Below are 72,089 nucleotides of genomic sequence, written 5' to 3'. Positions count from 1 at the left end.
ATGCTCCGTGTGAGGGACGGAGGTGTCTCCGGATGACCAGGGGTCTCGGTCACAACGGCTGCTTCCGTCTTCTCCAAAGGCTGACAGAAAATGGAGTCTGGCTTCAGACCTTATAGTGAGGCTTATCTGGCCCTGGCCACTAGGTGGGGCTAGAGCAACAACAGCACAACAGCTACATGTTGTGGCATGACAACCTTTATAAATTTGGAGGAGACCCTGAGATCATCTAGCCCAACCCCTCCTCTCTACAGGAATCCCAGTTGAAGCTTCTCTGACTGATGGCTGCTCAGTCTTTGCATTCAGATAATCCATGAAGAGGAGACTGAACTTCTCTTTACAGGCTCAGCTCTAAAACAGCTCATCCTTTTATGATATTTTTTCTCTCTTGTTCACCTAAAATCTCCTCTCTTGTAACTGAATTCATTTTTCCATGTCTGACACTCTGGAATAATAGTGAGCAGATCTTACACTCAGGAGATCTTACACTTACATGAGTCAGTTACTGGAAGAGGGCTCTATCCAGTGGTGGGAATTAATTTTTTTTACTACCAGTTCTGTGGTCGTGGCTTGTTCATGTGTGTGACTGGGTGTGTGTGTGAGTGAGTGAGTGTGTGTGGCTTGTTTGTGTGACTGGGTGGGCGTGTGACAGTGGGCATGGCTTGGTGGTCATGTGATTCGGTGGGTGTGACGAAGTTGACATCACTCACGTCAAGGGGTACCTTGCCTGGCCTCTCCTTGCCTCAAGGAGATACAATTTCCCTGTCTATTTATTTACTACTAATGAACATCCAAAATAAACAATTTAATCCTATGTATATATGCCATATGTGTACATACATATTACATAGTATAGTGTGTGTATAGGCACATAAAAAGATACATTATCTACTATATATACTGTATGTGTATACACGCACACACACACACACACGCACACACAGAGCTCTTCTTAAACTATACACATTCAACCTCACTTATTGCGTTTGGAAAAACTCACCCAGAGTCCACTTTCTGCCACACATTTAACTATCACTTGTGCACATTAGAACATTACACAGGCCTTCAGATGTTCTTCCCTAGCCTGCACATGACTGTTAGAGCCAGGAGATGTCATGAATTGAGTAAAATGTGGCAAAACTCACTTAACAACGCTCTTGCTTAGTATCCAAAACGTTGGGCTCAATTGTCATAAGTCAAGGACTATCTCTGCCTTCCTCTGCATGGCAGCCTTGTCCCAGTAAATTCCTTCCCTTTTCTGGCAATTTTCCTCTCTGTTAGAGGCACCAAAATAATCCAGAGGATATCAGGTCTGCTGCTGGAGCAGGGGTTGGACTAGATGGCCTCCGAGATCCCATCTAACCCTGCAAGAGGTGGGTTAGAAGATGACCTCTGAGATCCCTTCCAGCCCTTGATTGCTCTGCTGTTTCAAAGAGTCTTCTGAAGCCTTCCTTCCTCTCTTTTTCTCTCTCTCTCTTCCTCCCTCCATGTATGTTTTTGTGTCTCTGTGTGTGTGTGTGTGTGTGTGTATCTCCTCCCTCCCTCCCTCCCTCCCTTTCTTTCTTTCTTCTTTCTTGTTTCTCCCTTCTCTTTCTTTCTCTCCCTTTCGCCCTTTTTCTTTCTCTCTCTTTGTATCCCTTCCTTTCCTCCTTCCAAAGCTAGGAAACCCACCTGAAATAAAAACTCATTTGGATGAAACTGGCCATTACATACACACACACTGTCTCCCCCCCTCCCCCCCCCCTCTCTCTTCCAACCAGCTCTGCATCTCATCTCATTGTTTGCTTTTAGCGGTGGGCCGGTCGCCGACATCCTTTCGAAGGGTGCTCTGGGGATCCCCTCCCCCCAAAAAACAGCAAGGTTGCTTCTGGAGGGGGCAGGCAGATGGGCAGGTGCTTGCTTGCCCAGCGCTTGCTCAGTTGCCCCCTCCGATCCCCCGGCTGGATGCAGCCATTCACCGGCAACTGGAAAGCAAGGTTGTCCACCTGCCTATTTGCCCAGCGTTCACTCAGAGACCTCCTACCCTCCCACGCACCCCCCTCAGCTCCCCCAACACCCCTACCCCGCCTGGGCACAGCCACTCATCAGTTCTTTCTTCTTCTGTTTCCAAACTAAGCCCCAGTTGGTTGGTTGGTAAAAGTGTGGTTGGATCCTAATGTTCCATCACTGGAGGCTTTTAAAAGGGAGAACTTTTGGGCTGCCAGCTGGCAAAGAAAGCTCTCAGCCATGACTGGCGCTGCTGTGGCTCCCCCCAGCTGGGTGGACAAAGGGCGCGGGTGGCAGCTGCGGCCTCGGTCTGTCGCGAGCTACCGGCCTGGTCTGGGGTGGTGGAGAGTGGCTTGCCCAGACAGCTGCTGCGACAGCAGGGCTGAGAATGTCCCACCCCATGTGTTGCACCCCCCTCCCAACTTTCTCCCATGCCTCCATGTCGTTTTTGGGTGTGCAACACGCGGGAGATCCTAGCTGCAGTTTACTCGTGAGCAACATTGGCCAGGAGAGGCAGGGAGAAAGGCCAATGGGGCTCACGAGTAAACTGAGGTTCCTAAGTGGGATCGAGCCAGTAGTGGGTTCTGGATACCGCTACTGCTGGTTGCTCTGCGCATGCGCAGAAGCCAAAAACAATATGGCCGAGAGAACTGGTTCAGGGGCGTGGCCAGCCTGGGTTACTGCTGGTTCCAGCAACCCAGGCCACCAGGTTACTACCATTTCAGCCAAACTGGTCCAAACAGGTAGGAACCCACCTCTGATCTGGAGGTGTTCTCCATCAGGATTACAAGGGAGAAGATTAGCCGAACAGATTTCTTCTTGATCAATGCATGATTTCTGGGAATCAATCTGTTTGTCAGGCCTGTAGTTATGTTTCTTTTTAGGATCTTTGGCCTGCCACACTTTTTATTAATTTCCTAATGTGTTTCATTAGTGTAGTAGTTGGGAGGGGTGAGTAGAAAGGAGTAGGATTGTGGAATGTATTGTTATCATACTTTTATAGAAGCTCAAGGTCATCTTTTGTCTCTGCATCTCGACACCTGACCGGAAGCAGAGGGGTGTAGATGCCAGCGTGGAAGATGATGATTGGAACATGTGATGGATTTGTGGGTGTGGGGATAGATCATGAACTTTCAACTGGGTGGAATTCCAGGATGAACATCAGAGTTGGAATTCCATAGACGTGCTAACTTGCCTGTACGAATAAATTGGACCTTTAAGGATAACTTTGCCTTGGACAATGATTTAATTCTGCATGGTATTTAGAACGCCGGACACTGTTGTTTTCAAAGAGTTTATGAATAATCTTTTTTTTCTCTGTTCATTTTATTTGTTATCTGCTCTAAAATGTCCCCTATAATTGACCAACTGTGTCTATTATATTTTCTCTATAGTTTGATAATTTTTTCTCAAACTTTCTCCTTCACTTATGAAGATATTGGCAGTATTTGTATCCTATTTAACCATATTTGGAGATGAGACAATTGTAGAAGAAAGATTCAATGTGGGATAAGAAACAAAGTTTTCTGTTTTTCATATTCCTGGATGTTCCCATTCTAGTTTCATTCCTTTCTGGAGAAGAATGAACTTTGGAATATTTCTCTCAGAAAAATGTACTTGGACCAAAATGGAGAGATAACAGCAGATCTGTGCATATTGGGCTACTTGGTTCACCCCAAAGTGTATATCGAAAAAGAGACTCTGGCGGATTTTAAAAGACAGAGACTTATTATCAACCAAGATACTCTTTCACAGCTAAAGTTGCTCAATAAGGTGGGATAAATTTTGGTGTCTTTTCTCTGTTTCCCAAAGCCTGAGGTCCCATTTCAAGGGGGCAAAGTGTATAGTCTCCAGGGTGGTTGGCCTTCCATGCCAGTTGGTGTCATCTAATGGAAGTTGCCGAAGTTACAGAATCCAATGTATCCCCAAAGTTATAACTTTCCTGTCTTATGAAGAACATCTGGGCATCATCCTGGTCTCTTTTGCCCTGCTCTTGTTCCTAACCACAGGCCTTGTTTTAATCATCTTCACTAAATACCGAGAAACTCCCATTGTCAAAGCCAACAACCGGGATCTCTCCTACATCCTTCTGGTCTCCCTCCTGCTTTGCTTCTTGTCTCCTTCTCTCTTCATTGGTCAACCAATGAAAGCCACCTGCCTTCTCCAACAAACCGTCTTCAGCATCATCTTCTCAGTTGCGGCATTCATCATGCCCTGATTGCACCATTCCATCCTGCTAGCAATGGGCAGGCTGAGCGGATGGTCCGATCAACAAAGGAAGCACTGGCAAGGATGGGCCTGGGGGATTGGCAAACACGGATAGCCGAGTACTTCCTGCTTCAGCACGTCACACCAAGCTCTACCACCAACAGGAGTTCGGCCAAACTCTTAATGGGTTGCCGCCTGCAGACCGACTTGGACCGGCTGCACGTGGACTACTCCTTGGACAACTCCTGCAGACTTGACCAACCAGCTCCGGTCATTCTCATTTGGGGATCTTGTCTATGCCCACAACTATGCCGGGGGCCCAAGCAAAAGTTAATTGGTTTAGAAATACCGTATTCTTTGGTCTATAAGACGCATCCCCCCCCCAATGGGTGGAAATGTCTGTGCGTCTTATGGAGTGAATATTGCTGAAGCCCTGCCCACCTGCCAGCCCCCACCCTTCGGACTCTGCCTCCCAGCAATTTGCCTCCTTGCAGAAAACAGCAAACAGCCTCATCAGCTTCAGCACAGACTGATTTAGCATCAGCAGCTGATTGGTGGTTGGGTCAGCCTCCCGAAATACCACTGTTCCAGGCTACGGGGATCATTGCCACCCATCACTGCCGTTGCAGCCTATGACTGCTACAGCCTATTGCCACCTCCATGCATTGCCCCATTTTTGGCCTCCGTGTATCATGTTTTTGGCCTCCACACACCCCATTTTCAGCCCCTGTGCGTCCCATTTTTGGCCTGTTACAGGCAGCGAATCACTGCCGCCTGGAAAGAGGCTGATCCAACTGCCAATCAGCTGCTTGTGCTAAATCACACTGTGCTGAAGCTGACCAGGCTATTTGCTGGGAGACAGAAGTAGATTCTTTTTCCTTGTTTTCCTCCCCAAAAGCTAGGGGTGTCTTATAGTCTGGAGCGCCTTATAGTGTGAAAAATATGGTAATCATCTGTTCAGTTACATCCTAAGAATGACAGCATTGCCATAGAAAAGAGAATTGTATTCTGAATAAAGTAAAGGAACCATTTGAAAAGGGAAAACATCAAAATGGGGTTGGGAAAAATACATCCTCAGTGCTTCCCAAGGTTGGGCTGGACTGTTTTCTTCTTTCACAGAGGCTTGAGAACAGCTAAAAACGAAACTGTTATCTACAATGTATTGAATGCTCCCCTGCCAGTCCTGGTTCCCGAAAGAGAGGCTTTTTCTTGAAGGTTATGTGAAATGATCAGCAATACAATTGAAAAAGCAAATTTAAAAGAAAAGAAAACAGTATTACAATAGCCACATTTCAAGTATTACAAAGTCCATCCTCTGTGGCCCTCAGGTTACATCTGTTCTCTGCCGCTATCCTTTTAGTTGCAGCTGGGATCTCTGATGCAGATGGCTGTGAAAGGATGGGAAAAAGAACAAGCCGTTATGTTTTGGCACTGCCACGATGCCTCCTGGGTAAGTCCCAGGCAGGCAGGCAAGACAAACAAAGCTTTCCCTAGCTCTTGTTTGTGGGGTTTTAGAAGCAACTCACTCTGGGTGAGGTTAGGATAGCCCCTGGGTAGAAATTCTGTGTGTATAAAGCACCACAGAACAAACAGAGTACAATCACCATGTGCTTTACTGCTCAATTATATAACTGTAACAGGAAACAGGAAACTCAGAACAAAAGAGCATAGTGTGTATACCATAGTTCCAAACTTCTAAACACTATACTGGCTAAATACTACTGTAGTTGTTGCATAAAAATACATTCCAACAATGCCTTTGGAGGCATCCAGATCATGGTTGTCCCAAAGGTGCTCCCCCCTCCCCCACCCAGAGGCAACTGGACTTTCTGGTTTTTCTTCACTTCACTTCTCATCCAAGAAGCTTCTTCAACTCTGACTGGATGGTGGGGAATGGAAGGATTGATACTTATACTAATCCTTCCATTCCCCACCATCCAGTCAGAGCTGAAGAAGCTTCTTGGATGAAAAGCAAAACATCTTCAAAGAAAAATCAGAAAGTCCAGTTGCCTCTTGGGGGGGGGGAAGCACCTTTGGGATTCCAACAATGAATTCCAACATCCCCCACTGATGGAAAATATTCCCCTCTGGGACTAAGTCAGTGTTCCTCAACCTTCACCACTTTAAGATGGGTGGACATCAACTCCCAGAATTCTCTAGGCAGCATAGAGGTAGTCCTGAACCTACGACCACAACTGAGCCCCAAATTTCTGTTGCTAAGCAAGACAGTTGTTAAGCAAAGTCAATGGGGAAGCCAGATTTGCTTAACCACCTTGTTACGAGCTTACAACCATGCAATGGACATTCAATAAATAATAAATAAATGGTGGTGAGAAAAGTCATAAAATGGGGCAAAACTCACTTAACATTTAATAACATAAATTTCGGGCTCAATTGTAGTCGTGAGTAGAGGATTACCTCTAAAGAATTATCGATTTTCCTAGGGCAGTGGTCGGCACTTTGCTTTCCATGGTGCCCTGAGAAGCCCCGTCTGTTGGGTCAGATTGATGTTAACAAGCCAACGTGTTCTTTGCTCCCCCTTCAGCTTCTTCCACTAACCATTCCTAGCATCACTGACTTTTCCAATGAATTTGCACGCATGACGTGGCCAAATGGCTAAATGACATATGCCTAAAACATGTGAAGAACGGTTGCAGGGATTGGGTATGGCTTGTCTAGAGAAGGTCCTGGCATGACATGATAGCGGTCTTCCAGTATTTGAGGGGCTGTCACAAGGAAAGGGGGGTCAACTTACTTTCCAAAGTAGGCAGGACTAGAAGCAATAGGTGGAAACTAATCAAGGAGAGAAGGAACCTAGAATTAAGGAGAAATTTCCTGACAGTGAAGACAATTAACCAGTGGAACAGCTTGCCACCAGAAGTTACGGGTGCTCCATCACTGGAGGTTTTCAAGGAGAGATTTGACAGCCACCTGTCTGAAATGGTGCAGGGTCTCCTGTTTGAGCAAGGGGGTTGGACTAGAAGACCTCTGAGGTCCCTTCCAACCCTCTTGCTGCTCTTCCACCTCTGCATTGGGGGGGGGATTACCTTTCAGGCCACAGGTATGCCTCATGGACAGAGCTCCCACCCTGCTGGGAAGGAAAGGTTTGGTAACACAGAGACAAGGAAAGGACAAGGAGAGGGAAGGGAAGGCTTTAACTTTAACTTTTATTTGATTTCTAGACCGCACCCTCTCCCAGAAGGGACTCGGGGCGGTGTACAGTCATATTAAAAACAATAAATATACATAATATAGATATAAAATAGATATAGGTGTGGCTGGGGGAGGTAGCAATAGTTTACTGTACAATAGTTAAAGTTAGATTTGAAATTTAAAAATTTAAAAAATACATTAAGAAACACCCCTAAAAACTATCCCGGGATAAAATATTTGCCAGGAGGTATAAATGGGACTATAAGTGGGCCAGGCCAGCTAATTGGAACAGGTGGGTCTTAAGTTTCTGTAGGAAGGAGCGGAGGTCGGTAGTAGTTCTGATATCGGGGGGGGGGGGAGGTCATTCCAGAGGGTTGGGCCCATCACAGAGAAGGCTCTACTCCTAGGCGCCGCCCGTTGGCATTGCTTGGTGGATGGCACCCGGAGGAGTCCCTCCCTGTGAGAGCGAATGGGTCGCAGGGATGTATGCGGTAGGATGCGATCCCGCAGGTAACTAGGTCCTGTGCCATGGAGCGCTTTGAAGATGGTAACCAACACCTTGAAACACACCCGAAAAACCACAGGCAGCCAGTGCAGCTCGCGCAGGAGAGGTGTTATGTGAGAGTACCTAGTACTCCCCATGATAGCCCGCGCGGCCGCATTCTGGACTAGCTGCAGTCTTTGGGTGCATCTCAAGGGGAGCCCCATGTAGAGAGCATTGCAGTAGTCCAGACGGGACGTCACCAGCGCATGAGTGACTGTGCGTAAGGCGTCCCGGTCCAATAGGGGGCGCAATTGGCGCACCAGGCGAACCTGGTGGAACGCCCCCCTTGCCACGGCTGCCACATGGTCATCCATCGCCAGCCGGGCATCTAGGAGGATGCCCAAATTGCGCGCCCGTTCCACAGGGGGCAGTTGCTTGCCCCCTATGGCCAGCAATGGAATCCACTGGTTGAACCGAGGCGCCGGTAACCACAGCCACTCTGTCTTGGAGGGGTTGAGCCTGAGTCTGTTGTCCCCCATCCAGACCCGAACGGCTTCCAAACACCAGGACATCATTTCGACAGCCTCATTGGGGTGGTTTGGGGTGGAAATGTACAGCTGAGTGTCATCAGCGTACAGGTGGTATCCAACCCCCAAACCACGGATGATCTCACCCAGCGGCTTCACATATGTGTTGAACAGAAGGGGCGAGAGGACCGACCCCTGCGGCACCCCACAAGTGAGCGACCTCAGGGTCGACCTCTGCTCCCCTGCCAACACACATTGTGTCCGGTCGGAGAGGTAGGAGCCGAACCACCGTAAAATGCCCCTTACTCCCATCCCTTCCAGCCGGCGCAATAGGATACCATGGTCGATGGTATCAAAAGCCGCTGATAGATCTAATAGGACCAGGATAGAGGAGCAACCCCTATCTCTGGTCCTCCAGAGATCATCAACCAACGCGACCAAGGCCGTCTCTGTGCTGTGACCGGGTCGGAAACCAGACTGGCGCGGGTCTAGATAATCGGTTTCCTCCAGGTGCCGTGGGAATTGCTGTGCCACCACACTCTCTACAACATTTGCTAAGAAGGGAAGGTTGGAGACAGGACGATAATTAGCTAGTTCATTCGGGTCCAGGGAAGGCTTCTTGAGTAAGGGCCTCACCACCGCCTCTTTCAAGGCGGCCGGTAAGGACCCCTCGCCCAGTGAAGCGTTCACTAGACCCAGGAGCCAGCCTCGTGTAACCTCCCAGGATGCCAGTACCAGCCAGGAGGGGCACGGGTCCAATAAACATGTAGTGGCTCGCAGCCGCCCACGTAACCTGTCCAAATCCTCGGGGGCAACAGAGTCAAACTCCTCCCAGTGTGGTCCCTCAAGACTCGCTTCTGACGTCTCCTCTGGTCCACTGAAGGGGGCCCATCCACTCCGGATCTGAGCGATTTTGTCCTGCAGATATTCCCCAAACTCCTCTGCTCTGCCCTGTAAAGGGGCTTCCCGCGGCCTCTGTGATAAGAGAGAGCGGGTCACCCGAAACAGGGCAGCAGGGCGGTTATCGGCGGACGCAATAAGAGCGGCACAATGTCTACGTTTGGCCGCTCTTAGTGCCAAAAGGTAGGTCCATGAGTAGGCTCTTACCTGTGTTTGGTCAGATGGCAATGGAATTCTCCCTTAAGGAAGAAGACTGGAAGGGTAAATAGAAACACCTGGGATGCTCTGCCTTACCCCTCTGACAGGTGGCTCTGGCAGGGCCCCTTTCCCTCCTTTGGGGCTGTTCTGGATGGAGCAGAGGAAGACAAGGCGAGGAGACAAAAGGGAGACACCGCAGGGATCCCGGCAGGCATCTTAGGAAGTCTGGCAAAACAGGTGCTCCGGCCGTCCTGCCTCCTCGCTTCTTCCCACCTGATTCCTGCCTATTTGTGTTGTTTGGGTCAATGGTGCAGAGCCCTGTGACCCTCCCCTCCGTCCTTGCTAGAGGTGTGGCAGGGGGCTGCCCTCCTCCCCACACAGACCTCCCACCCTTAGGATGCCCTAACTGAGCGGTTGCTGGATGGCTGCAGGGGAGCTGAGCCTCTAGCAAGGGGTGGGAGATCCCCCTCGGCTGGCCTCCTGCCCCCTCCGTCAGCTCTCTTGGATTCGGGGGGCTTTGTAGTGCCCACCACATGGGGGTCCTGATACTGTTGCTCTTGCTAAGTAGCCCAGGATTTCTTTGGGTCTTGATTGGCCTTATTTTTCTCTCTTGCCAAGGCAATGTTGAAAGGATGGCAATAACTTTGAGGCTGGGACCTAGAAAGCTTTTCCTCTCAGAAATGGGATTATTAGATTATTGTTTGGCCAATCACATTTTGATTAGAAAATCCACAAGGGATAAAAAAAAATAAGGGAAAACCTGTAGTCCTCCACTAACTATCGCAATTGAGCCCAATATTTCTGTTGCTAGGTGACACTGCAATGATGCAATGACGATATTTGGGGAGGGAGAACCAGGAGTGGAAATGGGGAGACGGAGAGCCAAAGAAAGATCGGACGAGATATACAAAATTTTAATTGCACACATTTCAGGCTAAATATCCTTAGGATCAACGGTGTGTTCAGGTAAATAATTGTGGACTTACGACCACAATTGAGCCCAAAATTTATGTAACTAACCGAGACGTTTGTTAAGCGGGTTCTGCCCCATTTACGACCTTTCTTGCCGCAGTTGTTAAGTGAATCATTGCAGTTGTTAAGTGAATACTATGGTTGTTGAGAGAATCTGGCTTCCACATTGACTTTCCTTCCCAGAAGGTCTCAAAAGGGGATCAATCATCTTAGCCCGGGACTCTGTGACCGTCATAAATATGAATCAGTTGCCATGTGTCCGAATTTTGATCATGTCATTAGTCACTTTTTCTCAGTGCCATTGTAACTTTGATTGGTCACTAAATGAAGTGTCGTAAGTCGGGGACCACCTGTACTATTGATACATTGTAAGATTCCCTACCTGTAGGATAAGTTATTTTTCCTTGCCAAGGAGGACTATGCTTAGATAATGGGATGCCCATAGTTTCTTCTCTTCTATGCCAAGAATTCCTTCCGTCTCAATTAGCATGTGGTCTCTCTCTTTGTGGACTCTTAAGGAACCTTATGACTTCTTCTTTTTTTCATTCACGTCCTAAATCCTGAATCAACAAATGAAACTTGGGCCAACCGTGTGCTGCAACTGCCAAAAAAGCCCACACAGTCCTAGGCTGCATTAACAGAGGCTCAAGGTCACAAGAGGTGCTAATACTGCTCTATAAGGCCTTGGTAGGAACCCACTTGGAATCCTGCATCCAGTTTTTGTCGCCACAAAGAAAAAAAGATGTTGAGACTCTAGAAAGAGGGCAGAGAAGAGCAACAAAGAGGATTAGGGAGATGGAGACATACTAAGAGCAGTTGCAGGAATTGGGTCTCTCTGGTCTAGTGAAAAGAAGGACTAAGGGGGATCTGATAGACAGTCTTCCAGTATTTGAGGGGCTGCTCCAAAGAAGAGGGGGTCCACCTATTCTCCAAAGCACCAGAAGAAGGAAAAAGAAGCAATGGGTGGAAACTAATCAAGGAGAGAAGCAACCTAGAACTAAGGAGGAATTTCCTGACAGTTAGAAGAATTAAGCAGTGAAATGACACCAGAGGTTGTGGATGCCCCAACACTGGAGGTCTTTAAGAAGAGATTGGAGAGCCACTATTCTGAAATGGTGGAGGGTTCTCTGCTTGAACAGGGGGTTGGACTAGACGACCTCCAAGGCCCCTTCCAAGGCTATTGTTCTGCTATTCAGTTGTTCTGTTTAGCTTACATAACTGACTTTCTGTGTAAAGGGGGCAGGATATTCTATCCAGGTAAACTCTCCTTTCTACTTTCCTTTGATGAGTTAAACTACAACAAATTGTAACTTTTGACTTCCGGGTTCCCTCTTTGTAGGACAGAATCTTTTTGAACCGGAACACTCCCAGTAAATCAAATTGACCAAATGCTCTGGATTGTGGCATGAGCGTTCAATGCCGCCTATTCATCCAGGTCCAAGGAGGAAGAGGAGGGGGAATAAGGGGGGGGGGACGGGGACGACATCCAGGTTTCTAGCAAGAGACACCCATGGAAAGTCTTCTGCTTTCCAACCACAGAGATTGTGGGTGGATCAGGAGTCACCCTGAGGTTTCAGAATGGCTTCTGGTTGCCACTCGGATCCCTTTGCAAATTCCATTTTAAGCAGGTAAAAAAGATTTGATGGACCAGACCAAGATAAGTCCAAAATCCACGCTGACCCCCCAGATGCCTCTGGTCTGCCCACAAGCAGGGGGGAGGGACGTATCACTTGGCCCAATATGGAACCAGGTAGGGGAGGTATTCAGCCAGTTCCCACGGGTTCCCTAAAACTGCTTGTTAATTGTATGAGCAGTTCGGCCAACCGGCTGAATTGCCTCGGTGTGCCCCCCCTCCCTCCTGAGGGTGCCCCCCCCGAGAAAACGAACTGTGTGAAGATTCCGTGGATCACTTTGGTTCAGGCAGTGGAATTCCCCACTGGTTCCCTCTCTCCATAAAGTGAAGGAATTGCAGAAACTCTGCAGAGGCCAGAATGAAGCTTCCTCGAACTTCGGGATTGGGAGGGTCCAGAAAGGAGGATGACCAATGGGAATTCTCCCTTTTTCAGCGTCATCGGTCTCCGGGCAGAGTATCCCTTGACTTCCCCCAGTGCAGGAGAGCGTTCCAAGCAGAGAAGAAGCCCCAGTAGGTTCTTCAGGCCAAGATCCCCCCTCCCACTTTCCCCGCCTCTCTCCCTCCGCAGAACTGGCTTTCCTCCTTCAGCTGAAGCCCCAAAGGACTCTGCCCGGAGACTGATGACGCTTAAGCAGGGAGAATTCTCATTGGTGCTGCCTCTAGTTCTGGCCCGACTTTCCTACCTCCGAAATCCGAGACAAACGCTCCACTCCCCTTCCAGATTCCTCCTCAGGGGCTGGGAGCATCAGGCCGGGGAGATACAAACACGCGCTGCCGAGCCCAGAACGGGCTTTCAGATGACGCAATGCCAGAGAAGCGCGGGATGTGCAGAGAAATGCAGACTAAAACCAGCGAATCATATTTTCCCAGGATCCGACGAAGCCCCAGCGGACCAATAGGAATTCTAGCTACTGTAGCGTCATCAGTCTCCGGGCAGAGTCTCCCTTGACTTCACCTGATGGAAGAGAGAGTTCTGTGCTGAGAGAAAAGAGAGGGAGGGGGAATATGTTCAGTCTTGGGGGAGGGCCCCCCCAGCTCAAGGGGGTTCATGCCATCCCTTCCTTTTGCCCCCCCCCATCCAGCATGGAGTGGGGCTGCAGTGGATGAGTGAAAGGGAGGTGCAGCCCCACAGCCAGTGGCATTTTGGGGTCGGTCGGTCTGTCTGTCTCTCTCCCCCCCCCCCCCCGAGTCCCCTGCACACTGGGTAGCAAGTCAAGAGAAGGGAGAGGAAGAATCTCTTTTCTCTTTCAAATGGGTAAAATGCCACCATTCCTCCATTCCAGGGATGGGGAGAGAGAGTGTCAGCAAAGTTGTCCCATGTGCTGGTGACTCAGGAGTGCCAACATCATTTCTGAAGAAGGCCACTTGGCTGGTGACCTCCCTGTGGAGATCTTCCCTGTCTTTCTCAAAGCACCTGTCCTGCAGCTCTAATTCCTGGATGGCCATTCTGACATGGGTCAGTCCTTCTCTGTTGTCCTCCAGAGTTTTCTGCAGGTCTTCCATTCTGTCCTGGTAAACACAGGTCTGCTGCTGCTGCAGATGGTTGAGCTGCTTCTTCTCATTTCCCCTCACATTCTGAAGAATGATGATTCAGTTGGCTGGAGTGGCTTTTCTCCACAAAGTGGAACTTTGGTCCATCTCAACCAGTTCATGCTGCAGACTCTAGAGGTGCTTCTTGAGTTCTTAAGAAGGTTCCAGACCTCTTTGAGGAGCTTCTCAAAGATTGTAAGGCAGCCTTCTCAAGTTTGAGGAAGGCCACTTGGTTAGTAACCTCAGACATTTCTTTCCGGAGTTCTTCACTGCGTTTCACCAAAGATTCTTTCTCTGGCTCTAACTGGTGGATCATCGTGTTGGCATGGTCCAAGCTTCCTTTGTTGAACAGCAGAGTTTTCTGCAGGTCTTCTGTTGTGAAGTTGATCCACTGTCTGCTTGAGAAAACTGTGCTGCTCTTGGGAGTCTTGCAGATTGGGAGTCTTGTCCCTTGGATCTGGAATCTGGTATTAGAGATCCAGAGAATCCTGGTTTTCCTGCACTTCCCCAGATGATGAAAGGGAAATCTATGCATAAAATATTATTCCTCTTAAAAAGGCCTTGGGAGAAAGTGCCTGAAGAAACAATGGATCCAATTATATACATTCTCTAAGTATCCTACACATAGTCCTCAATTTACATGCATTCATTTAGCGACTGTTCCAAGTTCCACGGCCATTGAAAAAAGCATTTTATGATGGGTCCTCATACTTATGACTAGTGCAGCACATAGTCGCCCCTTGGGTGCCTGGCAATCAACATGGATTTAGAACAAGTAAAATCAGTGGGCGAAATGGTGTTTGTTTCATGACTGTAGGATTCACTCAAAAACTGCAGTGATTCGTTTAACAACGGTGGCAATAAACATTGTAAAATTCAGCACAACTCACTTAATGACCGCCTAGCTTAGCAATGGCATTTTTGGTCCCAATTCTTGTTGTAAGTCGAGGACTATCCATAGGATTCAGGAGCAGGATGGTTTGGAGAAGCTTAAGCAGGGCTGTATTTAAGCAGGGATGGGAGACCACCAGGAAGCAGATGGTAGCCAGGAAGCCCATGTAGCTGAGGGTGACGTAGAACATGACAACAGCCCCTTCGTTGCATTGCAGGATGATCTCTCCAGGCTGGGAGTGGAGGTCAGTCAGGGAAGGGGGGAGAAACTCCCAGCCAGATGGAGCAGATGATAATTTGGACAGCAGAAGTTTTGTGGCCAGGAAAACCGAGACCACCGTGATGGTTTTGGCCAAGAGAGAAGAAATGGCAAATGAGAAGATGATGCTGAAGACTGTTTGTCGGAGAAGGCAGGTGGCTTTCCTTGGTTGACCAATGAAGAGAGAAGGAGACAAGAAGCAAAGCAGGAGGGAGACCAGGAGGATGTAGGAGAGGTCCCGGTTGTTGGCTTTGACAAGGGGAGTTTCTCGGTATTTAATGAAGATGATTAAAACAAGGCCTGTGGTTAGGAACAAGACTAGGGCAAAAGAGATCAGGGTGATGGTCAGATGTTCTTCATAAGACAAGAATGTTATAACTTTGGGGATACATCCGACTCGTTTGTCATTTGGATATTTATCATCTGGACACTTGGTGCATTTTTTTGTATCTGAAAAACCAAAAAGGGTTAAAGGCAATTAAAGGCAATATTTCTTTAATATTCTATCCTTTTATCTTTCAAGAAAGATCTTATTGGGACAATTACTGATAACAGGATCAATAACTGATAGCAGGATTTTCCAAGATGTGTTTCTTAAGGATTTCTCAAAAATGATAAGAAGAATATGATTTTTTAATAATATGAGGCTAAGTCTATGAAATTGGACGAAGTCTTGGGGTGTTAATTATTTCTTATGTAGTGAGCAGAATCTTCATAGCAACCTACATTATTAGAGATCAATATTTAATCAGATAATTTATCTAGGTAAACACCCTGCTCAGACCTCGGAACTATTTGGAAATTCATCATCCAGAAACTTGGTGCATATTTCAGAAGATCTTTATGTTTATGGTGGTTGCTGATCTTGATAGAAATTGTTTAGCTGATATATATTTTTCTGCATCAATTTTGGGGGAGAATATAATGTAAGTCTGCTTCAGATGAGGAAAAGAAATGGACCTAAGGCAATTCCTTAATTTACAGAGAATTGAGATGTTCCTTGAAAGGTACCGTATTTTCCAGAGTATAAGACACACACACACCCGTAAAAGAGAGTGAAAATTTGGGTGCGTTTTATACACCGAATGTAGTTATCTGGACGTCTCCGTGGTCATGTGGCCGGCATGACTCAATGCCCAAGACGCATGGAACGCTGTTACCTTCCCACCAAAGGTGGTGCCTGTTTTTCTACTTGCATTTTTTACGTGCTTTTGAACTGCTAGGTTACAGAAGCTGGGACAAGTAACAGGAGCTCACGCCATTACGCGGCGCTAGGGATTCAAACCGCCAAACTGCTGACCTTTATGATTGACAAGCTCAGTGTCTTAGCCACTGAGACACCACGTCCCTTCATATATTCAACTGCCAGTAAAAGAGGACAATCTGCAGGAAACAACATTTATAAACATAATCAGGAGAATACATGTCAGATAGTTATCCGAGGCCCCATATGTCTTAGAGGTGCAACCCCCCCTGAAATTAAGCTAAAACTATCCTTATAAAGGCCTGGAAAATTGCAAGAGGCAGGAAAACCTGCCCCTGGTGGCCACTTCTTACATTGCAGGCTGGGAAGAAAAATCACAATAAATAATATAAATAAAAATAATCAGGGATCAGAGCAAGATAAATCCGACTTGGGATTGTATTCTGAGACAGCTGATTCCATTAGTGGCCAAAACGAGGTGCCAAGTCCCTTCAAATTAAATGAAAACAGAAGCCATCAAAGGGATAATTTGATACCAATAACAGAGTGCCATCCTGTGGTCATTTATGGTATGGCAGGTGAGGACCGGTAATCGCAAAAATTAATAGAAATAAAAATAATTAAGGTACAGATCTTGTGATGTCCTCAAATTAAATGAAAACATCGGTTTTCAAAGTATATAGGAAATTGCATTAGCAATAGTAGCCTGCCATCTCGTGGCCATTTTGCATATGACAGACAGCAACCTTTAATTCCAAAAATTAAAATAAATAAAATAAGGCTGCAAATCTGGCGAAATCCGAAGCGAGATCTTACCCTGAGTCCCCCATCTCTATTGAGGTGAAAACGAGATAAAATAGACCTCAAATTAAATGAAAACAGCGGGTTTCAAAGTCTATGGGAAATTGCATTAGCAATAATAGCCTGCCATCTCGTGGCCATTTTGCTTATGGCAGGTGGAGGCAAGATGTCACAAAGTTAATATTAATTTAAAAAAAACAATCGTGATGAGGGATCGTGCTCTGAACCCTCCCTCTCCCTAGCCTGCCATCTCGTGGCCATTTTGCGTATGGCAGGCGGAGACAAGAAATCGCAAAAGTTAATATAAATAAAAATAATCAGGCTGGGGATCGGGCAAATCCGACATGGGTTCCTAGTCTGAGTCCCCAATCTCTCTTGAGGTGAAAACGGGGTGAAATATAGCTCAAATTAAATGAAAACATTAGTTTTTAAAGTCTATGGCAAACTTGGAATGCGATGTGTGTGTGTGTGTGTGTGTGTGTGCGCGCGCCCGTGTGTGTGTGTGTATGCATGTCTTTGGCTGCTTGTGGGGCACCAAATTGTCCCCATGTTGACTTAGCTGGTGCTCCCTCGAGACAGCCGAAGCTAGTGGCCAGCATCTCCCCTTGCCCCCTCCTCTCCTGCTGGGTCGCCCATCTTATTGCTGGGGATGCTTTGCTTACAAAGCCTGGTCTCCTTTGCACGGAGGCCCATTTATAATCCCATTTTTAAACCTCCTGGCAAACATTTTATTATGGGGTAATTTTTAGGGGTAGTTTTTAATGTATTTTCAATTTTAATTTTAACTACTATTGTACAGTTTATATGTTACCTCCTCCATCTATATCTATATTTATATTTATGTATATTTAACTATATCTGTATGTATTTATATTGTGTTTTTAATATGACTGTACACCGCCCCGAGTCCCTCCTGGGAGAGGGCGCGGTTTATAAATTAAATAAAAGTTAAAGTTAAGTTAAGGAGAGGGAGAGGGTCTCCCTCTGCCCCCCCCTTTGCTTTCTGCTGCCACAGGTCCCTTGAGATCTCTCAAGGCAGAAGTTGGACTCAAGTTGGACTTTGCTTCCTGCAAACTTTCTCCTCTGCGCTTCCACGTGCAGCAGCCTCGTCCTCTGCCTCCCAAATGCCAAGGATGCCTGGGATGGGGAGAAGAATATCTCCTTTGGCAAGCTGTGCTCTCTCTCTCTCTCTCTCTCTCTCTCTCTCTCTCTCTCTCTCCCTCTCTCCCTCCCTCCCTCCCTCCCTCCCTCTCTCTCTCTCTCTCTCTCTCACACACACACACACTCACTCACTCACTCACTCACTCCAAACTCGATGCTTTTATCCACTCAGCCCTCAAAGGGCTCCTCCTTTCAGGATTTCCCCCTCTCATTCGGCCAGAATCTCCTCTCTTGTCCCCGAGTTCATGTTACCAGGACTGACTCTCTGGAATAACCCTGAAAAGATTCCAAGCTTTTGTCTGAGCATCTTTCAGTTACACCAGTGATGTGCAACCTTTTTTGGCTCGCATCCTAAAAGCGGGGGGAGCGTAGGGGGGTCTTGCTCAGGTGTGCCACACCCATAATGCTATGTGCACGACCACAGCACGCATGACCAGTGCTCCCCCCCCCATTTTTGGCGTGGTTTTTTTGCTCTCCCCAGGCTCCAGAGGCTTTATAAGAACCTGGGGAGGGCCAAAACAGCCTCCCCCCCTCCGAGGCGCTCCGGAGCGCGAAAAACCAGCCCTAGGGGCAAACCGGAAGTTCAGGAATGGACTTCCAGTTTGCTCGTAGGGCTGGTTCTAGTCCTCCGGAGCCTTCAGGGAAGCCTCCTGAGGGCTCCTGCCTGTAGGGTCGGTTTTTCTCGCTCTGGAGGGCAAAAAATGGTTCAAAAGAAGGCCGAAGTGAGCTGGCCAACGCGTGCCCTGACAAATGGCTCCGTGTTCCACCTGTGGCATGTGTGTCATAGGTTTGCCATCACAGAGTTAGGCTGTATCCTCCCTTCTCCAACTGGGAGATTTTGTAAGTTGGAGAAGCTGCTCCCAGACTTCTTTCTTTCCACTTCCGTAGAGCAAGATGGCTCTTCTCCTCCTTGTCTTTCTTTGAGGCCAAGAGCAGCTCCTTTGAGGTCTTTCTCGGCTTCCTTGCCTGGCCCAGGTTTTCTGCAAGGTCTTCTCCAAGTGTGGGGCCTCCAAGGGGACCTGGGACTTGAGTTGGAGTCTCTCTAAACCAGGACTTCCTGGGAGTCTGATGGAGGCATTTGCCTTCTTTCCTGCTGACTCACATTCAGTTTGCAATCATCTAGTATTTTGATATTGTTTTCATAAACACCCTTATTAAGTTTGGTATCCCTCAACTGTCTTCCACTGCTTCATTCATCTTATATGAGATCCTATAGTTTATCAGGTCATAAAAATCAGAGATTTTTCCACTTATTTTTACTCATACACTCCTTTCTATTAGGGAATCAGAAATAATTTTTTAGAAGATACTCTTTAAAACACATCAAATTAGCTTTATCTGAAGAAACGGAAGCTGAGGGGCTTTTTATCGAAATGTTTTACACTGTTCTTAGGGGGTTCCAGGGAGGGGGGGTGGGTTAACCAGGCCGGGAGGGAAGCCAGCACCAGCCGAGCAGGTGAGTCAAGGAGGGGAGTGAGCGGGGTGGGGGGGGAGAGGGAACAAGCCATTCCAGTAGAGGGTTGTTTTATTACATCGGTCGCGGGGAGGGGGGGATGCGAGGACAGGAGAAAACACGAGGTCGGTTGGGAGACCGTGGCTGTTGGCTACGCCCGGTCGTTTGTACCAACCCCCGCAGACTGGGTGGTCAGGAACTACAGGGCCAGGGCATGCGGCTGATGCTGTGCAATGCAAGGTCCGTAACCAACAAGGCCCCCCTCATTAGTGAGTTGATCTCCGAGGGGGAGCTGGACCTTGCAGGGATAACGGAGACCTGGTTGGGCCACGAGGGTGGCTTACCCCTCGTGGAAATGTGCCCACCGGGTTTCCGTGCATTCCATCAGCCCCGGGCCCTGGGTAAGGGTGGCGGGGTGGCGGTAGTTATTCAAGAGAGTCTAGAACCGAGAGAGTTCACTGTTCCTCAGATACCCGGTTGTGAGTCCCTAGGTGTTAAATGGGGCCCAGGGAGGCAGTTGGGCCTGCTGATTGTATACTTGGCTCCTCGCTATACATCAGCGGCCCTGCCCGAGCTCCTCGAGCTGATCTCAGAGACGGCGGTTGAGATCCCCAGGCTTATGGTCATGGGGGACTTCAACCTGCCGTCGACGGGAGCAGCATCTGAGGTGGCTCGGGAGTTCATGGCTTCCATGACAGCCATGGGCCTGACCCAACTAATTCAGGGCCCCACACACGAGGGTGGTCACACACTGGACCTTATTTTTGTATCTCCACAGTGGACGAGTGATCTGGGAATAGGGGACCTAGTTATTACTCCCCTGTCATGGTCAGATCACTCATGTCTCTGGCTCGACTTCCCTGTCGCTACCCCTCACCGCGAGGAGGCGGAGCCAGCTCGTCCAAGCTGGTACCACCCCAAGCACCTGATGGAACCAGAGAGGTTCCAGACGGAGCTTGGGCCGCTACCTGTAGCCCTGACCCAAGCTCGGTCGGAGGACCTAGTGGCCACATGGAATATGGCGGCGGCTGGGGCCTTGGACCGGGTTGCGCCTTTGCGACCTCTCCTGCGGCAGCGATCTGCCCGAGCCCCTTGGTACACCGAGGAGCTGAGGGCGATGAAGCGCCATAGGAGACGTCTAGAGAGCAGGTGGAGGTCCTCACGCTCCGAGTCTGATCGAACACAGGTAAGATCTTATTTACGGACCTACCTTGTGGCACTGAGAGCGGCGAAACGTAGACATTGTGCCACTCTTATTGCGTCCGCGGATAACCGCCCTGCCGCCCTGTTTAGGGTGACCCGCTCCCTCCTATCACAGGGGGCGCGGGTGGCGCCCTTGCAGGGTAGAGCAGAGGAGTTTGGGGAATATTTGCAGGACAAAGTCGCTCAGATCCGGAGCGGGTGGGCCCCCCCCCCAGTGGCACGGACGAGCCGTCAACAGTGAGTCTTGCAAGACCACTCTGGGAGGAGTTTGACTCTGTTGCCCCGGAGGATTTGGACAGGTTGCGTGGACGGCTGCGGCCCACCACATGTTTAATGGACCCGTGTCCCTCCTGGCTGGTACTGGCATCCTGGGAGGTGACACGAGGCTGGCTTCTGGGCCTGGTGAACGCCTCATTGGGTGAGGGATCCTTACCAACTGCCTTGAAAGAGGCGGTGGTGAGGCCCTTACTCAAGAGGCCTTCACTGGACCCAATGGAGCTGGCTAATTATCGTCCAGTCTCCAACCTTCCTTTTTTAGCGAAGGTTGTTGAGAATGTGGTGGCGCAGCAATTTCCACGACACCTTGACGAATCCGAATATCTAGACCCACGCCAGTCCGGCTTCCGACCCGGACACAGCACAGAGACAGCCTTGGTCGCGCTGGTTGATGATCTCTGGAGGGCCAGAGATAGAGGTTGCTCCTCTATCCTGGTCCTATTAGATCTCTCAGCGGCTTTTGATACCATCGACCATGGTATCCTATTGCGCCGGCTGGAGGGGATGGGAGTCGGAGGCACCGTTTTACGGTGGTTCGGCTCCTACCTCTCCGACCGGTCGCAATGTGTGTTGACGGGGGGCAGAGGTCAACCCTGAGGTCACTCACTTGTGGGGTGCCGCAGGGATCGGTCCTTTCGCCCCTCCTGTTCAACGCATATGTGAAGCCGCTGGGGGAGATCATCCGTGGCTTTGGGGTTGAATACCATCTGTACGCTGATGATACTCAGCTGTACGTTTCAACCCCAAACCACCCCAGTGAGGCTGTCGAAGTGATGTCCCGGTGTTTGGAAGCCGTCGGGGTCTGGATGGGGGACAACAGACTCAAACTCAACCCCTCCAAGACTGAGTGGCTGTGGCTACCGGCACCTCGGTTCAGTCAGCTGATTCCAGCGCTGACCATAGGGGGCGAACAGCTGCCCCCTGTGGAACGGGCGCGCAATTTGGGCGTCCTCCTAGATGCCCGGCTGTCAATGGATGACCATGTGGCAGCCGTGGCAAGGGGGGCATTCCACCAGGTTCGCCTGGTGCGCCAATTGCGCCGCCTCCTGGACCGAGAGGCCCTACGCACGGTCACTCATGCACTGGTGACGTCTCGCCTGGACTACTGTAATGCTCTCTACATGGGGCTTCCCTTGGGATGCGCCCGAAGACTGCAGCTAGTCCAGAACGCAGCCGCGCGGGCTGTCATGGGGAGTACTAGGTACTCCCATGTAACACCGCTCCTGCGCGAGCTGCACTGGCTGCCTGTGGTCTTTCGGGTGCGTTTCAAGGTTTTGATCACCATCTTTAAAGCGCTCCATGGCATAGGGCCCAGTTACCTGCGGGATCGCGTCCTCCCACATACATCCCAGCGGCCAATTCGCTCTCACAGGGAGGGGCTTCTCCTGGTGCCGTCTGCTAGGCAATGCCAGCGGGCGATGCCAAGGAGTAGGGCCTTCTCTGTGATGGGCCCAACCCTCTGGAATGACCTCCCCCCCGACATTAGAACCACCACCGACTTCCGCTCCTTCCAGCAGAAACTAAAGACTCACCTGTTCCGACTGGCTGGCCTGGCATAATTTCAACGCCTATCTCCTGGCATTTATATTTTTACTGGTTTTTAAGGGGATTATTCTGTAGACTTAATTTTATTGGGTATTGGGATTTTAATGTCTGTTTATTTTAATTATTTATTAGCAATACAGTCCTGCACATCTTTTATCCTCCTCTTATCCATCTATTTTATATTTGTATATATATATTGTCCATTTAGTAATTTTAATTGTTTTAATTTTGTTCTTTGACATGGACTGTACACCGCCCCGAGTCCCTTTCGGGAGAGGGGGCGGTCTATAAGCGCTAATAAATTGAATTGAAATTGAATTGAGAATTGTTATAAACATTGCATGAAATCTTGAATTACAGAGATTTATCAACTCTTCTGTATTGACAGCAAAGAAAATTGATCACCCAGGAGAAGTGATTATTCATAATTATCATATTTTTTCAGAATATAAGACACATCTTCAGTGGTGGGTTTCTAAATTTTTAGAACCTCTTCCGTTGGTGTGGCCTGCTTTGTGGGAGTGTCTTGCCGGCCATGTGACTGGGTGGGCGTGGCTTGACAGTCATGTGACTGGGTGGGCGTGGCCAACTTGTAAAATGTGATGAAAGTCACTTAAGAATGCTCTTGCTTAGCAACCAAAATGTTGGCCCAGAAACTCTGGCATTTGAAGCACGCAAGTCTTTAACCTGTCAAGTCACAAGACCCTTGCACCCCTAACCCTTTAGAAAAATACCCTAGGGGTGTTCAAATTTGACAGCTTTAAGACTTGTGGACTTCAACTCCCAGAATTCCTCTTCTCACTCTTCATCTTAATGATGTGCGGACGGGCGGGGGAGGCAGCTGGAACCGGTTCTAAATGGCACTGTAGATTTGTGGAACCTCTTCAATAGAAGAGGTTAGAACTGGCAGGAACTCACCCCTGCACATCTTTCCTCTCCTCTACATGCCTTCCCCCATCTCCCAGGAGCCCTCACAGACTTCAGCAGGGCTGGGGGAAATAATTAGTCCAAATTATCATCTGCTCCATCTGGCTGGGACTTTCTCCCCCCTTCCCTGACTCTGACCTCCGCTCCCAGCCTGGAGAGATCATCCTGCAATGCAACGAAGGGGCTGTTGTCATGTTCTACGTCACCCTCAGCTACATGGGCTTCCTGGCTGCCATCTGCTTCACGGTGGCTTTCCTGGCCAGGAATCTGCCTGGGGCCTTCCACGAAGCCAAGCTGATCACCTTCAGCATGCTGGTCTTCTGCAGTGTCTGGGTGACTTTTGTGCCCACCTACCTGAGCACCAAAGGGAAATACATGGTGGCTGTTCAGGTCTTCTCCATCCTGGCCTCCAGTGCTGGTCTGCTGGGCTGCATCTTCATCCCCAAGTGCTACATTATCCTTCTGAGGCCAGACCTGAACACAAAGGAGCATCTCACAGCCAGAACAAATGTAAGAGCATGAGATATAATACCATTAGGATATTGGAAGAATTATTAAGGTTTATTTTATTTGAAAGGAGATATTCTTTTCATTTTGATAGCATGCAGGAGTCAAAGAAAATATTTATGTTTCAAAACCGGAAATTATTGAATTGTTTTAGCTCCCTTCCCTTTCAACTTAATAAACCTTGCTGAAACTCATTCAGGGGAATTTGCTGTTCAGCAACAGCTACTGAATTTGACACCTTTAAAAATAATTTTAAAGGCACTTGTTCCTACAGCTAAAAGTGTATGTGTGTGTGTGAGAGAGAGAGAGAGAGACAGAGACAGAGACAGAGAGAGCGCAGGAACAGAGTTCAGGAGGAAGCTGTGGGAACCAAGAACCAGCCTGGTTGCCTGATCCTCTCCCTGAGGATGCCAGAATGATGTGAAATGCCATGTTTGACTGGCTGTCAGCTGGGGAGGGAAATCGAATATATAATTCTTTCTTGATTTCCTGATAAAACCTCCTTTGCAGAAAGTGTTCAGCAGAACAGCTGTCTGGGATTTCAGTTTGGGATTGTTTTTATTTTGATAAGAACTTCACACCAAAATAATAAAAACAAAGTAAATAAAAAATGTTTAAAATTCCAACTGTATTTTTTTTCTTTGATCAACCAGAGAATTAAAACAGTGGTTTTCACACGCTTTAATTTCCCACTCTACAATTTCTACCTAAAGCATTTTCTCTGGTCCTCTTCCAAGCTTGTCTTGTCTGTGAAGGGCTGTGGAAGATGCCCAGAGAAAGGGGACCTTGAGACTCTCCCCAGAAGGAGGTTGGAGGGATCCTGTCTAAAGGCAGCCGCATCATTGACCAGGTCACAAACCTTCAATGCTGCATAATATCCATCCAGGTCCAAGAAGGGGCTGAATTAGGGGGTGGGGGACTTTGAGGTTTCTAGGACGAGGCACCCATGGAAGCTCTTCTGCTCCCCATCACACAGATTGCTGATCAGTTGGTAATCAATGTTTAGGTCTATGAATAGCTCCTAACTGGGAATAGGATCCCTTTGCAATTTCATTTTAAGGAGGTAAGAAAAGATCTGATGGACCAGAAGAAGGTCAGTCTAAGATTCACAGGGACCACACAGAGGCCTCTGGTTCTCCCACAAGCAGAAGAAGGCAGAGACTTATGGCTTTGCTCAACATGGAACAGACATTTTTGCACAATTTCACTTTCTTCCATCACACACCACAATATTGGACACTCGGACATCTCGCACTCTAGGAATCCCCAATTCTGGTATCCCAAATTAATCTGAGAAAATATTTCCAACTTTCACAGCCCCATTAAATAAGAACTAAGGTGGGACTGGAACTCAGGAGTCTCCTGGTGATTGGTCCAAAGTCCCCCAGGAAGTTTTCATGCCTAAGGGAGGATTAGAACTCAAGTCCCCTGGTGATTGGCTCCAAGTTGCCCCTTTGGCTTTTATTTGAAGGTAAATAAATGTAAAAACATGACATATAACACCATTATGATATTGGAAGAATTGTTAATGTTTCTTTTATTTGAAAGGAGATATTCTTTCCACTTAGATAGTAGGCAGGAGCCAAAGAAAATCAAATCTACTTGTTTCAGAATGGGAAATGATTGAATGGCTGTACTTCTTGTATCTCCCTATTCAACCCAATAAATCTTGCTAAAGAGAACTCTGTGAAAGTCATTCAGAGGAATGTAATATTCAGCAACTACCAATGAACCAGACACCTTATGAAAAATAATTGAGGCACTTGTTCCTACTGACAGAAACTAAAAGTTGGTGTATATGAGAGAGAGAGTAAGATCCTAAGGTAAGAGGAGAGCTGTAGGAGCCCTGCTCTAACCGTGTTGTTGGATCATCTCCATGAGAAGCCTTGGAATGGCAGAATGACCTGGAATGCAGGGATTGACCTGCTCTCCATCACTATTATGTCCTCCTTTCTTGATTTCCTGATAAAACCCCTTTCACAGAAAGCATAGATGGGAACAGCTGTCTGACGTTTCACTTTGGGTTTGTTATTATTTAAGTATCTACCTTTTAGAAATCCCCACTCTATTTTTTCCTTCCTCATCCAGAGAATTTCTGAGATTCTGAGATAGCAACAACTAACACTATTCCTGCCCTTTAATTTCCCACTCTATAATTTGTCCATAAAGCCTTTCCCTGCGTTCAATGCCGCCTATTCATCCAGGTCAAGAAGGGGAGGGGGAGTAATGGGGATGGGGGGGGCACATCCAGGTTTCTAGCAAGAGGCACCCATGGAAAGTCTTCTGCTTTCCAACCACAGAGATTGTGGGTGGATGAGGAAGCAGCCTGAGGTTTCAGAATGGCTTCTGATTGCCACTCGAGTCACTTTTCAAATTCCATTTTAAGCAGGTAGTAAAGGTTTGATGGATCAGACTAAGGTCAGTCTAAAATCCACGCTGACCCCCCAGATGCCTCTGGTCTGCCCACAAGCAGGGGGAGGGATGTATCACTTGGGCCAACATGGAACCAGGTAGGGGTGGAATTCAGCCACTTCCCACGGATTCCCTAAAACCGGTTGTTAATTGTATGAGCAGTTATGAGAACTGGCTGAATTGCCTCGGCCTGCCCCCCTAACCCCCTCCTGAGGAGGGGTGTCCCCCCCCCCACAAGAAAACGACCAGTCTCAAGATCCCATGGACTCTTTGGCTCAGGCAGTCCAGTTCCCCGGTGGCTCTCTCTCTCTCTATGTAAAGCAAAGGAATCTCAGAAACTCTGCAGAGCCCAGAATGGGGCTTCCTCAAACGTCAGGATTGGGAGGGTAGAGAAAGGAGGAGGACCAATAGGAATTCTCCCTTCTGCAGCGTCATTGGTCTCCAGGCAGATTCTCCCTCTACTTCACCCAGTGCAGGAGAGCGTTCCAAGCAGAGAAGAAGCCCCAGTTGGTTCTTCAGGCCAAGATCCCCCCCTCCCACTTTCCCCGCCTCTCTCTCTCAGCAGAACTGGCTTTCCTGCTTCAGCTGATGCCCTAAAGGACTCTGCCTGGAGACCGATGACGCTCAAGAAGGGAGAATTCTCATTGGTGCTGCCGCTAGTTCTGCTCCCACCTCTGAAATCCGAGACAAACGCTCCACACCCCTTCCAGATTCCTCCTCTGGGACTGGAAGCATCAGGCCGGGGAGATACACGCACGCGCTGCTGAGCCCAGAACGGGCCTTCAGACGATGCAATGCCTGAGAAATGCTGGATGTGCAGAGAAATGCAGGCTACAACCAGCAAATTGCGTTTTCCCAGGATCCGGTGAAGCCCTAGCGGACCAATACGAATTCTCCCTTCTGTAGCATCATCAGTCTCTGAGCACAATCGGGGTTGAGGGGCAGGAAATTAGAAGGGGCTGCTTCGTCCAGATGTTCTGAGCAAGAGAGATGCGTGTTTGAAGGAAGGAAATGGCATTTTTCTTCCATGAAGCGAAGCAGCGCCTTTCCTGAGAGAGCCCAGCGGAGGATTCCCCGGGGAAGGGGTGGGTGGGTGGAAGCTGGGGATAGGATCCAGCAGGATTAGATCCCTGAGGATCCTCTCTGCCTCTTCCTGGTTTACCTGAGGGCTTTCCATAGCTTGCTTTCGGATTGGGGGGTTTCTGTGACCCCCAAGTCTTCCCTGGCTATGGGGTGCGCCTCACCTCTTCTCATCCAGCACAGCACCTCTTCCTATGACCGAAACCTTCCTCTCTGAACTGAAACGTGTGAATCGGCAGTTCTGAATTGGGGGAAGGTTTGATCTTGGACTTTGGAGGTGGGAGGGGCCAGAACCAGCGGCAGCACCAATGGGAATTCTCCCTGCTTGAGCGTCATCGGTCTCCGGGCAGAATCCTTTGTGGCTTCACCTGAAGGAGGAGGATTCGTGGCAGAGAGAGAAGGGGAGAAATTGGAAAGGGGGATCCATTCAGTATTGAGGGGGGGCTACAGCTCAAGGGGGGTTCATGGCAGCCCTAGACGGGACCCTCCCCTTTCTTTGCTCTCTTCACGTGTCTCAGCCAGGGATTCCTGCTTCCCCCCTTCTTATTTCCCCCCATTGACATCCACAACAGCAATTCTTGAACCCAAAATCCATTTGGACTTTCACTGGGTCTCCAAACATCGCCTGCACCTGGGTGCAGAAGCTAGCCATCCAGGGGTGGGATGGCCTGCATGAGCGGTGGAGTTGCCCAATGAGCTGCTGGCCTGGTCAAAAGACGGATGATGAATCCCCCCTTTTCACAGTCGGTCTGGAAATCAACCCACCTCAAACACGTGAAGAGCTGGCATTGTCCCAGAAATGCCGGGAACTGCTGCAAAGTTCTGTCAAAGGTATCAGGCAGCGATGCTGGGCATTTCCTTCGAGGGTCTGCTGAAGCAGCTGCCTGCATTTGGGCAGCTGGCTTTGATCCCCGCACCCTCCCCAGGCACCCCTCGCCGCCCCCGCTCCTTCGCGCCCAGATCAGGCAAGGCCACCACGGCAGGCGGTCTGCCTGAGCCCCCTGCCCTCCGCCTTGGCTTGCAGATGCCCTTCTTGGGTCGGTGGGAGCGCAGCGGGCGAGAGAGGAGCCAGAGCGCCTGGAGGGGCTTCCTGCCAGCTGGGCTGCAGGGAGGCGCAGCTGCCTGGAGCATCCCCTGGGCTAAGCAGGGATGCGGAGGGTCTCCTCTGGACGGGCGACCAGGGCGAGCGCTGCGGAAAAGCCAGCCAGCAGGGAAGCCTGTTTCCCCCAAAGAAAAGCCCCCCCTTCGCTTCCCCACCAACCCTTCTCAAAATCCCGCCTCCTCCTTTCCCTTCGTTCTGCCCCGCAGTTCCCAAACTCTCCCCTATTAGGAGAGCTCCTCCAGCCCCTGCTAGTCTAGCCTCGCTGCCTCGCCCTTCCCACAGGGGGCGCTCTTCCTTCCCATTGGCCCCACTGAGGCTCCCTCTGCCGCCCCCGCAGCCAAAGGATTCCGCAGCCCCGGAGAGGCTCCGGTTCCCCCCTCGCTCTTTGGACTCCAATCCCGCCGTTTGCGGACTCAGCCAGCGGAGCAGAAGATCCCCCTCTCTTCCACTCTGCCGCGGAGCTCCATCTGGCCGGGGATGATGGATCTGGCCGGGGAGGATGGAAGCTCCCGGGGATTTTGCCTTGGTTGTTGAGTTAGATTACCTGGCTGGGTTTAAACGGCTTAACTGGAGAAGCCTCAGCCTGACCGACTCAAAACTTCAGAGCTCAAATCAATGAGAAGCTTCTGGGCACGTATTGATTTCTCCCCCACCCCATCTTTCCCTCCCATGCTCTTTTCCTCCCCATCAGCTGCCCCCAAGTGCCCTGGAGTCTCTTTGTGACGTCCTCTTATTACGCAGCCATTACGCAGCAGAGCAAAACCCACCCAGCGAGGCTAGCCCAACAAAATCCCCGGGAGCCTCAATCAGCCCCGGGAAGAGCGAGGACGCAGTCGCAGTTGGAGGAAAAGGGATTCAGAGGGGCGGCCAAATGGAGAAGAAAGGCGGCGTCCTCTGACCACGGAGCTCTTTGAATGACCATCAGGAAGGGCTGGTCGGCCAATTCCCTGAGCGGCCCTTCTCTTCCTTGACTCTGAGCACAAACGGCTTGGAGCTGGAACCGGAGCCTCTCCGGGCTGCGGAGTCCTTTGGCGAGGGCAGCAGAGGCTGCGGGGGCGGCAGAGGGAGCCTCGGTGGGGCTGAACCCTTTGAACGGAGGAAGAGCGCCCCCTGTGGGAAGAGCGAGGCAGAGATGAGGCTAGACTGGCGGAGGGGGAGGAGTGGGCAAGAGGCCTGGGAGCGGTTAGAGTTTCGGGACTGTCGGGCACAGTGAAGGGAAAGGAGGGGCTGGGATTTTGAGAAGCAAATGCAGAAAGCCCCGATTTTCTCTGGGCGAAAGAGGGAGGGGAACACCTGCTGGCTGGCTTCCAGGTGAGACCCCGCGCATCCCTGCTGAGCCCCGGAGACACTGCAGCCGCTCCGGGAGAATCTCCGTGGTTCTTTGGCCCCTTGAACTCTGCAGTCGCTGCTTCCTATTGCCGCCTCCCCCCCCCCACCTAGCCTTCCTGTCCCCGGACACAAAAGGCTCCTTCGGCAGCTCAATCTCCCAGATCCCCCGCTTACACAAATATACGTATACTCCCCTTGCCTGTCCCGCACACAGGGGTAGCTGGAACAAGGCATGCCAGACACACACACCCCGACCGTGAAGCCATTGCCCCTCTTTGGAGAGGATCCGGAGGATGCAACCTTCCCCTGCGGTCGCCCCTTCAACCTCTCACTCGCGGAGATGAGCCGCCTTCCGCCACCAATCAGTTCCCACTCACCCCTGCCGATTTTCTCATCTTCCAATAATCCCTGCTTTTTAAAAAAAGTGATTGTGTGATTAAACAACACCTTCGTAAACAGGGCGTAGATCAACAAATAAGAAGCGAGGGGACGAGTAAGAGAAGTATTCGAATCCCCCTTTCTTTTCTTTTGTTCTCTTCTTCTCTTTTCTTCTCTTCTCTGGATCCTCCTCGTATTCCAGGCAAGGAATAATGGATGGAAATTGATCGATTCAACCTGATTAAAACATAGGAAGAACCAACCCAGGAACTGGGCATGGCTAGTCTAGCAAAGAGAAGGACCAGGGGAGACATGAGAGCAGTCTTCCAATATTTGAGGGGCTGCCACAGAGAGGAGGGGGTCAAGCTGTTTTCCAAAGCACCTGAAGCCCAAACAAGGAATAATGGATGGCAACTGAAGGAGGAGATTCAATCTGGAAATGAGGAGGAAGTTTCTGACAATGAGAATAATCAAACAATGGAACAGAAGTTGTGGGAGCTTTATCCCTGGAAGCTTTCAAGAAGAGACTGGACTGCCATTTGTCAGAAACGTGTAGGGTATCTTGTTTGGGGGGTTGGACTAGATGACCTCCAAGGTCCCATCCAACTCTGTTATTATTCATCTTCCCAAATCCTGCTTGAAGGTTTCCTTCTGGGCCCTTGGAGGCCCCTTCCCCTCCACCCTTGTGCGCATACACACCCCTTTGCAGAAGGGGCCACCGAGGCAGGGCTGCCCATTGCCAAAATGGAAGTGGCCGACAGAGTCGCCTGGGCTTCAGACCGACTGTGGACAGCAACGTCTGGGGAAGGTCAAGGTTCATCTCCGTAGGGGAAGAGGTAGAAGACGATGCCTCTCCAGATTCAGGCGGGCCGACGACACGCGTCTTTTGTTGGGGTTGGGTAGGTTCCTCCCCATCTGGACCTTTGCAGCCTCCAGGCACCTTGTAAGCCCCAGAGGGAGCAGCGTTGCACGTTTTCCTAGACGCCAAATATTGAGGTTGAGAAAATTGGGGGGGGGGGGGGAGTTGATTGACTGCACAGCGTAGCCGGTCCTCCATGGGTGGGAGGTTGAAGGGACCACGGAAATGGCTGCTATTCCTCTCCCAAGAGCAGCAGGGGTTGGGCAGTGCAGGGCAAGGACGAGAAGGTCGGTGGTGTGTGTGTGTGCGTGCGTGCGTGCGTGCGTGCGTGTTGCTGGTCCGTGGCTGGTGTGGCTCATCACCTGCATTTTGGCAAAGGAAGCCCCTTCTCGGTGGTGCCTTCCGTCCTCCTCCTTCCTATCCCAGGGGGAAACCTTCAGTCCGGGTTTGGGGAGATCCAGATCCAGAGAAGCAAAGACAGCGGGATCCACTCATTGCTCTTCTTAATCCACTTTAGTGTGGAGAGTTGTGTCTTCATCACAGCTGTACAAAGACTGACAGTTAACTTCTGGGCCAGAGGCCCCCAGCTGACTTTCACGCAGAAGGTGGGATTCAAACCAGGAATATCTGTTTTTAGGCTACTCAGCCATGGCGGTGCAGTGGTGAAAGGGCAATACAGAGTGAAGTATTGCAAGCGCCTTCTGCTCACTGACTGCAATTTGGCAGTTGAAATCGCACCAGGCTGAAAGTTGACTCAGCCTTCCATCCTTCCGAAGTGGGTAAAATGAGGACCCAGATTGCTGTGGGCAAGAGGCTGACTCTGTAAACCGCTTAGAGAGGGCTGTGAAGCTGTATATAAGTCTAAGTGCTATTGCTATTCTTTGACCACTAGGCCCCCGCAGGCAGACTCAGCCCAGGAAGAGTAAGCAGCCCCACCCCACAGAAGCGCCAGGCAGGGGGTCGAGGCTTCCCGGAAGGTCTGGCTCGGTCCGGTTAGGAAACCCCCCCCCCCAGTCACCTCTGAGTGTGACCTGAGCGGCCTTCACACCCAGCGCAGAAGGATCGGAGTGAAATGGATTCTGTGCCTCAGTTACTCTGGGGAGCCCCCGGCAGAGACGGCCCGGATTCCCCGCGTGTGGAAATGGGAGCCCCGAAGACCCAAAGAGAAAGGAAGAGACCGAATCTCCCTCCGGAGGGAGCCCCCAAGAGGCAGGCCGGACAAGGCAGCTCAGCCCAGGGAGGGGCCTTTCCGCAGCCCCCCGCAAGAAGGGCCCGATCCCCTGGGGAGGGGGGAGACCAGGCGCAGCTGCTCGGCTGACAGGCAGGTTGACAGGTGACGTCACCGCTTTTCTGGCCCATTTTTGCTTGTGTTGCGCTCAAGAAGGAAGCCCATACCTGGCAAAAGCCCCAGTTCTCCCCCCTGCCTTGCTCAGTGGGTCTTTGGAAGCCCCTCCTCTTTTCTCTCTCCTTTCTCTCCTTCCTTTCCTTTATTGCTTTCACTTTCTGGGCCCTCGTGCTCTCCGCCTGAGCCCCCCTCCCCGCCCCCCTCCCGCTGCCTTGGCCCCGCAGAAGCCCCCACCCCCACTCTGGCTGAGAGCCTCCTTGGGAAGCCAGGAGGGGGGAGCGCAGCGGGCGAGGAAGCAGCAGCGGGCGCCTCCGTCGCCTTCCTCCCAGCCCGGCTGCGGGGCCGGAGGGCTAAGCGGGCGGCTCTGCGCTTCTTCCCTCCCGGCCCTGTCGGAGCCCAGAGGCTGCGGGAGCCCCGCCGAAGAGGCTGCACGGGGGACCGGGGCAGGGAGTGGGGCGGCCCGGATCCGAGAGCGGGAGAACCACCCCGGGAGTGCTAGAGGTCTCCGGGGGGGCTGGAGCCGAGGAGGAGGGCGGCGGAGAAAACGGCGGATCCACCAGCGCCGGGCTCCGGGAAACCTCGGGGATTTTGCTTCGCAGTTCGCCCTTCCCCGAGGTTGCAGCCCCATGGCCTGGGGAGAATTGTATCAGGGGGAAGAATCAGCTGTCTGAGGGGTCCTTAACACCCAATAAGGAGACGGGGGGGGGGGGTGAGGGATCTGGTAGAAAACCCTCTTTCCCAAGGGAGGGGCAGCTGTGGGAAAGGGATGCTGATGGGGTCTCTAAGCGAGGGAGCCTTCAGGGACGCCCCCCCCCTTGGTGTGGAGGGATCTGATGAAGATTATCCTACAACTCTTGGAGCATGGATCCTGCAGCTTCCATCTCTCTTCCCTCTCTCTCTCTCACACACACACAAACATCTATACTTTCAGTCCCTGTCAGAAGGAATAAATTGCTCAGATTATTTTCCATAAACTGGCTGGTTCTTGGGAGTTGCGGAATATTAAATGCCTGAATAACTTTCACAGAGTTCTCTTTAGCTGGATTTATTGGGATGAATAGGGAGATGCAATAAGTCCCATCCTTCAACCATTTCCCATTTGAAAACAAATACAAATATTTTTCTTTTTGACTCCTGCATACTCTCAGAGTATAAATATTCATAGACTCGAATAGATCAGCCAATGGGGACTCTTTGAATACCTGAAACATAGCATTTGTTTGTGTGGGGTCATAAGAGGCAGCTTAGAGTCTGGGCGTGGCTGAGACTTGCTGAACTATATATAAGAGTTTGTTTGGCCTCTAATGAGAGCCTCTACAATATATTAGCCTCTCTATCTGTCTCTGCTGCAATGACTTCCTTCTATGAATATTGATTCTGTGTACCTGACATTGTATGCTGAATGGTATTGTATATATTCTTATATGTAAAGAGAAGATAATGAATCCTGCTGAATCAGTTACCTGTGTGTGCTTTCTGGTTTTGATTGCTGCAACAAACTCTGACACACACTATTTAAGTGGGAACAATTACTGCCTTCTTTCATATAAAAGGAACTTTTACAATTCTTTAAATATTCTAATGGATTATGTCTCATGTTTTTACATTTATCCTGGCTGTAAGATGCTCCTTTATATTCAGCTCTGGCCTCAGAAGGATAATGTAGCACTTGGGGATGAAGATGCAGCCCAGCAGACCAGCACTGGAGGCCAAGATGGAGAAGACCTGAAGAGCCACCATGTATTTCCCTTTGGTGCTCAGGTAGGTAGGCACAAAAGTCACCCAGACACTGCAGAAGACCAGCATGCTGAAGGTGATCAGCTTGGCTTCGTTGAAGGCCCCAGGCAGATTCCTGGCCAGGAAAGCCACCGTGAAACAGATGGCAGCCAGGAAGCCCATGTAGCTGAGGGTGACGTAGAACATGACAACAGCCCCTTCATTGCATTGCAGGATGATCTCTCCAGGCTGGGAGTGGAGGTCAGAGTCAGGGAAGGGGGGAGAAACTCCCAGCCAGATGGAGCAGATGATCACTTGGACAGCAAAAGACGAAAGGATGATGGACTTGGCCAAGCTCTTCCCCAACCATCTCTTCACTTGGTTTCCTGGTTTTGTGGCCAGGAAAGCCAGCACCACCGTGATGGTTTTGGCCAAGAGAGAAGAAATGGCAACTGAGAAGATGATGCTATAAACTGTTTGTCGGAGAAGGCAGGTGGCTTTCCTTGGTTGACCAATGAAGAGAGAAGGAGACAAGAAGCAAAGCAGGAGGGAGACCAGGAGGATATAGGAGAGCTCCCGGTTGTTGGCTTTGACAATGGGAGTTTCTCGGTATTTTATGAAGATGATTAAAACAAGGCCTGTGGTTAGGAACAAGAATAGGGCAAAAGAGACCAGGATGATGCCCAGATGTTCTTCATAAGATAGGAAGGTTACAACTTTGGGGATACATTGGACTCTGTCCTCATTTGGATATTTGTCATCCGGACACTTGGTGCATTTTTCTGCATCTGAGAAACCAAAAATCAATTTTCTTTAATATTTTGTTCCTTTTATTTTTCATTAAAAATAGCATAAGTAGGATGTATTTTTTTTAAGTAGTAATTTTTATTTTTTTAAGTATATAAGGTATATGAAGTTGAGGAAAGTCCTAGGGTGCTAATCATTACTGGTGTAATGTAATTCATAGGAAGCTACATTATTAGAGGTTAATAATGAATCATATAATCTTTTTAGGCAAGCATTTTGAGTCCTGCCACATGGCAGTTAATATACTTGACTTGGAGGATACCTACAGTATCTTGTAACATCTGGAAGTAACATGGAATTCAGGAGAAAATTCCTAGTAGTGAGAAAAATTAACAAGTAGAACATCTGAACTTCAGAAGTTGTGGGTTCTTCAACATTGGAGGTTTTTAAGAAGAGACTGGACAGGCTGAAATGGTATCAGGTCCCCTGCTTGAGCAGGGGATAGGATTAGAAGACCTCCAAAGTCCCTTCCAGCTCTCTACTGATTGATTGATTGATTGATTGATTGATTGATCGATTGATTGATCGATCTACATGACTGGCAAAATATTTGTGTAATGAGTTTCCCCCATAACTATCCACAGTAACACATTATGGACCAGTGACACCTTCTCAGTGATCCTCAAGGGGAGGATCCAATATACAGTGAATTGCAAGGTCTTTCAGAAGGTGGACCTAACACAATTCATCAAGGTTCAAAGAACTCAAGTGTTCCTAGAATGGTGACTTAGCAGCACATAAGAAAACTAAAAAAAGGAGAGATATTTCCTCTGATGTTAGTAAAGCTTGCTCAGTCTTCCACCCCCTCCTCCCATCTCTTCCCAGCCCCTCCTTCAAAGTTCTTTTGATTTACTTCCTTTTAGATAAGAAATTGTGCAGGTGAAAAATAAAAAAGGTGAACTTTAATCTGTCTTTTAACTTGCACTTTCATGAAAATGTTTGGATGGATCCAGTTCCACAAAGCCTCCCATTTTCCTCAGTGTGACCCACCTTCCTGAGTGGAGAAGGTCCCCTCCGGACAAGGAACGCAGTCATAGCAGCAAACTGGCTCTCCTTCTCGAGCCCTCTTGACAAATCCAGGATGACAATTTTCTGCACAGTTGGATTGAGGCAGGGACTGAGCAGAAAAAGAAGGAATGCCAAAGAAAATGTGTTAGTAGTTCAACATTCATAGAAAATAGAGATAGACACTGACATTAGCCAAATAGCCTCTGGTCTTCATGTAAGTAAATATGAAATACCTGACTACTACTACTTCATGCAGTTCCTCCCTTTTGCTTTTGGCATTTAACATTACAATAAAGTTCTTTTCTACTTAATAAAGTCAGCAGAAATGGAATTGAAAAAAGATTTACATATGATGACATATTCATATTAAAACTGATAATAAAATTTATTGTAAAAGATTTAGGAAATTTCTATTCCATTAGATTTTTCAATAAAGAATAAAACTGTGATGAAGAAAGAAACCTCTGACCAGTAAGATCTTGAAAGATTTCCATAAAACATGGCAAAGCCCCTCCACTTAAGTCCCATCTGTTAAAGAACTTCCATTAGATGACTCCAACTGGCATGGGAGGCCAACCACCTTGGAGACTATAAGCTTTGCCCACTTGAAATGGGACCTCAGGCTTTGGAAAACAGAAAAGACACCAAAATTCATCTCACCTTATTGAGCAACTTTAGTCCTGAAAGAGCATTTTGTTTGATAGAAAGTCTCTCTTTTTGAAAATATGCCAGAATCTCTCTCCTGGGATCCTCCTTGGGGAGAACCAAGTAGATGTCAATGGTCAGATCTGCTGTTATCTCTCCATTTTGGTCCAAGTACAGTTTAAAGTGGGAAATGTTCCAAAATTCATTCTTCTCCAGAAAGGGATGAAACTAGAATGGGAACATCCAGGAATTTTGAAAAGCAGAAAACTCTGTTTCTTATCCCACATTGAATCTTTCTTCTACAATTGTCTAATCTCCAAATATGGTCAAATAGGATAAAAATACTGCCATTATCTTCATAAGTGAATGAAAAGGCTTGAGAAAAATTTGTCAATCATTTAGTGACACAATATAAAGAAAATATAATCGACACAATTGGTCAATTATAGGGAACATTCTAGATCAAATGGCAAATAAAATGAACAGAGAAAAAAAGATGATTCATAAACTCTTTGAAAATAACAGATAGATTCCCAGAAAGCATGGGTTGATCAAGAAGAAAGTTGTCAGGCTAATCTTCTCCCTGGTCATCCTGATGGAAAACATCTCTAAATGTGCTAATTCTACTTGATTGTAATACGACATTAATATTTTTTTTTGCAGATCTGAAAGAACAAATCTCCCACCAGCTCTTTTCTCAGTCTGAAAAGTTAGTAAGGATCCTGAGTTTCTTTCTCTCCCATTATGCAGCTGCAGGATTCTCCCCTCTTATCTGATCATTCCCTAGGCAGCCTCTCTTCTCCTCATCCCAAAAATCATTCTCACACATCATTACACTTCCTAAATAAATTATGGGAACTCTGGTGATAGAACTGGATTTCAGTAAAGGACTCACAATGAATTTTGCGATAGGATTAGAAACCTGAGGGGTAGATGGTATGATAATTAAATGGATAAAAACTGTCTTCAAAATGATACTCAAATAATTTTTAACCCTTTTAAATCTTTCTTATGAAACCTAAAAGTGATGAATACAAATTTGCCTTTGGTCATCAATTATTCTATGTTGTCATAAATATGGTCATTAATATGATCTTAAAGTAAGCTAATTTGATGTGATTTAAATAATGTAAAGTCTTTCAACTTAGAAGCCTTATTTGAAACTTCATTTTTAAAGTTTGGTAAAATAACAATGGTTTTAAATCAAAAACGAAGCAAGCAACAACTGTTGAATCGGATGGATTGGATGGATGGACTGGAACATAACTTGTTGCTGGCATCCCTGAAGGAGGAGTCTGGTTTGAAGGCAGGCTGCTTGGCGATGGCTGGAGAGGCCATGGACCCTGAAGACTCAAAGTGGACCGAACGGATGACTGATGAAATGGATTCTTTCAAGAAGATTGAGGGAGATTGGGGAATGGACTTGTCATATTTAACTGGAAAACAAGTCTTAAGAGCCATTGTTTTTCCATTTACAGGAGGTCCTATAACTTTGGGGAATGGAAAGCAGTTGTTGGGAAGGACCTAATTAAAATTTGAAGGAAATGTATTTTTATTATAAGAATCAAACAAAGATCTTTAACCCTGGACAGATTATGGATGGATCAGAGGTAATGACTGTGTTGGTCTGTGGTAGAAATTTTCTGTGAGTTAAATACAATAGCAGATAACAGACAATTTTGAAGTTTTGAAATTTAACTTTATTGTTGGATTGCCTGTTAACTGTGTTTTTTATATACAGCAGATAGATGGCAAGTCCAGTAGATAAATAGTTTATAATTGTGGGCCTATTTTGCAAGTGGGAGAAACTATTATTGCTGTATTGTATTCAATTGGGGAGACAATATGCATGTCTTTGTCTGTTTTTAATGTTTTATCTAGTTTTGTTTTGTCTTTCTAATCTCAAGTTTCCAGAAACAATATTTATGATTAGCACACAGAGAAGGGTTCATAAGTAAAAAGCAGTAGAAAAGTATCTGATTTTTATCTACTAGAACTTGACTAACAATAGAGTCTCATATAAGAACATGAATGATGGACCGGAAGAAACATGAAGGATACAAAATTTGATACGTATGTTTGTGAAAATGATCTCAAAATCGTAGTTAACTGGAAACAGAATCTGAGTCAGCAGGGAGATGTCCATGGAAAGAAGGCAAATGCAGCCATAAGAATCTGAGGAAGTGAATGTTCTGGTTTGGGGAGACCCCAACTCAAGGACCAGGTCCCCTTGCAGGCATCACACGTGGAGAATTTGCACAAAATCTACGTGAACTTCCGGGAAGGAAAATGAAGCCAAGGAAGAGGTCAAAGGAGCTGCTCTTAGCCTTGAGGAAAGACAACAAGGAGAAGAGCTGAAGATCAAGAGGAGTCTGGGAGCCCCCTTTCCAATTGAAACAATCTCTCGGTTGGGGAAGGGAGGATACAGCCAGTGGTGGGATTCAGATGGTCTGGCCCGGTTCGAATGAACCGATAGTAAAAATTCTGCCTGGCCACGTCTCTCCCCACCACTACTTGCCTCGCAGGCCTTGGCTGGGGCCTTAGAGTCATTGCTGCAGCTTCTGTTTCGCTCCCTTGCCTCAACCACATGGCCACGCAGCCCAGCCTGTTTGCCTGTCTTTGCCATGGCCTCCTGCTCGTCTTGGCCTGCTCTTGAATGCCCACCTCAGGCTGCTCCCGACCACTCCAGCAGCGGCCATTCTTCACCTTTTCCCTCTTTCCTTTCCTTTCTCTTTTCCTTTTTCCTTCTCTTCCCATTCCCTCCGTTTTTCATCCTATCCTTTCCCTACCCCTCCCTTCCCTTCCCTTCCCTTCCCTTCCCCTTCCTTCCTTCCTTCCTTCCTTCCTTCCTTCCTTCCTTCCTTCCTTCCTTCCTTCCTTCCTTCCTTCGTTCCTTGGGGTCTGAGGGAGAGTCAGGGGACCCCTTTCCTCCTTGACCCCCTCCCCAACATCTGCTCTGATGGCAAATATGGCTAAAAGGCCTTTGGAAGCTGGGGCTACACCCTCCCCCTCCCCCTCCACATTGCAGAAACTCCTCTTGCTGCAGAATTGGGATCTTTCAGATCTTCTTCTCCTGCCCCCCTCCTCCCCCCTGCACAGTCTCAGTTGTTTCTTGGAGGGGGGGAGATTTCTGGTTTTGCAGGGCTGCGAGGAAAAGGGGAAGGGTGAACAGGCCCTCCAAGGCTGCCCACTCCTTTGCATTTCTGCAGCCAAATTCTACCCCCAACAGAGGACCCCACACACACACTCAAATACTGGAGGGAAGAGCAAGCTGGGCCCATAACTGGGCAGCGTGTTGGGGAAAAGACTGCAGCAGGTGACCGGATGGAGGGAGGAAAGTTTGGCCAGGTCCAACCAGGAGGGGGAGGGGATTGACCAGCTCAGCCAACAGATTTCAATCGTCCCTCCTGGGTCACCCGAGCCACTCCAATTTCCCCCCTAGCCAGAGGCGCCTCCGGCTAAAAGCCCCTCAGTGGACACCCCAGGCACACGCCCCCCAACGCAGAGTTCAGAATGATGCTTCTCCCAAAGAAGTTCTGGGGAACCCAACCCCCCCCCCTGCTGCCCCTTCCAGAGCCCAGAAAACTCCCAGGCAAAGCAGCGCCCCTCGCTCTCAGGAGTGGGGGAGAGAATGGATGGGAGGAAAGAAAAACTTGGGGAAGAGGGAGAGAGATCCAGAGGAAATGGGGAGAGGCCCTCACCCCATTTCTGCCTCCTCCCAGGCAGCCCACAAAGTTGAAAAGCTTCTGATTCCTCATTCTCACTCTCTCTTTCTTTTTTCTCCCCCCCTCTCTCTTACTCTCTCTCTCCCTCTCTCTCTCTCTCTCTCTCTCTCTCTCTCTCTCTCTCTCTCTCTCACGCACAAACACACACACACACAGACAAACTCACACTCTTATTCCTGCAAGTCCCCCTTCTCTGCCTGCACCAGAGCGAGAAGCTTGCCTGCGCAGAAGAGGCACCGATCAAAGCGCATCCCAGTAAGTTAATCAGCCGGGCTTTCCTGGGATGCGAGCGATGCTGCCGGGCGCTTGGAAAGGACTTCGGCCACTGGCCCACCACTAAAATCAAACAATGAGGCGAGGCGCTGAGCTGGTTGGAAGAGTGTGTGCATGTCTGTGTAAAATGGGCAGTTTCATCCAAAGGAGTTTTTGTTTCATGTGGATCTCCTAGCTTTGGAAGGAGGAAAGGAAGGGGTAGAAAGATAGAGAAAGAGAGAGACTAAAAAAAGGAAAAAGAAAGAAAAGGAAAAGAAAGGAAAGGAGAGAGAGAGAGAGAAAGAAAGAGGGAGTTATGGAAGGAAGGGAAAGAAAGAAAGAAAGAAAGAGAGGGAGGGAGGAGGAAGTGAATGAGATATAGTTGGATGGATGGGTCAATAGATACATGGAGGAAGGGAGGGAGGGAGGGAAAGAGAGAAAATGAGAGGAAGGAAGGACACAAACCATGGCTTCAGAAGACTCTTTCAAACAGGACAACAATGTTTGAAAGGGCTGGAAGGGATCTTGGAGGTCAATTTCTAGTCCAACCCCTGCTATAATAGGGTCAGAAGGGACCTTGGAAGCCATCTAGTCCTCCCCCCTGCTCCAACTGGAGACCTTATATCCTCTGGTTTATTTTGGTGCCTCTAACAGAGAGGAAAATTGCCAGAAAAGGGAAGGAGTTTACTAGGACAAGGCTGCCATGCAGAGGAAGGCAGAGACAGTCCTTGACTTATACAATTGAGCCCAACAATTTGGTTGCTATGCCAGAGTGTTGTTAAGTGAGCTTTGCCACATTTTACTCAATCCATGACATCTCCTGGCTCTAACAGTCATGTGCAGGCTAGGGAAGAACATCTGAAGGCCTGTGTAATGTTCTAATGTGCAGACATGATAGTTAAATGTGTGGCAGAAAGTGGACTCTGGGTGTGTTTTTCCAAACACAATAAGTGAGGTTGAATGTGTATAGTTTTAGAACAGCTCTGTGTGTGTCTGTGTGTGTGTGTGTGTACATACACATACAGTATATATAGTAGATAATGTATTCTTTTTGTGTGCCTATATACACACTATACCTTGTAATATGTATGTACACATATGGCATATATACATAGGATTAAATTGTGTATTTTGGATGTTCATTAGTAGTAAATAAATAGACAGGGAAATTGTATCTTGTTGACGCAAGGAGAGGCCAGGCAAGGTACCCCTTGACGTGAGTGATGTCAAGTTGGCTACACCCACTCAATCACATGACCACCAAGCCACACCCACCCAGTCACAAGACCACCAAGCCATGCCCACAGAACCAGTAGTAAAAAAATAATAATTCCCACCACTGAATAAAACCCTGTTCCAATAACTGACTCCTGTTACACACGAGTGTAAGATCCGCTCACTCTTATTCCAGAGTGTCAGACATGGAAAAAGTGAATCCAGTTACAAGAGAGGAGATTTAAACTGAATGATAGAAAAAATATGATAAAAGGATGAGCTGTTTTAGAGCTGCGCCAATAAAGCAGAGAAGTTCAGTCTCCTCTTCATGGATCGTCTGAGAGCAAAGACTGAGCAGCCATCAGTCAGAGAAGCTTGAACTGGGAATCCTGCAGAGAGGAGGGGTTGGGCTAGATGGTCTCAGGGTCTCCTCCTAAGTTATAAAGGTTATCATGCCACAACATGTGTTTTTTGGAGTATAAGATTCACCGGAGTATAAGACGCACCAAGGTTTTGAAGAGGCACTCTTAAAAAAAAATGTAGGTAGGTAGGTAGAGGGAGAGAAAGAGAGAGAAATACAGTAGGTAGGTAGGGAGAGAGAGAGGGGGGGCAGGTAGGTAGGGGGATAGAGAGAGAGAAATAAAAAGAGATAGAGAGAGAAATACAGTAGGTAGGTAGGGAGAGAGAGAGAGAGTAGGTAGGTAGGTAGATGTTTCCAGGTGTATTTATCCATGTGCTGGAGAAGGAAATCGCTGACAATCTGGAGCACCTAAGACTTTGTTTCTGCTGGCACAGCACTTGATCAATGTAATTCTCATCAACCAGTTAAAGAGCTTTCGAAGAGGTGGGAAAAAAAGTTTTTACACTCTGTAAACCTCCCCCAAACAGCCTGTTTTTGTGAAAATGCCCCCCCCCTTTTAAAGTTATGAATAGCTGGGGGGGTGGCTTGTAGAGTGCTGGGGGGGATGAGCAATAAATGGCCCTTTTTTCGCAAAAACAACCCTGTTTTTTGTCAAAACTTTTTTGCATGGTCCATTTTCTGCTCATTACTGCCCTCCCCAGCCCCCAGGAGCTCTCTGAAAGCCTCCATAAGGATATGCATCGCCATTTTGGTGAAGGGGCAGGGCTTCAGGGGGCAAAAAATGCTGTATTCGATGTATAAAATGCACCCAGATTTTCAGCCTGTTTTTTGAGGGGAAAAGGTGCGTCTTATATTCCGAAAAATATGGTAACTGTTGTGCTGTTGTTCCTCTAGCCCCACCTAGTGGCCGGGGGCAGATAAGCCTAACTATAAGGTCTGAAGCCAGACTCCATTTTCTGTCAGCCTTTGGAGAAGACGGAAGCAGCCATTGTGACTGAGACCCCTGGTCATCCGGAGACGCCTCCCTCCCTCACACTGAGCATCGCTGGAGAGGTTCCAGCTGCTTCTTTGCTGGCTGTTAGTTAATGCTGCCTATCTCGTCTTTCTATTTGATTCCCACTCTTTGCATCTCCTCAGTTTCACTGCCCTCTTCTCCCAATAAAGCATCCAGATCCACGCCAGGCTCCCTTTCATTGGAGGAGAATAGGGGGGCTTAGCTGCCTGTCCAGCTGCACACAGAACCACGTGCAATGGGGACGGAAGGATGGTGGAATTCCACCAGGCTAATCACAAACCCACAAATATTTATTTTAAAAAGAATACAGCATTTTCCAATTAGCAGGGCTAAATATAAAAATGCCATGGTATCTACTCTTTGGAACCATTAATTCCCTGAGTAATTAAATTGGCCAGATCTGTTGAGATGGTTCCCCTCCTTCTCCTCTGGATTCCTCCTCCAAAGGATCTAAGATTAATGGATCCATATTGGGACCCCCTTACCTGCCATGGCTGCAGCCTTGGAGACCCCAAGATCTTTTCATCCTCCTTCCTTCCCCTCCTCGATCTGGAGGAATAGGCGGCATTCTTGGCCTGGGCCAGAGTCTTCATGAGACTGTAATGGTGGTAGTCATTTGGGGCCCTTAATCTGTCCCATTTCCATTGGGTCTCCAGTGGGGCTTTTTGGGTGCATCTTCTGCGGCCTTTGACAGAAAAGATATTTTTTGAAAAAGAACAATGAAAATAATGATCTTGAAACTTTTCTTCCACAAAGAAAAAAGGTTGAATGGCAGAATCTTTTGGCCTTTCTTTCAAAGCAAAGCTCCAAATACTATGGATGTATCTGACAAGTCTGCGCTTGTTTATTTTATACCCTACAAAATTTGTGAGGATCCAGACTTTCCCCTCAATGGGTCCTGGCAGACGCATAAGTGTTAAATGGAAAGGAAGAATTCTGTCCCAAATGGTTTCAAGTTCCATGAAGTGAACAAAGACGTTGACTTGTCTCCACTTAGAGAGGGAATCCCTGAGGGCTGCTGTATGTCCAGTTGTTGAGAATAGTTGTGATATAACCACACAAATTCCATTCCTGACAAGCACAGGAGGAAAAGTCCTCATGAAATTCTCTCCCTTTTCTGTGTCTGAAGCAAAGAGGCCAATCAGGGTCCATCTGAAGTGGAGGAGCAGCTGGACAATTGCTGGGTACTGGATTTCTTCTTTGGGGAGCATCTGGTGGAAAAAGGGGAATCGACTTTTATCACTCAGAGCCTCTGAAGCTGTTGCAAGATTGATCTGAAAAAGCAATTGAAAGGATTAGAGCTGTGATGGGGAAACTGTGGCATGCAGAGCGTCCTCTCACGGCCGCCCCAGCCCAGCTCCACTAACATCCACATGCCGGTGCTCCTCCTGCCGGCTAGCTGGTTTTTGGGCCTTTGTGGAGGGCCAGGGCGGGGGACGCGTGAGTATGCAGTGGGGGGGGGAGCGGCGCTCACATTGTGCAGGAAACTTCGGCAGGCTGAAAGTGAGTGTGAATGCCCCCCCCCCAGTGCTTCCTGGCTCAGTTGGAGGTTTCCTTCAGTCTTCAAATAGTTGCAGGCTTTGGGGTGGGGGGGGGGTTGCATCCAGGTTGGTGCAGGAGGCTTTCCAGGACTACAATGGGGCGTGGAAAGAGCAGGTTTCCCCCCCCCCCGTTATTCCCGAATTGTGAGCTCTTAGGAAAGTATCCCCTCCTTGTGGGTTGCTAACAGTGGTGGGTTTCAAAAATTTTTAGAACCTCCTCTGTAGGTGTGGCCTGCTTTGTGGAAGTGGCTTGGCAGTCATGTGACTGGGTGGGAGTGGCTTTGCAGTCATGTGACCGGAAGGAAGTGGTGAAGACGATGTCAGCATTCCCAGTCAAGATAGAGGTATAAATTAACCAGAAAAGAAAGAGGCATCCATACATCTGAATTTAACTTCAAAGCAGTGGCAACAACTTAATTTCATTAAATAATAATGTTTGTTAGGGCTATGCACTGTTTTTGAATGTATAGGAATGTAAAGCCCACAGCATCTACTTGGTACTTTTTAAAGCAGCGCCACCTTTTTCCTGGATTCATGAAATATCTGCTTTAAAGAGTTGTGGGTGGGTACTACTATATTTACAGTCTTGTATTCTCTTCAGTACTTTGTTTGGAACAGAATCCAAAGTACCTTTCAGTCCTAGCATTTGTACTAAAGCTAGGCAAGTTATTTTACAGGGCTCTGAGCTCTCCTCCAGATCTGATCAATGAAGCAGATGTTCCAAAGTCCTCCCACAACTTTCCAATGCTTTGAAATCCCACCAAATGATTTAGACAGGCCTATTTCATACTTTCTTCCATATGGCAATCAGGGTGGTTTTACAGATGGTTCACAGGTGGTCTATTTCCCAAGGACTTAGAGGGCCAAGAACTGCCTTTCCTAGATTGCAGCTTTAGCTTCCTTGAATGTTAACACACCTTCAGGCCATTCAAATATAGACTAGCTCTGATCCTGGAACCATATCACATGCTTTATATGGTAATATCATATTCAATGTAATCATTATTGCTAAAAAACAGGCAGCACTTAGAGTAGTTTGTAACAAAAGATGGGCAATAAACAAGAAGTTGATTCACCACCACCACCCCCTATTTTAGCTTCTTTCTGTCTTATCTAATATTTTCCTGAAATTCTTCCATAATCCAGACTACTAAAAAGAGTTCTACATAATTAGCCTTTTAAAATAAGCTTGATGTCCAACAGATTTCCTACTTATTAATATGAACAGATTCTGGCCTGTTGCTTAAAAAAATAAATTCATCCCACAATCTACAGGAAAATGCAGTCTGTAAGTATAATTTCTTTTGTGCTATTACTAACACCACTACACATAAGCACCATACAAAAGGCTAGTAAGATTATTTGCAGAACAGTGTGCTCTCTCACACCTGCCTTTGTTGTTTAAACCACTTTGTAGAGTATAATATACAATATACTGTGTATGTAGAGGGGAAACTCCTTGGATTGGCCACCCTCTTAAGATCTTGGGCTTGGAATTATGTACACCAGAAACAATACCTATTTGTTTCAGAGTAGTTTCAGATTGACAGGCTGTCATCTGCTGAACTACCTGTTCTTTGTTTTGTGTACACAAACATAAAGTACAATCTGTTAGATTGGGCAATGAGAAGGCAGACACAGGCTTAATGCAACAACAGCTCTTTATTATAGTTAGACAAGTGTTCTGACCCCCTCCTCTTGTATACCAAGACACTCCGACACAAAGTCTCTTCAAAGATGTTTATTGACATACAGGTTCCACCTTGGCAGCAATCCAGCCTGCCAAGGTCAAGATAGCACTCTGGGCAGCAATCCAGCTACAGCGACACCCCTTGGCAGCAATCCAGCGACCAAGCTCCAGATAATCACCTTAGCAGCACTCCTGCCTGCCAAGGTCCAGGGAAGAGATTGGCAGCAATCCAGGTAAACCCTTTGGCAGCAATCCAGCCTGCCAAAGTACGACACAGATCTGAGCTTCTCCAACTCCAATGATCAGTTGATTCCTGCAAAGGGTGTGTCCACAAGCAGTCCCTTTATAGTCTGGAGAGGAGTCTAATGATCAGCAGCTGAGAGCCATTACCTCCTGTAATTGCTCAATTGCTCCTTACGCCGGGTAGCACGTCGGTAACGAGCATCTAATAGCTCACTGCTGATGTCTGACTCACTGTCCTGTGACTCCTCCCCACTGCTCCAAGGCATGACATCAGGAGCACCCTTCCTTTGGCTTTCACCAGTACTCCATGCCTCAGGTGCCCCCTGGTGGCCAACCAGCCTCTCTGCGCCCTGCTCAGCGTCGGAACCCTGTCCAGGGTCCCCCACCTCCTCTTGAGCCGACTCAGAGGACACCTCGCTGTCGGAGTCTGGTGGCAACTCCAACGGCACCGGCTGGGGCACAACAGACAAGTATGCACAATTCAGCAACTGTTTGGTCTGACAGCAGCCCTTTTATACTGAGCTGTCAGACCCCTTAGCCAATAGGATTAAACCTCTGTTCCCGCCGGAACAGAGGACCAGAATGGAAACTCTGGTAGCTAGTGCTAATATCTAACACCCCTCCCCTCTTGGTTGGGATGTTCCTATTGGTCACATAGTCTTTGAGGTAGGCGGGTCTTTGTTTTGCTCTATCAGACCTGCGCAGTTCATTTGGAACCGAATTTTCGGACGGACCTGTCTGCTCTCCAGTTTCTCTCTGTGGAACCTGCTGGAACTTACCCCAGGCCGCGGCTGGAGCTTCTTGGATTTGCTCGCTTGGAGCTCGCTGTGGGCCTGCAACAAATTCATATAAGTTCCCCGGTACCCTCGGGTTTGAGCTGGCTGTAGAAGGAGTGAGCGTTTGCTTCTTTTGGGTAGGGCTTTGGCTGATTTGTTCAGATTTTCATCTGGTGTTCTAAGATTGGAGTGGGAGAGGTGACTACGGAGTTGCCTCCTCCAATTTCTACCATCCTCTAGCTCTAACAGATAAGAGCGAGGCCCGGTGATGCCTATCACCGTGGCAGGAATCCACAGAGTCCCCCCGGCGTAGTTGTGGGTGTATACGGAGTCCCCTACACTAAAGTTTCAAATCTTGCTTATGGAGTGAGGGGGTGATGTGGCAGAATAGTTTGGGTGTAGCCGGTCTAAGTGGGACCTTAGTTGGCGACCCATGAGAAGCTCAGAGGGGCTTCTCCCAGTGGTGGTACTTGGCGTGATATGTTGGATTAACAAATAGTGATCAATCCGTGTTTGCCAATCACTCGGGCCCATTCTAGTGAGGGCCTCTTTAGTAGATCGCACCATTCTCTCCGCCTGACCATTGGAAGCCGGATGGAATGGTGTGACCAGGGCATGCCTGATTCCCTGACTTGCTAAATAGGTCTCAAATTGCATGGCCATGAATTGGGGCCCATTGTCCGAGACCAAGACGTCAGGCAGGCCGTGCATGGAGAAAAGTCTCCGTAGCACCTTGATGACTGCCTCTGCCGTGGTGGAGGTCATCAGGGTTACCTCTAACCATTGTGTGGTCACGAGCAGAAGGGGCGGAAGGGAGGAGGAGGGGGAGGACACCATTCCTATACAGGGCTCTTTAATCCCAACGGTCGCAGGGAGGGGCAGATACGAGGACAGCTTAAGAACTTACAGTCGGTTGGGAGACCGTGGTTGCTGGTTACACCCGGTCGCTTGTACCAACCCCCGCGTTCTAGGTGGTCAAGAGTTACAGACCCAAGGCCTGAGGCTGTTGTTATGCAATGCGAGGTCCGTTGTTAACAAGGCCCCCCTCATTCACGATCTAATTTTAGAGGGGGAGCCGGACCTCGCGGGAATAATGGAGACCTGGTTGGGCCACGAGGGAGGTCTTCCCCTCGTCGAAATGTGCCCACCAGGCTACCAAGCATTTCACCAGCCCCGGGCCCAGGGAAGGGGCGGTGGGGTGGTAGTAATTATTCGGGAGGACTTAGAGCCGAGGGAGTCTACTGTGCCACAGACGTCCGGATGTGAATCCCTTGTTGTGAAATGGGGGCCTGGGAGACAGTTGGGCCTGCTGATAGTATACCTGGCTCCTCGCTATACATCAGCGGCCCTGCCCGAACTCCTCAAGCTGATCGCATCGGTGGCGGTTGAGACCCCCAAACTTTTAGTGATGGGGGATTTTAACCTGCCTTCGATGGGAGAAGCATCAGAGGGGGTTCGGGAGTTCATGGCTTCCATGACAGCCATGGACCTGACTCAAATGATCCAGGGCCCGACACACGAGGGAGGACACACTCTGGACCTTGTTTTTGTCTCTGGCCAGTGGTTGAGTGATCTGGGAGGAGGGGACTTAACCATCACTCCCCTGTCATGGTCAGATCACTCACTCCTTCGTCTTGACTTCCCTGGTGCTACCTCCCGCTGCAGGGAGGCGGAACCAGAAAGTTCCAGATGGTTCTGCCCCAGGCGCCTGATGGAACCTGATAGGTTCCAGACGGAGCTTGGGCCACCTCCTGTAACCTTGACCCGCCCCCGGGTAGAGGACCTGGTAGTTGCGTGGAATAATGCAACTACCGGGGCCTTGAACCGGCTGGCGCCTTTGCGGCCTCTCCGGCGGCAACGATCAACCCTGGCCCCTTGGTTTACCGAGGAGCTAAGGGTGATGAAGTGCCGCAAGAGACGTCTAGAGAGTCGTTGGAGATCCTCTCGCTCCGAATTTGATCAAACACAGGCACGAGCCCATTTAAGGACGTACCTTGTGGCATTGAGAGTGGCCAAACGCCAATATTGTGCCACTCTCATTGCATCCGCGGAGAACCGCCCTGCCGCCCTGTTTCGGGTGTCCCGCTCCCTCTTGTTTCAGAGGCCGCGGGAGGCCCCCCTACAGGGCAGGGCAGAGGAATTTGGTAAATATCTGCAGGATAAAATCGCTCAAATCCGGAAAGATTGGGCTCCTGTCAGTGATCCAATGGAGACGTCCATGGCGAGTCTTGAGGTATCGATCTGGGAGGAGTTTGACTTGGTTGCCATCGAGGATTTGGACAGATTGCATGGACGACTGCGACCCACCACATGTTTATTGGACCCGTGCCCCTCCTGGCTTGTACTGGCATCCTGGGAGGTCACACGAGACTGGCTCCTGGGCCTAGTGAATGCTTCGCTGAGCGAGGGGTCTCTCCCGGCCGCCTTGAAAGAGGCGGTGGTGAGACCCTTGCTCAAGAAGCCTTCCCTGGACCCTTTGGAGCTGGCCAATTATCGTCCCGTCTCCAACCTTCCCTTTTTGGCGAAGGTTGTAGAGAGTGTGGTGGCCTACCAGTTTCCACGACATCTGGAGGAAAATGATTATCTAGACCCACGCCAGTCCGGCTTCCGCCCCGGTCACAGCACAGAGACGGCCTTGGTCGCGTTGGTGGATGATCTCTGGAGGGCCAGAGACAGAGGTTGTTCCTCTATCCTGGTCCTATTAGACCTCTCGGCGGCTTTTGATACCATCGACCATGGTATCCTGCTGCGCCGGCTGGAGGGGTTGGGGGTCCGGGGCACCGTTTTGCGGTGGTTCGGCTCCTACCTTTCTGACCGGACGCAGCGTGTGTTGGCAGGAGAAGAGAGGTCGACCCTACGCCCCCTTACTTGTGGGGTGCCACAGGGGTCGGTCCTCTCTCCACTCCTCTTCAACACATATATGAAGCCGCTGGGTGAGATCATCCGTGGTTTCGGGGTGGGATACCATCTGTACACTGATGATACTCAGCTGTACTTTTCCACCCCGAACCACCCCAACGAGGCCATCGAAGTGATGTCCCGGTGTGTGGAAGCCGTACGGATCTGGATGGATGACAACCGACTCAAGCTCAACCCCTCCAAGACAGAGTGGCTGTGGGTACCAGCTCCCCGGTTCAGCCAATTAATTCCATCATTGGCCATTGGGGGCATTCAACTTGCCCCCGTGGAGCGGGCGTGCAATTTGGACGTCCTCCTGGATGCCCGGCTGTCCATGGATGACCATGTGACAGCCGTGGCAAGGGGGGCCTGGTGCGCCAATTGCGCCCCCTACTGGACCGGGACGCCTTACGCACAGTCACTCATGCGCTGGTGACGTCCCGCTTGGACTACTGTAACGCTCTCTACATGGGGCTTCCCTTGAAATGCACCCGGAGGCTACAGTTGGTCCAGAACGCAGCCGCGCGGGTAATTATGGGGAGTACTAGGTACTCCCATGTGACACCGTTCCTGCGCGAGCTGCACTGGCTTCCTGTGGTCTATCGGGTGCGTTTCAAGGTTTTGATAATAATCTTTAAAGCGCTCCATGGCTCAGGACCTAGTTACTTGCGGGATCGTATTCTGCCCCATACATCCCTGCGACCAATCCGCTCGCACAGAGAGGGCCTCCTCCAGGTGCCGTCCACTAGACAGTGTCGTGGGGCGGCGCCTAGGAGTAGAGCCTTCTCTGTGGCGGGCCCAGCCCTGTGGAATGACCTCCCTCCGGATATTAGGAATACCTCTGACCTCCGCTCCTTTCGTATTAAGCTTAAGACCCACCTATTCCAAGCAGCTGGCCTGGCTTAACTTTGATTTAACTTTGATTTAACCATATCGCTCCTGACGGGTTTTTATTGGGTATTTTAATTATATTTAATTATCTAGGGGTTTTTAAATACTGTATTTTAATTGTTTTATTTGTCAGCCGACCTCCTCCTTGTGTATGTCTCGGTATATGTCTCTGTTATATGTTTGTTTTGTCCACATATTTATTTCATATGTTTCGTTGTACGCCGCCCCGAGTCCTTCGGGAGAGGGTGCGGCTAAGAAATAAATATTTATTATTATTATTATTTCGAATATGCGTCCACAACTATGAGGAATGTTTGGCCATGAACCGGGCCAGCAAAGTCAATGTGCACCCTAGACCAGGGAGCTTGAGGTTGCTCCCACTCCTTAGCCGGCACCTCTGGGGGAGCTGATCTGGATTCCTGGCACGGAGTGCAGGTAGCCACCCATTCTTCTATCTCCCTGTCCATATTAGGCCACCAAACATAGCTACTAGCCAAAGATTTCATACTGACAATTCCAGGATGCCCCACATGTAATGCTTCCAATACTGCCCTGCGCAGTTTGTTTGGAACAACCACCAGGTCCCCCCACAGTAAACAGCCTTTGATTACCAACAACTCATCGCGTTTAGTAAAAAACATTTTAAATTCGGCCCCAACAGGCCCCTTAGGCCACCCACTCCACACCCAGTTCAAAATTTACTTGATGGTTGAGTCCTTTGCAGAATGACGGGCAACGTCATTGGCCGATACAGGTCCAGTATCCAGGCAGTCAATAAGTAGGACTGGTGTCTCAGGAGTGGGGTCAGCGAGCAGTTCAGGTAGGGGACAGCGGCTCAAAGTGTCTGCATGTCCCAACGTGGAACCAGGGCGGTGAATCAGTTTGTAGGAGTACGCAGCCAGGAAAACAGTCCACCTGGTCATGTGAAGTGACAACGACACTGGGGTAGGTCGGTCCCCAGCCAGTAGCCCCAACAACGGCTTGTGGTCCATCACAAGTTCGAAATCAAGGCCGTAAAAGTACTCGTGGAACCTTTTAACTCCGGCTACTGCAGCCAAAGCCTCTCAGTCCATTTGGCTGTAATTTCTTTCCGCGGAAGACAAGGTTCTCAAGTAGAAAGCAATAGGGGCTTCTGTGCCATTGGGCATGCGGTGGCTGAGGACAGCTCTGACGCCAAAAGGGGATGCGTCGCAGGTTAACACCAACGGCAGGGTCTGGCTGTACTGGACCAGCAGGGAGTTGGCAGTCAGAAGGCGCTTGACCATGGCAAATGCAGTGGCCTCGGCTCGGCCCCAGGACCACCTGGCATTCTTGGACAGGAGGCAATGCAAAGGCTCAGCGATAGGAGCTTTCTGTTTGAGAAAGATGCTGTAGAAATTAAGGAGCCCGAGGAATGCCTGCAGCTCGGCCTTCATGAGGGGTGTAGGGGCTTCCTGGATAGCTTTTATTTTTTGTGATGTCTGCTGAATCCCAGAGCCATCGATCATGTACCCCAGGAATTCTACCCTTGGTACATTTATTTTGCATTTTTCTTTTTTGAGCGGAGGCCTTTTTCGCGAATTCTGGTCAAAACCATTCTTACTCTTTTAAAAGTTGTGCCTCATTTGCAGCTGATACCAAGATGTCGTCGAAATAGGGGATGACTCCTGGTATCCCCTGCAAAAGCCGTTCCATGACACTTTGGAACAGTCCAGTGGCGATACTAACTCCGAATTGCAGGCGGTGGCATTTGAATGCACCCCTGTGCGTCACGATGGTTTGAGCCTCCACTGTAGTGCCCTCTACAGGCAACTGTTGGTATGCCTGCACCATGTCTAATTTTGCAAACAAAATTCCTAGGCCTAGCAAATGTAGTAGGTGCTGTACAATGGGTACAGGATAGGCGCTTGTTGTAGCACGTTGTTTATTGTGCATTTATAGTTTGCGCAGATGCGGACTGACCCATCTGGCTTGACCGGGGTCACTATGGGGGTCTCCCAGCGTGCATGGTCGACTGGCTCTAGGATCCCCTGGCTCACAAGTTTATCAATTTCCCTATCGATTTTAGGGCGGAGAGCGAAAGGTACTCTCCTGGGTTTAAGCCTGATAGTCGCTATGTTGGGGTCCAAGCTAAGAGAAATTGGTGTCCCCAAATACTTACCGAGACCGGAGCCGAAGACGTCCTCGAACTCCTTAAAAATTGCCTCGCCGCCGCTGTCCTTCACGGAGTTGATTCCGGTCACTTCCAACCCCAGGGCTTCAAACCAATCGAGCCCCAGGAGGTTCTGTAGGGGTGCGCTGGCCACAGTCACGGGAAGCTTGGCACTGATGTCCTTGAAACGCACCCGGAAAGTGCCTTGGCCCACGATGGGGACTCAGTTCCCCTGGTAGTCACGCAAGCTGATGTCTGGGGTGCGAAGGTGCCATTTTTTCAGGCTCGGGATGGCTTACTTCAGGGTCGAACAGGAGATGATTGTTAGAGATGATCCAGTGTTGATTTCTAGCTCACAGGGAGTGTCCTCAATGAGGACTGTGACCTTCAGCTTCTTTGGCTGCCTAGTGCAGACTTGTCCTATCGTGGTTTGATAGGTCACCTTTGGTTCTCTCTCTGGGCGCCCTTGTGGTTTCTGCCAGGCCCCTGGGTTGGGCCTCTGTTGGCAGTTTGGAGTGTTTTTTGGCTGCAAAGCGGTGGCAGGGAGTTCACTCCAGCACATTTTGGCAATGAGCCCCTTCTTATCGCAAGGCTGACAGGTCGCGTCTTGGAAACAACAGGTAGACAGGGCATGGTCTACTCCGCAGCTAGCGCAAGGTGGCAAACGTGAGTTGAATTTTTGCGCCAGTTTCATGCAGTTACTGCGCATGCGGTAGCTGTCATCTTCTTCGCTGTCAGAGGGTTCTTGTTCTGCGGCCTCGTGATATATGCACGTTTGCTTCTGCGCAGTTTGTGGCATGTTATGTTGGTGCTGTAAGGCTTCCGTGGACTTGTCTGCAGATTTGGATGCCCTGGCCTCATCAAGTGCGATCTGCAGAGACATATTTGATCTGGCTAGCAAACGTCTCTGCAGATTAATGTCCCGCACATCGCAGATTATGCGGCCCAATATTAGGTCGTCCAGGTCACGGAATTCACAACATGTTGCTGCCTTTCGCAGGGCCGCTACATATTGGTTGGTGGATTCTCCCTCCATTTGATTTTTCACGTTGAATTCGTGGCGCCAAAGGTGCCTCGATGGTTTGGGCTCATAGTGGGTCTTCAGGGTCTGTTGTAACGCTGCCCAAGGAACCGCTTGGAGCGGAGTTGGCTCTGATAAGTCCTTTGCAGTTTCAAAGACCTCTCTGCCACAGTACCCCAGGAAGAGGTTCTTTTTTCGACTGTCTGGGATGCCCATAAGGTGGTTTGCCTCAAGGAAGCATTTGAACCATAACATGTACGATTCCTAGTGTTTGGCCACCGGGTCATACGGAGTTGGCTGGGTGTGCATGGCCATTTTTGGCTGAGGCGATTCGAGTTTGCCACTCAAAATGATAGCTCGATGCCACGCCGAACTCCGGGCTGGATTTACTTGCTGGATGTCTCGTTGTTTGTTCTTCGCCTATCTGCCTCTCATTCCCATCCTCGTGTTAGATCGGCAATGAGAAGGCAGACCCAGGCTTAACGCAACAACAGCTCTTTATTATAGTTAGACAAGTATGTACAATCCAGCAACTGTTTGGTCTGACAGCAACCCTTTTATAGGGAGCTGTCAGACCTCTTAGCCAATAGCATTAAACCTCTGTTCCCACCGGAACAGAGGACCAGAGTGGAAACTCTGGTAGCTAGTGTTAATATCTAACAAAATCGGTGCAATTGTTAACTCTTTATGCTGTATATAATCTCTGAAAATGTAAAAGAGAGAAAACATTGGACTCCCCAGTCTGTCCCAACCGCATTTCAGCTTCTGCAACTTCCCTCCACCCTCAAAATCCAGGGCCAATAAGTTAGATTCCAATCGTACACAACAGAAACAGCCCCCCCCCACACACACTGTTTCCATTTCTTTGAAGGATTTATCAGCACCTGTCCCTGCATAAAGAGGCTCAAGGAAAAATAATCAATTTCTTATTGGACTTGGAAGTACTTAGAAGCAAAGGTTCCCACCGCTTGCCAGTGTCTCAAAAGCCTATCATAAAGGCGAGAGTACATCCTTCTGCTTCTCAGTGCAGAAATCCGTAATATGTTCCAGTAGATTTCAAAAGCATCACTTGGAAGCAGAAACAGCCAATGTGGACCCTCAAGAGTAGTCACTGCTATCTAAGGTTTCTTTAGTGCTGTGAGCTATACAATTTAAAGTTTCTGCACACTGCTGTCACGCAATTTAAGCAGGAATATACCTCTGAGTGAACATATATTTTGCTTATGGCATTTGAACTTTACTGCAACAAGCAAGCACTCGCCCTCTAAATAAGTTAGACGGTCATAATATTAAAACTTGATAAGTGTTCTTAACAAGAAATTCACAATGGTAGCATCACACATACATTCCAAAAATACTTATGATATTTGCACAACCACCTGCTTTGCAGTTCTTGTCTTCTTAACTGATGGGAGACTGAAACCCAATAAATATATCACCAATAAAAAAGAATAGTACATCAGAGTACTGAAAAACTCAGCCAAATGGGAAAATGCAAAGAAAAAATATTGGACTTCCTGCTAAGAAGTAACAATTTATATATAGTATGCACAATTCTTTTAGTTAAATTATTGCTGAACAATTTATAATAGTTGCATCACAATATTATTCCATTTGCCACTACTACCCTACTTCCTATATGTTCACTATTGTCTCTCGCCCTCCCCCCCCCAGATTTAAGGGCATGTGAAATAGTTTTGATGAAAGTTGCATGATATGAAACTTCTCTCCTTTGAAATGTTTGATTATAATTCTCCAATGAATCAAAAGGAATGTTTCACGCTTCCTTGTTACACAACATTTGTTTTAGCTTTCCATAGCTCTCCCCAAAACCAACCAAAGAAAATAAAACCGCAGAAATCTAATACTGTTGTGCATGGCTTTGCACTAAGTCAGTGATGGCGAACCTTTTTTGGCTCGCCTGCCATAAGTGGGGAGAGCGGGGGGGGGGGTCGTGTTCAGGCGTGCCGCACTCATAATGCAATGTGCGATCCCCCCATTTTTGCATGCTTTTTTCGCCCTCCCCAGGCTTCAGAGTTTTTATAGCAGCATGGGGAGGGCGAAAACAGCATCCCCTGCCCCCCGGAAGCCATCCGGAGGCTTCAGGGACCTTCAGGAGGCTTCCCTGAAGTATCTGAAGCAGTCAAAACGACCCTCCAAGCAAACCGGAAGTCACTCCGGTTTGCTCGGAGGTTTGTTTTGAGCGCTCCGAAGGCTTCTGGGACCTTCAGGAGGCTTCCTTGAAGCCTCGGGAGCAGTCAAAATGACCCAAACCCGAAGTCCATTCCCGAACTTCCAGTTTGCCTGTAGGGCCGGTTTTCTGCGCTCTGGAGGCTTCAGGGAAACTCATGAAGCCTCTGGAGGGCCTCAGGGTGGAGGCAGGGGAGGCTCTTTTCGCCCTCCCCAGGCTCCTATAAAGCCTGTGCGCTTGCCAGCTGACAGGGCAGCGCCTCGCATGTCCTGACAAATGACTCCGCGTGCCACCTGTGGCACGCGTGCCATAGGTTCACCATCACTGCACTAAGTTATCTGTATAGTAAGCCAAAAATTATAATTAGCCCACCTGTTTCCCCCATTAACATGCAAATACATTTTTCTTGTTCAGAGACTGCATGAGAGATTTCCCATTCCTTGCAAAATATCACATTAAATCCACATAACTACTCAAGTTTGTTTTCAGTAGGCGCAAGGAAGGAGCAGGCACTATCTTTCAATACTTAGAAGTTCAACAATAAGCTTTTATTCTTACATCAAGTTGAGCTGACTTGCCCTTTCCAGAGCTAAGGTGTATTGTTTTACCCAAGCAAACAGGAATGCTTTGTAAGGTGAATTATTATTCCACCAACACAGCATACCATACTCACATTCCTCTCCGCCAAGGGTTGTTATCTTTGCTTTCAATCAAGTGCAGATTTTCCTCTTCCCCCCAACCTTTAAAGAAATAATAATTACTTCCTCACTCAAGCCTCAAGATTTGGGGGCATTCAGAATAAATCTTCCCTGTTTCAACAACTCACAGAAAACAGAAACTTACTTAGGAATAAACTCAGCTGGTTTCAGGTCTTTGTATCTTGCACTTTTCAAGTAAGGTGCAACCACACAACTCTATGCATGTTTATACAGCGTAACTATTCAGAGACTCTTCTCCCCTAAAAGTTCAGCCAGGCTTGCCATTCACAGTCAAACCACCGCAAAGGCAAAGAGACTGTTCTCCTCGCCCTCCTGAGGGCAGCTGGTCACCGACTCCATAAGACCCATCATCCCTAAAACTTGCCTAGGACGCAGGCCGCTCTGCGCAACCTACCTCCTGCTGCCCCGTGCTTTGCTGGCGGCCAGGCCTCCTACTCCTAAGCAAGTTCGGGGAGGTTGTAAGAGGCCGGCCATGCCGTGCAAGCAACCTCCCACGAGCGATGACGTAACGGGCAGGGGGAGCGAGCAAGGGGGCCGGGGCAGGCATTCTGGTACTGTCCCACAGGACGAAGGGGTTATAACATGTACAGTAGATTTCAGGAACCTCTACCATACCGATTAGAACTGGGATAACCCACCCCTGGTTGCAAACAGCTATTTCCAGTGGGGTAAACAGGACAAAGCAAGTGGGGAAAATAGTTTTCTTTGCTATATTTCCTGTCTGAATTAGACCATGGCAGCACCCCTATGGAAGAGCTCTTTTAAGGATCATTATGTATTCATAGTAAAGCAACTAACTTAGCTCTGTTCTTAAATGCTAAAGCTGTTGCACATAAAAAACAGAGGAGCTGTGATCAACTACCAGAGCCATCATTTTGACAGTTTTTTTTTAAACAAAGTTTTATTGGTTTTTAAAAAAATAAAAAGGAAAGGGGTGGTGGAATTAGTTACAAATTTTGGCAGTTACAATATGTAGAAGGTGTCCCCACCCCCCATACTCATAATGTTCATTTATACATAAATCAGTTCAATGCTAAATAGCAATATTTTGTCAGCATGTAAATTCAGGTAATAATTTCAATCAATTATATCAAGCGGATTTTCTTACTCATTTTTGTGATCTGAGTTTTCTTGGTATTGCCCCTTCTCCCCCCGCCAGCAGGGCTCCGGCCCCTCCCATGTCCTGTATATCTGGTGTGGAGTCGTCAGATCTATCTAGGAGAACTTTATTTTTTTCCATAAAGGCCTGGGCCTCTGTGGTTGTGTTAATTCTAATTGACAGTTTTGCTGTCCTGCAGTCTGTCCCCATGAAATGCAAGCATGGAATAAACTGAGCCTGGTTTGTTCTCAGTCTTTTCAGTGGCCACAAACTACTAGCAAAAGTGGCATTTGATCACAAGGCAAGGAATGTTTCCCCTTTTGAATTGGAGCATCCAAGAATGGACAGGAAAGACCAAGAAAAAGAAAGAAAAAGTAGAAGAGAACAAGGCAGCAAAAAGAAGGAAAGAGGGGAAGGAAGAATGAAGAGGGAAGGAAAAAGAAGGGAAGGAAAGAGATTATAATGAGAGAGAGGATGTGAAGTAAATCCTGCCTTAGCACTTGATCACCAGCAGCCCTGCTGCTTTTTACCATCCTTTTGTCCCCTCCTCATGATCTCTCCTGGTGGTCTCTCATCCTATTACTGCAGATGCCTTGGTTACAAAGCTAGGTCTCGTAAAGAGAGGGAGTGGGCCTCCTTCTGACCCACATACTTTGCCCTCTTGCACACACCATTGGCAACCAAGGAGAGTGAGCAAAGCAGCAGTGGAAGCTGGCCATGCCCACCATGGCCTCCAAAGTCAACCACAATGGGGCCCTCATTGAAATTGAGTTTGACACCCCTGGACTAACAGATGATCTGAGTGCTGCATGTGTTGCTCTCAAACTTACAAAGTATGAGTCAAGGTTAGAACAATTATCAGTGCGCATGCAACAGCAAAAGTCACACTAATCAAAAGCCTGCCAAGTGCAAACGTTTACCTTTCAATAGAAAGGTTTTTGTATCATTGAAAGCGCTGTTATTGTGGGTTAGGGTTAGCTCGGGCTAAGTGGCACATAGAGCCATGTCGCCTGGCACACGAAGCCTTGCCCGTTGCTCTTCCGGGTTCCTTATATGCATGTGTGCATGCCGATCAGCTGATCTTTGTGCACATGGCAGTGCCAGAAACTGGATGAGCTGGTCTTCAGGTTTGGGTGTGCTCATGCATGCCAGCCAGCTGATCATCACGTGCATGCCAGAAACCAGAAAAGGAGCTGCCTGGTGTACATGTGCACACCAACATGAACACTGGGCAACTCCTCTTCCAGATCGCATCCCTGACAAGATCACTCGGTGTTTAAAAAGTTCGCCATCAATGCCCTATTCCAAGGGTGGTTTTACCAAGGCATTAGAAGCGGTACCAATACTTCTTGTGAATTGGATTCTATCCTTCTGTTGATGCAGCCTGGCATTGCAATGGCTTAGTTTGGCTGCTGCCACACATTGCTGGCTCACTTTAAGAGATTGTCCACTAAGATTCCAAGATCCCTCCCACAGTTGCTGCTATTGAACCAGGTTTCGCCTAATCTGTACCTGTACATTTGGTTTTTCTAGCCTCAGTGTAAGACTTTACTTTTCTCTAGATTAAATTTCCTTTTGTTAGATAGGCCCAGGGTTCTTGTCTATCTAGATCCATCTGGATCTTGAGCCTATCTTCTGGGATGTTGGCTATTCCTGCCAGTTTGGTGGCATCTGTAAATGTTATGAGTTGCCCATCTATCCCTTATCCAAATCCTTCATAAAGATGTTGAAGAGTACTGGGCCTAAAATGGAACATTGGGATTCCCCACTGCTTGTTTCCCTCCATGTAGATCAGTGGTGGGTTTCTGCCGGATCGCACCGGATCGCGCGATCCGGTTGGTCAATGAACCTGGAAGTAATTTCCTGCCTCGCCCCCTTGGCGTTTTTTGCATCGGGGCTTGCTGCAAGAGAGAGGGAGTAAAGACATTTTCCGGATTCTTGGTGGTGGAGGTGCAGGCCCGTGCTCACTAAAGCAAGTCCGGGGAAGTCCTTTGCGCCAGCTGGAAAAGGTCTTCACTCCCCCCCCTTGCAGCATGCCCCCGATGCAAAAAATGGCGAGATCGGCGCACTTGGGGCTGCTGCTGTGATGTCCAAGCCGCGCGCCTCTCCCAGCCACTTTCGTAGCTTCCCGGAGCGCCAAGAACATTCGAGCTCTTCTCCGCACTCCTCGGCTCCTCGCAATGGCGATCTGAGCAACACACGATTCACCTCACTCACTGTCTCTCTGGCGACGGGACGGCGCTTGCCTGCGCTCCACCAGCTTGGGCGCGACCGGAGAAGTTTCTCTTCAAAGAAATGTCTTCAGTGGAGCGGTGGCAGCCTGTGTCCCTTTCAGGAGCTCCAGTGAGGAAACTTCTCAGGTCGCGCCCAAGCTGGTGGAGCGCAGGCAAGCACCGTCCGGTCGCCAGGGAGACAGTGAGTGAGGTGAATCGCATGTTGCTCAGATCACACGGGCGCAGTCCGGTCGAGCACCGGGCAATGGGCGGTAGTTTGTTAGGGCAGCAGAGAACGAAAGTAGATAGCCTAGCTGAAGGCAAAGGATCCTGAAGCCTCCTTTATTCCTTCCTTCCCTCAGCGCCCCCCAAAGCATTCCCCCTGCTCAGCTGCTGTTGTTGCCGCCATGCCGTCTCTGCGTGCCCACCCAGGCTCCGGCCTGAGTGGTAGTGAGCAGTGGCGCAGGGCGGCTACTGCTCCTGGGCTAGCTGTGGGTCGCGCTGCTCAGTGGGCAGCGCCCTGACTCCCCACCACCACCGCTGCACTACCACATGTTCCTTGTCTTCTGGCCGCGGCCCCACTCCGTGAAAAACATAGGCGCAATTACAGCCCGGAGCAGGACCAAAGCCCCTTTCCCAACTGGCCCTTCCTCCCTCGGAAGGCTTCGGAGGGAAGCTTCTGCAGAAGCCCTGGCGAGTGACAACAAGTTCCCACCATTACGAAGTCCCGGAGGCTGTAATTTTACGAGCTGTGCATGCACGCCTATGTTTTCCACGGCGTGGAGCAGCAGCGAGGCTCTGCACGGCCAGTGATTATTCCGGAGGCCATCAGTGGGGGGCAGGGTCCCCCCTCATGTTCCTCGTCTTCCCGGATGGCCTCCGGAGTCATTACCGGCCACGCAGAACCTTGCCGCTGCTCCACGCCGTGGAAAACAGGCGCGCATGCACAGCTCAGAAAATTACAGCCTCAGAGACTTTGTAACAGCGGGAACTTGTTGTCACTTGCCCGGGCTTCTGCAGAAGCTTCCCTTCAAAGCCCTCCAAGCGAGGAAAGGCCAGTTGGAAGAGGGGCTTTGGTCCTGCTCCGGGCTGTAAGCTTCCCTCTAAAGTCTTGGGATGTTCTGAGGAGCCCCCCAAGGAAAAACACCGCTGCCAGGTACTTTTAACCATATATTTTGGTCCTATGACTGCAGAATGCTGCAAAATACCATAAATGCAGGACAATTATTGAGTGTTTCAAATGTGATTGGAACACTCAACAAGGTGACCACAGTGTGTGTGTGTGTGTGTGAGTGAGATAGACAGACAGACAGACAGAGGAACAGAGAGAGAAAGAGAGAGGGAGTGAGGGAGGGAATCAGAGAGAGACTGACACACACACACACACACACACACACAGAAAGACAGAGAGGGGAGGGAGGGAGGGAGAGAAAGATAGACAGAGAGAGACACACACAGAGTGAGTGATTAAGTGAATGAGCGAGAGACAGACACACCCACATACACACACAGAGTGACAGAGAGAGGGAGTGAGGGAGATACAGACAGAGAGAGAGAGACAGAGACACACAGAGTGAGTGATTAAGTGAATGAGTTAGAGACATACACACACATACACACACAGAGTGACAGAGAGAGAGGAAGGGTGGGGAGAGAGACAGAGAGAGGGAGAGACAGAGACAGACACAAACACAGAGTGAGTGACAGACACACACACACACACACACACACAGAGTGACAGAGATGGGGGAGGGAGGAGAGAGAGAGAGAGAGAGAGAGATACAGAGAGAGAGAGAGACAGACAGACAGACAGACAGATAGACACACAGAGAAAATGACAGAGGGAGACAGAAAGGGAGGGAGGAAGAGAGAAACAAAGAGCCAGAGAGAGAGAGAGAGAAAGAAAAAGAAAAAAAGAAAGAAAGTGGGAGAGAGAGATGAAAGAAAGAAAGAAAAAGAAAGAGAACTTATGACCACATTTTCCAAGTTAGCCATGCCCACCTGGTCACATGACTGCCAAGCCACTCCCACCCGGTCACCTGGTCGGCAAGCCACTCCCACCCGGTCACATGGCCGGCAAGCCACTCCCACCAGGTCACATGGCCGGCAAGCCACTCCCACAGAGGAGGCCACACCCTCAGAGTAGGTTCCAAAAAAAATTTGAAACCCACCACTGATGTAGATGTAGTTCAGTTGAGGACCACAGGCTGAGTCCATCTGGCGCTGATGCTGTCTATCCCACATATTTTTAGCTTACCAAGAAGTAGATGGTGGTTTACTTTGTCAAAGCCTTTTAAAATCCAAGTATACTACATCCACTGCATTTCTCTTGTCCGCTAATTTAGTAACTTTTGTCAAGAAATGAAATAACCTTTATTTATTATCTGTTTTTGGATCCTTTGTAAGTCCTGGTAAGTCATTCATATCTATACTGAATAACAAGGGTTCAAATATGCATCTTTCCCCTCCCCTTGGTAAGCATAGATCCTTCTTCTCATGGCTCCATTGAGCCCAAACCTCTCTCTCAAACAAGGCCTTGGATCAGGGCAACAGTCTGAGCTCCATTTTGAGGGCAATCCATTGTCTCCTTGTTTCTATGTTTATTGAGTCAAATGCTGCACTAACATCTAGAAAGCATGCAAACCTTGTTTTTCCTCACTAACATAGATTAGATATTTCAAGACAAATTTGTTGCCAATATTAGATAATAATCTATGCATTATTTCTTATAAAATCTATGTAGCATTCGTCAGAGTTTTGGCAGTGTGATTAGTAGTATGTGATAAACCCAGGAACAATAACACAGCACACAGGGCCTTAAGAGAATTAACAGTGGTTTATCTACAAACTATATACAGACATATACAAGCAGGAGATATCTGCTAGTCTATTTGGCCTATAATTGCTAGAGTCCTTTTTATTCCACATTTTAGATAGATAAAATGCTACTATTGCCAACTTCAATCCGACTGGATAGGAAAGGCATTATTTATATGTGAAAATGAAGATGCCAATAGAGGCCCCAACAATCAGGGATATTTTTTGATCAGTTAAATAGTTGGTAAAATGTCTTCTCCAGGGAATGTATTACTTGCACTTCAGGCCTTTTATGATTAATCTCAACATGAACATAAAGGGGTAAAATATTGACATTTTTGCTAATATGGAGAAAATCAGCACTTGAATTCCATGGAGAAGACATGATTGCATCTATTGCTCAGCCACCCCCCCTCACCACACCCTTTACCAGATGGAGAAAAACACACACAAACCTGTGGGACTTTGTAGGTGCCTCCTAATGTTGACATCTGGATGGAGATCTCCCTGTCGGCTGCATCAAGAAGAGCCAGAAGGTTATCCTTCTTTCCACAGCCGTAGTTGGGGACATTGGCTTCTCCAGTGGAGAGAATGTCCAGCAAGGCATCTGAAGTGCGGAAAGTGCTGAAATAGTTGGCATGGATGTTGTAGCCAAGTGTGAGATTGTGCAGGAGCTGGGAATTCTTTTTGACCATTTGAATGTTGAAAATGTACTGTAAGCCGACTGAAAAACCATAAACATCCCTATTGTAAAAAAAACAAACACGTTATTATAATGGGCAGCAACAAATACTTTTTAAAAATATATAAGCCTCCAAAAGCCTTAAGCCAACATTGATGCAAAAGCAATGATCGGTTACACAAATATGGAAATGGGCTGAGGTACGGCAACTACAACTGGTTCCACCACTACTTTAAATAAAATTCATTATTCAAGTGATAAATTAAGGATTGAAGTGAGAGAGGAAAATAATCTGCGGCCCTTTCAGCTTTTTTTCAGACCCCTTTTTGAGTCTCTTTCACAAAATCAGACAAAAGAGAGAAGCCATGGAAATCAAGATCATTCAGGAAATTAGACATATTCCCCAATATAGGAATAAATGAAAAATAAAAAAACAGAAAAGAAGGAGAGTGTTAGAATGGAGGGAGTGCAACTCCATCACCCTGAATGACTTACCGATCATTGAACACAAACTGAAGAGAAGGAGCCACATTGAAAAGCAACTTTACATGCAATCTTTCACCTCCACTGAGGACTATACCAATGAGGTGGTCTCCTGGGCTGTAAAAGCTCTGTGGTTGTTTTCCATCCTGGTTCTCCAAACTCTGCGGGCATTTCATTCTCAGCTTCCCAGAGACTGGATGGGACAAAAGCAGCATCAGAAGCAAAAGCAGGAGGTCCATAATTCATGGGGTGAATCTCTTTTCTTTTTCTAAAGAAGAATTAGAAGAATCAAAGGATCCAGTTGCTTTTTCTCAACACAGAGAAACACTCAGCTTCATCTGGAAAGGAGAGAGACGGACATTGAAGAGCACAGACCCTGCCTGTCCCCAAACTCCATATTTCTCTGCCCAAAGTCTGCCATGGAAGATTCGGCCAAAGAGCAGAGCTGAAACTTTTATCATAATTCTCCCTCTCAGGAGGGGTCCTTGGATAATTCAACCAGTTCTTGGACTCAAAGGTTGTTGGGAAATTCTCTGGAGGGAAATGAAAAGGAAATAATCCCCATGTGACTCATAATAACAGGGGAAATGATTAGATTAAATCCGTCATCTAGAAGTGAAAGGTTTGGGAGCTCCATGCTTGGAACTGGCCCCAGAGGGAATACACGGTGCCTGTGGCTGAAGCTAACTAGAAATGTGACATTTGTTGGCATCGTGGTTAGAGAGGAAACCCGGGAGACAGTTAATGCCCCAGCATGTCACAGATCTGAAGTAGCTGCCTGCTGAGTCCACGCCAACATTTGCTTTCTTTTGAAAGTCAATGCTCAACAAAAGGACTGATGCAATAGTGTGGCCAGACTGCAAGAATCAAATCATCTTTAATGAAAAAGTAGTTATCAGAACTTTGCCCAGTTGAAAAAAATAACACCACAAATAAACACACAGAGAGGGAGAAGTCAGAAGAAACCAAGTGAAAAGTGATGGAGAAATTAAGGCTGCCCCTCACACCAAGGGAGGAATGAAGTGGGGGGGAGAAAGGGGAGCTCAGGAGCCTCATGTTGCAGATGGAAAGCCCCCTCCTAGTTCTGTATTCTGAGTCCTGGGAAGTGGGGAGCCCAAGTCCCATGTTCCACTGCCACCTCTTTCCTTGAATAAGGCCCTCGGGAATGCAAAGTCCAGACCCATAGAAAAGGCCCAAGATGGCCAGGAAGGAGGAGGGGATCTGGGGCAGCTCCCCCCACCCCTGATTCCTTGGGAAAGACTATCCTGGTTTATGGGTCCCAGGGCTGAATTTTTTTTGGGGGGGGGGAACGCAGCCCCCAGGATTTCTCCAGCTTTGCTTTGGCTTCACGTCTTTCCAGGAGAGGCTCCTGTGGAGGAGAAGCCATGCAGGGCTGGATCTTCCAAGGGGGGAGAGAAAGATAAAAACCAGAGATATAAAACAAAATCTTAAAAAGGAGGAAGCCTAATCAGGGATTATCCAAACAACCCAGGATTCATCTGCAAAATTGTCTCCTGCTTATTCAGAAATGTGTGGATTAGCCAAGTTTTGGTGCAGAGTTTAACTCCTGACAGAAGGGGAGAATATAGACCAGCATTTTTCAAACTGGGAACTTGAAGATGAACTGACTTTGATTCCCAGAATTCTCTGGACAGCTTGATGGCCAGTGAATCCTGGGAGATGCATTGTTGGGTGGGGAATTCTGGGGGTTGAAGTCCATTCATCTTAAAGTTTGAAAAACCCGGATGCAGACCAACAACTCTCCACACGTGACCTCCATTTTGGAAAATAACAAACACACCTGAAGAGACCATCAGTCATTGGGCAGGTTGCATAAGGCAGAAACCATGGATTTTTATGGCCATCAGATGTGAATCATGCCACAATTAATTGGACTCACATATAACCTCAAGACCCTGATCGGGGTTTGGAAGCTATCCTGGTTGGTTGTTAGAAGTCTCTAAGCTAGGGATGGTGAAACTTTTCTGCACCTAGAGCCAAAAAGGTGTGGAAATGTTGCACGCCCGTGGATTGCATATGGGCATGCTTGTCGTGGCTGCGCTCCAGAAAAAACAAACTTCCAGATTCTGTGGCACATGCGTGCGCAAAGATCGGCTGGCTGGCTCACATGTGCACACTGGTTTTTGGCACTGCCATGCGGGAAGGGACTGCGCTCTGGAAAAGTTGAACCTCTGGGTCCTGGTGCCCATAAACATCTGACAATCAGCTGGCTGGCCCGAATGCACACTCTGGTTTTCAGCACTGCCAGGTGCGTGAAGAACAGCTGATTGTCGCATATGTATGCGCGCCAGAGACCTGGAAAACGAACAGGCAAGGCTGCGTGTGTTAGGCGACATGGTTACACCATAGGCTCACTATCATGGCCCTGTACTAATCCTAAACTGGATGTGATTTTAAAACTCCTTGTGCCTGATAGTCAAATCTCCCTTGGTTTACCTTCCCAATAAGCAATCGAGTTGGAAGATCACTTAGAAACCATTTATGAGGGTGCCCTGATAAAGTGGGATCTCCCTATGAAAAGGGAGAACACAGAGATCCCTCTTACATTCCTTTTAATAGTTGGCACAACAACGAAAAATGAAAGGGGAAAGTTGATTGGACAGGATAAAAGCAACCTTTGCATAGGAAATCAGTTACAAGTACTCAAATGTGTTACATATTTGCATCCCATAATATCACACATTCATTAAATGGAGGTCTGAGATCAGAAGGGGCATAAATTGTAAGGAACACAGTTGCTTATAGTTCAAGAAAGAGATAAAGCAGACCCCAATTTATGCCCCTTCTCTGTGTATGTATATCCCAGGGGGGATCTAACTGGGGTCTCATCACAGGTGAGGAAGGGGCTCAGTCTGAAGGCAGCAAAGTCCCAGGAGTTCCCACCTGCCTCCATTCATCCCCTTCTGTCACAGTCACACTCTGGCCCTTTGTGTGCGATTGTGGGTCTTTGTGTTGAATGTCGCTTCACCATTTGGGAAGGAGGCTTCCAAATAAGACTACAGACAATCCTCATCTTATGACCACAGTGGAGCCCAGAATTTCTGTTGCTAAATAACACAGTCATTAAGTGAATTTTGCCCCATTGTATGAGCTTTCTTGCCACAGTTGTTAAGTGAATCTTCCGCACTGACTTTGCTCGCCAGAAGTTCCCAAAAGGCCATTCCATGAGTCTGGGACACTACGACCGTCATAAATATGAGACAGTTGCCAAATGTCTGATCACGTGACCATGGGGATACTGCAGTAAATGTAAGTGTGAAAAACTGTCATAAGTCCCTTTTTTCAGTGCTGTTGTTAACTTTGAACTAAAAGAACCATTGTGGGTGGAGGCCCTCCTGTTCTTTGTCCAGGGTTGTTTAAGCAGAGACACAACTGTCCTCGCAGCTGCCTTCTGCCTCAGCCGGAGTCCCCGGATGTTCTCCAAGGGCAGCCCCACGGGGAGAGCCTTGCGGTAATCCATCCTGGGGGCAAGCAGGGCCTGAGTGGCCGTGAAGGGAGCCAGGTGGCCCAGGAAAGGGTGCGACGGGGGGGGCGCAAAACCCCAAACTCTTCCATGGCCCCTCCTGACCACGGCTGCCCCCCCTGCTCCTCAGGCAGGAGTTGTGGATCCAGAAGGACCCCCAGGTCAGGCCCTGGGGGGGTCTGGGCTGCTACCCCCCCTCCATCCATCCATCCATCCATCCTCAGAGGAGATAAAGTCCCAGAACCAAAAGGAGAAAAGCACTCAGGTCCCCCATTCACTCCTGCCAGGTTCAGCTGAAGGTTTTGTCCCCCATCCAAAGCGCTGCGACCTTCAGGTGCCTGGAGAAGGAGCCTGGTCTCCCTTCCTGGGACGTCTTTGTCTCCCCAAAGAGAGAGAAGCCAAGTTGTGGGGGCTCCGAGAAGCCAAGTCTCCCCTTGTGGAGGGGCAGAAAGAAGGGAGGAGGGGACTTTCCAGGAACAGGAGGGGCTCCTGGAGGGAAGGAGCATTTCACTCCCCTCTGCAGGAGATGGAAAAAAGGAGGATGTTTTCTTAGACTTTCCCCTCTTCAGTCCAGCCTTTCCTGCCCCTCCCTCCTCTTCTGAGTCCAAGGGAAGTGGGGCCCACTTAGGAGTAGAAAGAAACCGGTTCCTCTGGTGACCTCCAGGAAAGGCCCAGCAAGGAGGCCTTCAGTTCTCTGGGACGGAGTCAGAAGGAAAACAGCCTCCAAACAGTCATCCAATTATAAGCAGAGGGGGGAAAATATTGGGGAGGGTCAAAGAAGACACACAAATCAGGTAGACGGATTTCTCCTTGTCTTTGAATGGGAGTTTCTTTATTTGTATCTAGGAATGGATGAGTGTAATCTTGGAAGAAACTGGACGTAACCCAGGGGGAGGGTCCCCTCCATCTCAATTGGGACCTCAAAGGTATTGAAGGAAAAGCAGCCGGAGAGCCAAGAGGAGAAGCCATTTCAACCCTCGATGGGTGGAAAGAGTCCCAGGAAGAGGAGATCCCTCCCTTCCCCTCAAAGGATCCCCTCAGGTGGAAACCAGATCCATGCAGGGAGGGTGGAGAGGCCTTCAGAAGGAGCCCTTCTCTTCTCTCCCAGGAAAGAGGCCGCAGAAGGGAGGAACCGTCGGAATGCGAGGACTGGGGAGGAGAGGCTTCCCAGAGGGAGAAGCCCTGAAGAGGAGACCCAGGGAGGGTTTAAAGAGCTTCAGAGATGGGATCTCTGGATCACCATATAATGGGCAGTTGAGTGCAGTTTTCCATTCATCCCTTTCTTTCTGACCCCCAATGTCCATCAAGGTCTTGGCTGATCATTGCAGGCCTCCGCCTCTCCTAGCCACTCGGGAGGGTCTCCTTCACTTTGAGCTCTTGCGTATCTCCCTAGGCTTCCAGCTCCTCCTGGCCACTCTCATGAAGGAGACATCTCATGCACGGTCCCCACCTGTCATGGATCCCCCCCAGGCCCCTCTGTAGACATGACTTTAGAGGAGGAGGGGGCGTTTCAGTCAGCAGAGAAAAAGCACGGAGTGGAATGTTGGTCAGGATCGGGGCTCCGAGAGGGCTGGCCTGATGGAGCAGCCTCAGCTGGGTCACCGGATGAGGGAAGGCGGAGGCTGAACAAGGGAAGCCACAGCTGCAGCAAGTTAGCCAGGAGGCCCCAGGTGAGGACCGGGAGCAACTGCTGCCCGTTAGCAATGAGGAGGATGTGGAGTCCACACCTCCTCCTGATCCAAGGACACGTAGAGCAGACGGGAAGCAGGCACAATGCCAGTCAGCTGGGCTACTTGTGAGGATGCCACCTTCCCTTTCGTAAAGGGCTGCACTGGCATTGCCTGCTTCATCCCGCTCTGAAGACTTGAGCATTGCCAGAGCAAAGTGCCCAGTTCTAGACCCCTGCCATCTATCCTGACCTCTTAGACTCATGGACGGATTTCCTGGACTTCGTGGGGGCCCATTGGACTCACTTACCCAGGGAATCTTGCCGTGCTGAGCCTGGAATCCAGACCTGTGCAAGATGGGTGCTTTCTTTTTATATATATATATATAATTTTTATTATGTTTCAATTACAAAAATAAACATTCCATCTTTCCTTATGCTGTGTGTCGTCTGGGTACAAACATCTCTGTGCAACGTTGTACCTCGTTTGCCACATCTTTCACATTCATATTAACATTAACATCCCTAAGCTTAGTATTATATTGAACATTTAAACATTATAAAACTCCCAATTTTTCTTAATATCTTCTAGTGATGATACCATATTAACATTAAACATCATTATTCTCATCATACACTTACTAACAGTTTTCATCTTCTTTATGTCTCTAAATATATTTTCTACTTATTTTTTAGCCTTCTTCATTTCCAAACTCCTTTTTTATTCTCCAACCATTGGTAAAATACTTCCCAAATCATGTAATATCCAGTTTGCTCTTTCTCCTTCATTGCTAATGTTAATCTGTTCGTTTCTGCACATTCAGATATTTTCCTTACCACCTTCTCATCAGCAGGAATCTCTACACTTTTCCAATGTTGTGCAAATACAATTCTAGCTGCAGTTAATAGACGAAGGATTAAATATACATTCTCTTTATTATCAACAGGGGAGCTTTCTGTGGGCCTCTTTGGGGAGTTTAAATAAACACCTGTAGACTCTTGTCGTGTGTGTGTGTGTGTGTGTGTGTGTGTGTGTGTGTGTAAGAGGGCAGCATAGTTTGCTCCAGCCTCTACATTCCCCTCCCCCCAGCCCTGCTTGTCCTGTGGGAGCTTGGAACAACTTCTAGTGGTCAACGTGCAGTTAGCCCAGCCAATGGCCCAGCTCTCCTCCCAGTTGGCCCAAATGCAGGCAGCTGCTTCAGCAGACCCTCGAAGGAAATGCCCAGCATCGCTGCCTGATACCTTTGAGGGAACTTTGGAGCAGTTCCCAGCGTTTCTGGGACAATGCCAGCTCTTCACTTGTTTGAGGTGGGTTGATTTCCAGCCAGACTGTGAAAAGGAGGGATTCATCATCCACCTTTTGATCAGCCCAGCAGCTCATTGGGCGATTCCACCGCTCATGCAGGCCATCCCACCCCTGGATGGTTAGATTCTGCACCCAGGTGCGGGTGATGTTTGGAGTCCCAGTGAAAGCCCAAATGGATTTTGGGTCCAAGAATTGCTGTTGTGGATGTCAATGGGGGAAATAAGAAGGGGGGGAGCAGGAATCCCTGGCTAAGCAAAGAAAGGGGAGGGTCCCGTCTACGGCTGCCATGAACCCCCCTTGAGCTGTAGCCCCCACCGCAATACTGAACGGATCCCCCTTCCCAATTTCTCCCCTTCTCTCTCTGCCACGAATCCTCCTCCTTCAGGTGAAGCCAGAAAGGACTCTTCCCGGAGACCGATGATGCTCAAGCAGGGAGAATTCCCATTGGTGCTGCCGCTGGTTCTGGCCCTTCCCACGCCAAACTCCAAGATCAAATCTTCCTTACCCCAATTCAGAACCGCTGATTCACACATTTCAGTTCAGAGATGAAGGTTTCTGTCATAGGAAGAGGCGCTGTGCTGGATGAGAAGAGGGGAGGCGGACCCCATAGCCAGGGAAGACTTGGGGGTCACAGAAACCCCCCAATCTGAAAGCACGCTACGGAAAGCCCGTAAATCCCTCAGGTAAACCAGGAAGAGGCGGAGAGGATCCTCAGGGATCTAATTCTGCTAGATCCTCTCCCCAGCTTCCACCCACCCACCCCTTCCCTGGGAAATCCTCCACTGGGCTCTCTCGGGAAACGCGCCGCTTCTCTTCACGGAAGAAAAATGCCATTTCCTTCCTTCAAATACGCATCTCTCCTGCTCAGAACTTCTGGACAAAGCAGCCCCTTCCGATTTCCCGCCCCTCAACCCCGATTGTGCCCGGAGACTGATGACACTACAGAAGGGAGCATTTGTATTGGTCCGCTCTGGGCTTCACCGGATCCTGGGAAAACGTGATTCGCTGGTTTTAGCCTGCATTTCTCTGCACATCCCGTGTTTCTCAGGCATTGCGTCGTCTGAAGGCCCGTTCTGGGTTCAGCAGCACATGCGTGTATCTCCCCGGCCTGATGCTTCCAGCCCCAGAGGAGGAATCTGAAAGGGGTGTGGAGCTTTTGTCTCAGATTTCGGAG

This window comes from Natrix helvetica (assembly GCF_964273705.1).
Source record: "Natrix helvetica genome assembly, chromosome: 5".
Lineage (NCBI taxonomy): Eukaryota > Metazoa > Chordata > Lepidosauria > Squamata > Natricidae > Natrix > Natrix helvetica.
This window is presented reverse-complemented; position numbering follows the sequence as displayed.